Here is a 72089-nt window from a genome sequence, read left to right on the forward strand (position 1 = left end):
TTTTTCATATGAGATCAAAGTCGCATTATGTCAAAAACAGTCCTATGGTAACAACAAAAAGAATCAATTTCCCAAAGGAGAAATGCTCCATTTTTGTGTCATAAAAATTACAAATAAAGCATTTCCTATATTACTTCAGAAAATGATGGCTGTTAAATCTCATACAATATAGATAAGCCTCACTGAAGTGCTGAGAAAGCCAATTCAAATACAGCTAGGGTGGTAGAGAGTAAAAGAGGAATGCTTAGCAATTGAAGTTGAAAATTGCCTGATTAGAAAATAGTTTCTCAGAGCATCCTTGGAATTGTACCATTTTTAGCTGCACTAATACAGCCCAATCCAAGATTATCAAATAATATTGTGTACCTTTCATCCAGAGATCTCAACACAATTGGCAAATGAGAGTGGTGTTATCCCTCTAAAGATGGGGACATTCAGTTTAAGTGACTCAAGTTACTGACGGGTCAATTGACTTGCTAATGGTCCCAGGTCTCCTAAATTCGAGTCCCCTGCTGTAATCACTAGACCACTGTAGCAGACACTAAGAGGAGGAAGATGAAGCAAGAGGTAGAGATCACATTTGGCCACCTATGTGCATTATGTGATATAAGGCAGGTTTTTGATTAATGAAATTAGCGCTGAAGCAAAGTGCCTGTCCCCTGGAGGCAGATTTCCTCTATCAACACAGACACAGGGTAGGCAGCAGCAATTTATCTTCCCCCAGCCTGTGTGCTTCAGTCCTGTCCCGGAGTTCGCTCCTTTTGTCCTTTCTGTCATTGGCCCGGCTGCTGAGGCTGCCAGCTCATGCTAATTAGGGACACCTGTCCATTAGCAACTGGACTGAGACTTTGTCGTCCTTCTCTTTGTGCCAGACTGCACCAACTAATTCACCTTGGCTGCTGAATGGCCATTAGATTCAAGCCAATGATCTAGAATGAAAAGCTCCACATCCCATTACCCTTCCCACTCAGCTATCCAATGGCCATCCAAAGCCTTTTGTAATGCAATGTACGAAGGAAGGAGTCACGGGTAATTTTGGTACTGTAATGTTCACAGGAGGGGATTTTATTGAAGAGAGACTGCAGAAAGGATTCGCCCTATTTGCACACGCAGTTTAGAAAACAAAAGTAAGGCAGTGTGTGATTATATCCTCTCTATTTTTGTATAATGCTTCATGCCGATTTCCTCGGTTGTAAATGGACTCGTCTCAGTAAGTTGCCAAATAAAAAAAGGGGTTTATGGCTCCTTTTGAGTACTGACTTGTTTAAAAACAAACAAAATCCCAAACATTAAAATCAAGGATGAATTTTTAAAAGCAAAGTGAGGTTATAACTGCTGCCTTTAAAAAGCCCTGCAGATTTTATTACGCTGTCTTACATGGTTCCCCAGTTTGAAGGGAAAGAAATAACACACAAGCACAAAACAAAATGTTTTCATTGTGGCAAAATTTCTGGAAAAAGACTGACAATCCTGTGCTAATGCAGAGAGCCTTCTGAAGTACACACGCACATACCAGAAGAAACAACACACAGTTGTAAGGATGGTTGTCATACAATATTTAAGGAGATAAAATACATAATGCTCATGAGGCAGCTCTGGATATCTTCCCAGCTAGTGTCTTGTTTCAGTGGTGTTACAGCCATGACAAATCAGTTCCTTTCTAATTGTTTGTATTCATGTTTTATTCCCTTTTGTTTGTGACACCTTCTTAGAAGCTGCTTTTTTATCTGTTTTGTCCTCTTCTCTTGGCACCTGATGTATTTTGCTGTTAATTTTTTCAGTGCAACAAAAGCTTAAACCGTCTGTCACAGTTTCAAGGCATACTGCACTATGATCCCCTCTTCTGGTCTCATCTGAATGCACCCCCTCCAGGTCCTAGGCCTCAAGCCTTCATATCTCTGAGGCAGAATCCTGCAATTCTCCCACTCCTTGACAGGACCTAGAGCTACAGCATCCTGTGTACCAGCTGGGCTTACCTGGCAGGTCCAAACAGACTTGATACTTGTGATTCTTCCTTGTGGGAGCTATGACCAATGATGACAGTGATCCAAAACAGCTTTCTTAAAATAAAGTATTGTTTAATCTTAACTGTAGGAACAAGGCAAGGCATAAGAGAAGAGATTTTAAAAACAATACAGTCTTATCTTATCTAAAACCTTAGATAGGCCTATCATACCCCAGATCCCCAGCCTCTGGAGTCTGGAAGTCAGTCTATTCCCCAACAGTCTCAGCCTCCCATTTAAATCCAGCCAAAATCCTTTGTTGTTTCCTCTGTCTCTAGAGGTTAAACCAGTCCAAGGTGGACTTCAAAGCGAAGGACTCGGCACTTTCTCTTATCCCTTGATGTGTTTGTCAGGAGATGTGACTATCAGAAACCTTCTCCCCCTGCCTAGCTGGCTGCATTTCCTGACAAACCTGCTGATGAATTAATATAATAGATACTTCCCGGTCAAGATACAGTATTCATAAATTACAGACAACTCCAATTCAGTCTCATCATCCCATCTTCTGACGTCACCAGTGAGGTCAGCAGAAATGTGCACAGTTCAGTTATTACAGCAAAGTATATTAATAGAAAGATGGATATGCTTCAAAAGTTTTAGAGGCAGGTTTAGGATGCTTCTCTGAAGTATGTAAATCCTTAATTAAAAGATATTCCTTTCCATCCTAAGTCATTCTTCCTCTTAGAAGATTACATTCTAAAATATTAGATGGTTGCATCTAGTGGTTAGAGCTGAGATGTCAGGGAGCCAGGCTGCCTGGGTTCTGTTCCTGCCAATGACTCTATTACTTCGAGCAAGTAGGGTGACCAGATGTCCTGATTTTATAGAGACAGTCCCGATTTTTGGGTCTTTTTCTTATATAGGCTCCTATTACCCCCCACCCCGTCCCGATTTTTCATATTTGCTGTCTGGTCACCCTACGAGCAAGTCACTTAAACACTGCATCATTTTACGCTTCTGTAAAATGGAGAGGATATTTATCTTCCTAAATGACCTTTTGAAAACACCATGCATTCCTGGGATGAAAAGGACTTTGGAAGTACACAGAATTAATCAGAACACTACACTTAAAGAAAACTCTCTATCCTAATCAATTACTCTTACTCCAAAAAACCCACATTATAACAAGTAGTGTCTGGGCCAATCCTGTCTCCTAATGTGAACAATCCAGCATGAGCACAGTGCATCAGAGCCCCACCAGGAAATTCGCTTCTTTTTTCCAGCAGTGTGTGTAGTTCATTGAAAAGTTCTGACACCAACAGAATGAAGTTTAAAATGAAATTTGTGAAAATGCCAAGAAAATCCATTTTTCAAGCAAAATACTGTCAATCTACAGCCCTTAACTAGTAAGATCTGAACTATTCTCACGCTGAATCTGTTGTGTTTGATAATCACAATCAGTGTTCCAATAATGTCCCCTATTTAGGATCTTTATCTTTTGTAGGGAGTATGTGTAATATAGATACAGATATAAAGAATTGAATCCCCATGACATACCCAAGCTTGTACTAAGTCATTGCATGATCATTCTGCTATAACCCTTGTCCTTCCTTGCCCCATCTCCTCCCTACTGTTTCACCTTCACTCATTGGGTCACACTTAAAAATCTAATTTGCATGCTCTCTGGGGCAGGTGCCACATCCTTTTAGAAAAACAACGAGGAGTCCAGTAACAGATTTATTTGGGCATAAGCTTTCATGGGTAAAAAACCCCACTTCTTCAGATGCATGGAGTGAAAATTATAGATACAGGCATAAATATACTGGCACATGAAGAGAAGGGAGTTAGCTTACAAGTGGAGAACCAGTGTTGACAAGGCCAATTCAGTCAGGGTGGATGTGGTCCACTCCCAATGATTGTTGAGGAGGTGTCAATACCAAGAGAGAGAAAATTGCTTTTGTAGTGAGACAGCCACTCCCAGTCCCTATTCAAGCCCAAATTAACGGTGTTAAGTTTGTAAATGAATTGTAGCGCTGCAGTTTGTCTTTGAAGTCTTTTTTTGAAGTTTTTTGTTGAAGAATGACTACTTTTAAATCTGTTATGGAATGTCCAGGGAGATTTAAGTGTTCGCCTAGTGGCTTTTGTATGTTACCATTCCTGATGTCTGATTTGTGTCCATTTATTCTTTTACGTACAGACTGTCTGGTTTGGCCAACGTACATGGCAGAGGGGCATTGCTGGCACATGATGGCATATATCACATTAGTAGATGTGCAGGTGAATGAGCCCCTGATGGTGTGGCTGATGTGGTTGAGTCCTCTGATGGTGTTGCTAGAGTAGATATGGGGACAGAGTAGGCAATGGGGTTTGTTACAGGGATTGGTTCCTGGGTTAGTGTTTCTGTGGTGTGGTGTGTAGTAGCTGGTGAGTATTTGCTTCAGGTTGGGGGGCTGTCTGTAAGCGAGGACTGGCCTGCCTCCCAAGGTCTGTGAGAGTGAGGGATCATTTTCCGGGATAGGTAGATCACTGATGATGTGCTGGAGAGGTTTTAGCTGGGGGCTGTTAGTAATGGCCAGTGGTGTTCTGTTATTTTCCTTGATGGGCCTGTCCTGTAGTAGGTGACTTCAGGGTACCCATCTTGCTCTGTCAATCTGTTTCCTCACTTCCCCAGGTGGGCGTTATAGTTTTAAGAACACTTGATAAAGATCTTTTAGGTGTTTGTCTCTGTCTGAGGGTTTGGAGCAAATGTGGTTGTATCTTAGGGCTTGGCTGTAGACAATGGGTCATGTGTTGTGTCCTGGATGGAAGCTGGAGGCATGTAGGTAAGTATAGCGGTCAGTAGGTTTCTGGTATAGGGTGGTGTTTATGTGACCATCACTTATTTGTACTGTAGTGTCCAGGAAATGGATCTCTTGTGTGGAGTGGTCCAGGCTGAGGTTGATGGTGGGGTGGAAATTGTTGAAATCCAGGTGGAATTCTTCAAGGGCCTCCTTCACGTGGGTCCATATGATGATGTCATCAATGTAGCGCAAGTAGAGGAGGGGCGCTAGGGGACGAGAGCTGAGGAAGCGTTGTTCTAAGTCAGCCATAAAAATGTTGGCATACTGTGGGGCCATGCGGGTACCCATAGCAGTGCCGCTGACTTGAAGGTATAAGTTGTCCCCAAATCTGAAATGGTTGTGAGTGAGGACAAAGTCACAAAGCTCAGCCACCAGATGTGCCATGGCCTCATCAGGGATACTGTTCCTGACAGCTTGTAGTTCATCCTCGTGTGGAGTATTGGTGTAAAGAGTTTCTACATCCATAGCGGCCAGGATGGTGTTTTCAGGAAGATCACCAATGCATTGTAGTTTCCTCAGGAAGTCGTGGTGTCTCAAAGATACCTAGGAGTGCTGGTAGCCTGGGGTCTGAGGAGAGAGACCAAATAGCCAGATAATCCTGCTGTAAGAGTGCCAATGCCTGAGATGATGGGGCGTCCTGGGTTTCCAGGTTTATGGATCTTGGGTAGCAGATAGAATACCCCTGGTCGGGGGTCTCGGGGTGTGCCCGTGTAGATTTGTTCCTGTGCTATAGCAGGGAGTTTCTTGAGCAGATGCTGTAGTTTCTTTTGGTACTCCTCAGTGGAATCGGAGGATAGTGGCTTGTAGAATGTGGTGTTGGAGAGTTGCCTGGCAGCGTCTTGTTCATAATCTGATCTGTTCATTATGACTACAGCACCTCCTTTGTCAGCCCCTTTGATTATAATGTCAGAGTTGTTTCTGAGGCTGTGGATGGCATTGCGTTCTGTACGGCTGAAGTTATGGGGCAAGTGATGCTGTTTGTCCACAATTTCAGCCTGTGCACATCTGCAGAAGCACTCTATGTAGAAGTCAAGTCTGTCATTTTGACCGTCAGGAGGAGTCCATGCAGAATTCTTCTTCTTGTAGTGTTGGTAGGAGGGTTCCTGTAGGTCAGTGCACTGTTCAGTGGTGTGTTGAAAATATTCCTTGAGTCGGAGACAGTGAAAGTAGGCTTCCAGATCACCGCAGAACTGTATCGTGTGTGTGGTGGGTCAGAAAGAGAGTCCCTGAGATAGGACAGACTCTTCTGGGCTAAGTGTATGGTTGGATAGATTAACAATATTCTTGGGTGAGTTAAGGGTACCTCTGTTGTAGCCCCCTGTGGCATGCAGGAGTTTAGACTAGTTTACTGTCCTTTTTCTTCTGGAGAGAAGTAAGGTGTGCCTTGTAAATGGCTTGTCTCGCTTTTGTAAAGTCCAGCCACATGGTAGTTTGTGTGGAAGGTTGGTTTTGTATGAAAGTCTCCAGTTTTAGGTCGTCTGTGAAGTGTCCAGGACCTAGCTGGGTGATATACATGCTAAGTAATAATGATGTGGCCAGTGCATTCCCTGAACAGCCCCGGGTGGGAGAGGTGCCTTCCATTTCTGGAAGTCTCTCTGCAAACTGTACTCCTCCTGAACTGCAGGTTTCTTTCCCTGAGACTGTGGAGAAGAGAGCAGCTGGATGATTTTCTCTCCTTCCTGCAATACTACCTATTCATGTGGAGCACATAGCTACCTTCTCAATGGAACTCAGAGGATGCCCATAGTTTTACCTGGAAATCATTAACGTCATACTCCCAAGTTTGCTATGCAGCTCACATGAGAGCCTGTCCTTGAAGAGGTACCTCCAGTGTCATCAGCACCGGTCCACATTTTGGGATTTCTGCACATTAACAATCAAACATAGTAAATCTGTAGCAAAATTGATCTTCCTGGTGAGACCCAGCCCAACACAGTTCAGGCTCTGGCTTTTTGGCTGCAATATCATAGATTCATAGATTCATAGATTCTAGGACTGGAAGGGACCTCGAGAGGTCATCGAGTCCAGTCCCCTGCCCGCATGGCAGGACCAAATACTGTCTAGACCATCCCTGATAGACATTTATCTAACCTATTCTTAAATATCTCCAGAGATGGAGATTCCACAACCTCCCTAGGCAATTTATTCCAGTGTTTAACCACCCTGACAGTTAGGAACTTTTTCCTAATGTCCAACCTAGACCTCCCTTGCTGCAGTTTAAGCCCATTGCTTCTTGTTCTATCCTTAGAGGCTAAGGTGAACAAGTTTTCTCCCTCCTCCTTATGACACCCTTTTAGATACCTGAAAACTGCTATCATGTCCCCTCTCAGTCTTCTCTTTTCCAAACTAAACAAACCCAATTCTTTCAGTCTTCCTTCATAGGTCATGTTCTCAAGACCTTTAATCATTCTTGTTGCTCTTCTCTGGACCCTTTCCAATTTCTCCACATCTTTCTTGAAATGTGGTGCCCAAAACTGGACACAATACTCCAGCTGAGGCCTAACCAGAGCAGAGTAGAGCGGAAGAATGACTTCTCGTGTCTTGCTCACAACACACCTGTTAATACATCCCAGAATCATGTTTGCTTTTTTTGCAACAGCATCACACTGTTGACTCATATTTAGCTTGTGGTCCACTATAACCCCTAGATCCCTTTCTGCCGTACTCCTTCCTAGACAGTCTCTTCCCATTCTGTATGTGTGAAACTGATTTTTTCTTCCTAAGTGGAGCACTTTGCATTTGTCTTTGTTAAACTTCATCCTTTTTAACTCAGACCATTTCTCCAATTTGTCCAGATCATTTTGAATTATGACCCTGTCCTCCAAAGCAGTTGCAATCCCTCCCAGTTTGGTATCATCCGCAAACTTAATAAGCGTACTTTCTATGCCAATATCTAAGTCGTTAATGAAGATATTGAACAGAGCCGGTCCCAAAACAGACCCCTGCGGAACCCCACTCATTATGCCTTTCCAGCAGGATTGGGAACCATTAATAACAACTCTCTGAGTACGGTTATCCAGCCAGTTATGCACCCACCTTATAGTAGCCCCATCTAAATTGTATTTGCCTAGTTTATCGATAAGAATATCATGCGAGACCGTATCAAATGCCTTACTAAAGTCTAGGTATACCACATCCACAGCTTCTCCCTCATCCACAAGACTCGTTATGCTATCGAAGAAAGCTATCAGATTGGTTTGACATGATTTGTTCTTTACAAATCCATGCTGGCTGTTCCCTATCACCTTACCACCTTCCAAGTGTTTGCAGATGATTTCCTTAATTACTTGCTCCATTATCTTCCCTGGCACAGAAGTTAAACTAACTGGTCTGTAGTTTCCTGGGTTGTTTTTATTTCCCTTTTTATAGATGGGCACTATATTTGCCCTTTTCCAGTCTTCTGGAATCTCTCCCGTCTCCCATGATTTTCCAAAGATAATAGCTAGAGGCTCAGATACCTCCTCTATTAGCTCCTTGAGTATTCTAGGATGCATTTCATCAGGCCCTGGTGACTTGCAGGCATCTAACTTTTCTAAGTGATTTTTAACTTGTTCTTTTTTTATTTTATCTGCTAAACCTACCCCCTTCCCATTAGCATTCACTATGTTAGGCATTCCTTCAGACTTCTCGGTGAAGACCGAAACAAAGAAGTCATTAAGCATCTCTGCCATTTCCAAGTTTCCTGTTACTGTTTCTCCCTCTTCACTAAGCAGTGGGCCTACCCTGTCTTTGGTCTTCCTCTTGCTTCTAATGTATTGATAAAAAGTCTTCTTGTTTCCCTTTATTCCCGTAGCTAGTTTGAGCTCATTTTGTGCCTTTGCCTTTCTAATCTTGCCCCTGCATTCCTGTGTTGTTTGCCTATATTCATCCTTTGTAATCTGTCCTAGTTTCCATTTTTTATATGACTCCTTTTTATTTTTTAGATCATGCAAGATCTCGTGGTTAAGCCAAGGTGGTCTTTTGCCACATTTTCTATCTTTCCTAACCAGTGGAATAGCTTGCTTTTGGGCCCTTAATAGTGTCCCTTTGAAAAACTGCCAACTCTCCTCAGTTGCATACATGTGTGCATGGAAGGACGCTGCTAGAAAACTTTTTTCTTTCATGGGCTTTGGTTTACTAGGTTTATAGAGTAAAATTATACAGTTCTCCTTCCCTGAGACCACCTAGGACACTTCAGAGATTATCCCTCTCCAGATGTTTGCTTTTCAGCTGTACTGGCTTCACCAAACCTTCCTTTCAAGTCCCAGAACAGAGAAGCCTTTGGTGCCAGATGTTCTGTGACATAATTCATGCTGATATGACCTTGTAAGAGCTGAATACGTGGCTAGTCAATTATCAGGTGCACATAAGGCCATTCTGCACAAAGGTTGCTTTTCTCATTCTATTGCTGAGAATTGGATTGGACGCTAAGGAGAACATGTTTGCAGCATCAGGGAAAACAACAAGGAACCAGCAGGAGCTGCCACCCAGAAAACATCTGCCAATTTTGAAAAGCAAAGCAATTCCTCCACGTCAGTTGCTCATTCAGATATAATCGGGTGGTTGTTTTATTTTTTACTGTTTGGACTATGGTAGCACCTAGGAACTCTGGTCAAAGAGCAGGCCCCATTTTGCTAGGCTCCATACAGACAGGTAACAAGCCAGCCAACCTGAGATTGCTTTGGAATTCCCCTCTTTGCTTCCTTCATGTCTCCCTAGGAAGGCCTAGACATGACATCACCCAAGCACTAGCACAAAAGCTTACAGCACACCATGAGAGATGCACCCTCCCTCACACTTGCACTGAGACCAATACCTCCCTCCCTCATCACTAGGAACCCAGGTTGGGATCTCAACTCCAACCATCATATACTGGCTCCTGGCGCTGTACACAGATCTCTGTGTTGGCCCAAATTTATGGTGTGTAATTAGCACAGTAATACACAATGGATAGTTGCAAAGGGCATAGTGTTTTGGCTGGACACAAAGAACAGGGAGGCTAGCCTGGAAGCAAGCTAATAATAAAATACTTTGCACCTCTATGGTGCTTTTCATCTGAGGTTCTCACGTCACCCCACTCCACTGCCTGGAGAAATAGATAAGTGTGATTGTGCCCATTCTGGTGCTAGGGAAACCAAGACAGAGAGGTCAGGTGATTTGCCCCAAGTCACACAATGAGGCAGTGACGGGTAAGATTAGAACCCAGGAGCCCTGGCTCAGTCCCTGCTCAAACTACTGGACCACATTCCCTCTTAACATACAACACCAAGAGTGAACTTAAAATAAATCATGTTACCTCCTGCAGATACAACATACATCAAAATCCTCTTAGTCATAAATGCCCTGTAACTAGTTTGGGTTTCAACAACCATTTTTTCTGTGAATGTTTTTGTGAGGCCGCTTTAAGGACAATGAAAATAGCAATACAGAGCCTCAGCTCCCTCCAGAGAGTGCTAACAACATGACCAGAAAAGAACAGGTAGGGAATTTGGTTTCTGTTTTATTTGAAGCTGATGAGTGCTCTTATAACTCTACAACAAGGGTGGATGGATGGATGCTGTCCATGCAGCAAGCACTCTTCACACTGCCATCCTTCACCATCATAAAAAACAATTTTCTGGAGGTTATAACCTGGGCCAGAAAAAATGATCTAATATGAAAGATGACAGTATTGCAGGACACTGCTCAATAAACCAAATAATATCAAACCAAGGTGATACTCCACGAGTTTGCCTCCTGCTGTGAAGTTGGCTCGAACAGGTGATACAGTAATCAGGATCACATAACTACACCAAATAAATAAGTACAAACTTCTAGGACTAAAAAGCATTGGAGTGTACAGGACACTCACTGCCTATCTCATGCCCTCTAGTGGCTTGTAACTTATTGGGAAAATATGTTAACCTCCTCCTTTTAATGTTTTAGTTTTCTTTTTGCTAGTGACTTTCTGGTGAAAGCTGTTGGATTGACAGTCCAGGGAAATCAATGCCTCTGTTTACCCACCTGGCTTCCAGAGACATCTGGGCATAACAGTGGAAGCGTTCCCACTCTGCATTGTTAGTAGGGACATTTCGGCATGCACTATGGTAGTGTGAATAAGGTGCAATACAAGCTTTCTGACACAGGATGGAGCTGCTTTCACACAAACAGGGCCAAGGCCTCAGAAGTGGCTCATAGTTTTGTAAGTTGATGAAATACAACCTTCCATTACCGAACCCAGAGGCTGGCCAATCGATTAACCAAAATTAGCTTCATAATGAGCTTTGAAACATCTAACGGACTCCCACTGCTAGCCACATTCACTTCTAGGGATGTTGGCTTCATTTTCCAAAAGCCTTGGGAATGCTTTTCTCTTTAAAGCCACCAATTCCTTAATGCCCCCGGAGCTGCCCACCTTCCGCACCTCCATGCTGGCTTTGAGTTAACCTCAATAATTCACACTCAGAGCACAGTAACCATTTAAAGAGGAAGCTGCTCCTTTCTCCAGCCATCCCTCTTGCTGCTGCTTGGTTTTTCGGCTGAGATGTATTGTCACTTTCATAGACGACACCTCCTTTTTCAGGCTCTATCCCGCACTTACAGGAAGTGGTGGTCTAACGTAGTCAGTCGTTTCTAGCTCTAACTTCCTTAATTTATGCTGCTCCAATACCAAACTTCTTTCTCTTCCCCCTTTTTGTCTCTGCAGGGAATGGCAGACTACCATCCCCCTACTAACACAACCTCTCTGCACCTCGTTGATTTCTTCTCTGCAAATCCTCCCTCACAACCCACCTGTTCTCCCTGACCTATAAATCCTCCTACCCATCTCATCGATTGGAAACAGTCAGCACTCACTTCCACCTGGACTCAGTCTTTGTTTCCCAACTCTAGCATTCTTCCACCCACTCTAGTACGTCACAGCACGTGTGGGAGGCCGAGTGGTTTTGTGATTCAAGACACAACTGTGAGGCAGGAGACTTGAGACCAAATTCTCAGTTGCTGTATGTGAGTGCAGCTCCATTGCCTTCAGTGAATCTACACCTGTGTATATCTGCTGAGGAGCTGATTCATGGGTTCTGATCCCAGGTTAGATACTGACTTGTTTGTGTCACCTTGGGCAAGTCACTTAGCCCACTCAGTGCCACAATTTCTCCTTCTGCAGAATAGGAATTATTATTGTTGTTCATTTGTATTGCAGTAATGCCTAAAGGCCCCAGTGACATTGTGTTAGGCACTGTACATACACAACAGAAGGATGATCTCTGCCCCCAGAAGTTGACAATCATAAGACAAGAGCCAACAGATGGATACTGACAGACAGACAGCACCAGATCGCTGTGAGATGATTATGATCAGTGTGATAGGACGGGTGAATTTTTTTTGCCAAATCGTTTATTTGCTGAAAAAATGCAGTTGCAGGTCAACTGAAACTATTTGCGAATGCAGGTCACTGAACCAAAAAATCAATTCTTTGCTCAGCTCTAAATAGTAGGAACACTGATACCTACTTCCTGGAAGAGGTCATGAGTCTTAATCACTATGTGGTTTTGACGGGCTCGCTGGCTGGAAGGCACTATAGAAGTGTCAAGTGTTAACGTCACTGATACCTTTTACCAGACAGTACAGCCTGAGCAGTAGGGCTGCCAGTTTTGGTTGGATGTATTCCGGAGGTTTCATCACGTGACAATCTTTAATTAAAGATTAATCTTTAATTCCTGGAAACTTCAGGACAATCCTGGAGGGTTGGCAACCCTACAGCAGTATTCTGCAATACTTGTGCATAAACAACTCTGTTCAGAAATGAACACATTGTACTTCATGAGTTATAAGGGAGAGGAGTCTAGAATGGCTGAGGATATATGTTATTGCTAACACTGTCACTGTACAATTGAGCACTTCTCTGTCACTTTTATCATTGGAGACTGACGGTTTTATTAGCATTCTGAGCTGCTGTTTTCACTAGCCTTCCCTATACTCTGCACCTTCTGTTTAAAGATGCTGCTGCTTTTTCTTAGGAAATGCCTCAAAGAATTTATGTTCATAGGCACTCACAAGCCCCTTGTTCTAATGTAGTCAGTGTAACAGTAACCATAAAGATGGTCATTAAGATTTATTCTCTGACTTCCAGAGTCTAGTGAGTAACCAATTCTTCAGCAAATCTTCCTTGGGAGATCAGAGACCATGCAGCACTCTCCACAGAAAAGTTCAGTTCTAGTTCTGATTACTGTGTGGGACTATGGTCTGCCCAGCAAGCCACACTGATGGCAGTAACCCCCGTTCCTCAGAGAACAAGGGGTTAGACAATCAACTCATAAATCCAGGAGACCACCACTCTCCCTAGGGAGGCAATAGGGTCTACGTGTTAAATGGCAGTCCAGGAGCACTCGTGGGTTCTGTTTTTCATGTTGTATTGGGTAAGAAAACTCAAAAAAATGCTTCGTCTCCTATTACCCATCTGCAAAAGGGGGACAGCAGAACTTGCTTCTTTGAGCAGTTGGTGCTGCATGGTCAATTAGTGTTTGTAAAGGATATTGAGATCTTCAAACAGCATCAAGAATCATAAGAATTTGAGTCATCATGAGATTTATTATCAAGATAAGTCACACTGCACAGCAGTATATACAACAACACCCCTTTCCAAGTAAAACCTCAGTGCACCAGTATCATTAAATACCATAGTATGATTTGATGTGACTGTAGAAAATAAGAGACAAACGTAATGCTAGGGGTTTATGTCAGCTTCTTCGTAAAACTACAGAGTCCTTTTCGAATGCCCCCATCACAAGAAAACACGACTGGTGATAACTGGGTCTTTGTTGGCAGTCTGAGCAGAAGTGAAAATGACTAAATGGGCTGCAGAAACCGCCCTCCCATTTCACCTCTACAGGCAGGCCTTCTGTATCAGTCTTGACGTTCATTGTGTGAGGGAAGTTCATGCTGACAAAAAGAATGGCCTGTGATTAAAGTGCTGGACTCGGGACCAAGGAAATTCCCAGCTCTGCCACAGACTCCCTGTGCAACCTTGGCCAACACAATTCATCGCTCTGTGCCTCAGTTTCCCATCTGTAAAATGGGGATAATATTCCTTTCTCCCACCCTTTGTCTCGAAGGGGCTGTAAGGCAGGGCCGGGACTCTTTTATCCTGTGAATGTACAGCGTCTAGCATAACAGTGCCCTGATCCCAGCTGAGGTCTAAGCACTAATGTAATATAAATAATAATACAATTGTTTCCCTCCTGAGTTGACAAAGAGAAGCTAAAAGCCCACAATCCTTGGGTAGTGTAAATAAGCATAGTTCCATCAACTTCATCTGAGCTACACTGCTTTACAGCAGCTGACGATCTGTCCCTTTCTCCCTAAGAGCTGTTTACCCGAACACAGTTCTCATTAAAAATAAAAGGAAAAAGGATCAGTCACTGGTTTACTACAGTTGTTCATTGCAAAGGAATTGCTGCTTCGGACGATTTAGAAATCGCTTTGTTTTAGACAAAAGCTTTGTTTCTCTTGTTCTAATTTTGAGCTTTGAGAATTTGGAGTACTTCTAAAAGAACAACAACAACAACAAAATAATCCATGTGAACGCTCTCTCTCTCTCTCTCGGGAATCAATTAATGTGATCGAAAGAAAGGCTTAAACTCCAATGAGTGAGTGGTTTGCTCCAGGAACTGAGCTGACAGATCTTACTAAACTCTCATCTTATTTACCTTTCAATTTGTCCTGTGCTTTTCCTATTAGAATTAGGATTTGTCAAAAATACAGAATTTTTTCTGCAGACAACACCTGCTCTACATTGCTTTCTTATTAGAAAGGTAGTATTTGCATAACCGGTGTTTAAAAACAAACAAACAAACAGGAAAGATGCTGCTCAGAGTGAAGGCAATTTCTATGTTGTCACTGTCATCATTAATTTTCTTCACTTCAGAAATAGTTACATTATTCTGTCTAAGCAGCAAAGGAAAACTTTATCTTTCCAGTAATAATGCATTACAATAACACATTTAATTAGAGGTTTGTGAAATGCTTTAAAGATTAAAAGGCCTGGGAATGTGAATTATTACTTTTAATTTTTCCTGGTGTCTTATTTAGGATCTCAAAGTACTTCTCAAATATTAATTAAGCCTCACAACACTGTCTGCAGCAGGTATTATTACTCTATAAAAAGCACTATATGAGAGTGCAGTAGCATCATTGTTATTTTACTGAGGAGAAAACTGAGGCACAAATTTTGACTTGCCCAGCATCACAAAGTGAACCAATGGAAGAGGTAGGGATTTGAACCGACGTGTCTAAGTTCAGACCACTAGGGCTGCAAAGTAATAAAATTCCATCTTATTTTTGTATTATGGTAGTACCAAGCAGATCTCACGATTGACAGAGAAGCTACAGTGGTATTATATATAAAAGCCTCCTTGATTTGATATATCTCATCTATATCAAAGCAAGGAGGCTTCTCCAAAGAAGTTGGAAGACAACTAGGGAGGGCTTGCTCAAGTATGGCCTCTCAAGAAAGTGTGGAAAAAACGTGGCATTTCAAAATGTATGCAGGTATGACTAGTGAAAAGCATAATTTTTTTCATAATGATTTAGGGATGTGAATCGTGATAAATTAATGCTGCTGACAAGAAGAAAACTGAAACTTTTGAAATGTGGTGTTGGCAACAACTCTTGCTATCTTCTGTATGGGGGGGGAGGGGGGATGAATGCCTATATTAGAAATATTATTTGAGAGAAGCAAACCCTGATGTCAGAAAGCAAAAGATGCCAACTTATGTATTTTGGTCACAACAGCTGTAGAGATGGAAACTTGCAAAAGTTATTATGGAAGGAATGATAGAGGATCATCGTAGCATGGGACAACCAGCAAGGAGATGGATGGATGAGGGTGTGCAGCAGATCAGTGAGGGGACAGCTGCTGAGCGCTGTAAATTAGTGATGAATCACGAAGGCTTCTGAAAATTCTGCTATGATGTCATCAACAATGACATGACTAAATGGATTTACTTAGTACATAGAGGGCCTGGCCTAACTATGACTGAGGTCCTATTTTGCAATGCACTGCACAAAACCAAAGATGTTACCTGGCCTAAAAAGCTTACACTCTAAATATGTGCTCAGAATGCAAAATCAGATGTCTTAGTGCTGTAGGGTGACCAGAGAGCAAGTGTGAAAAATCAGGAAAGGGGGTGGGGGGTAATAGGAGCCTATATAAGAAAAAGACCCAAAAATCAGGACTGTCCCTATAAAATCGGGACATCTGGTCACCCTATAGTGCTGTGACAGAAGTGACAAAACCTTTGTGAGGCTGACCTCTAGTTTGAGGTTGCAAGAAAAGGACCTGTCTGGAAGAGGCAGGTGCCATCCTGCATTGGTGCTTCATTCACACCGATCAGGCTTCCTCCCTTTACTGGCCCGAAGGAACCACACAGGCATCGCCAGCATAAGGACTATGCCAACAGTCAGCTCAATTATTGATCGGGCACATGGTAAGCACCCAAGAGGGGCAGGGCCAGCTTACCAATAATGTTATGGGTGGTAGAGGCCATGTGGCACAGATAGTGCAACGGTGAAGTTGAAATTGAACTTAATGCAGAAGGCGCAGCAGAGGCCAGACACTAAGTGATGTGAGGGGGAAATAGCAGCGCTGGGGGGGCGGGGGGAGAAAGTGCCCCCTCTTTTCCCTGCCCCAGGCTGGGGGGGGGTCCCAGACCCCCCGCCCCCGGGCACTGCACGGCCGGGGAACAGCTCCCTCCCCCTCCCCGGGCCAGGACCTCTGAATGCAAGCTCAGCCTCAGCCTCCACCCCCGGAAGTGACGTGTCAATCACAGTCCCGCACTCTCCCTCCAGGAGCGCGAACAAAAGGGATTTTCAGCCCCGCGCCCCGCCCCTCCGTTCCCAGTGCCGCGCTCTGGTTGGCTGGCGGCGCCCTCGGCGGCCGGCGCCCCGTCCCGCCCCGCTCGCTGATTGGCTGTGGGTCCCGGTCGGTGGGGTCGGCGATTGGCGGGTGCGATGTCAGTCGGAGCGGAGCGGGGCCGGGCGGAGGAGCCTGGATGGGGAGCGCGGCCGGGTGGTAGCGGCGGCGGGTGCGGATCTGGACGGGGCCCGGCTCAGGTCAGTGCGTCGCTGGGGGGCGCTGCTTGCCCCCGCCCCGGGGGGGCCGTGAGGGGGCGGCCGTTGGGGGGCGCGTGACCCCCCCCCGCGGGCACGCTGCGCCGGTTGGGGGCTAACGTCGCGCTCCTCGCCCGCAGCGGGGGCGGGCTCGGCTGGGGGGGCCCCGGGGCCGGGAGCCGAGCTCGCGCCAGGTGGCCCGGAGGGGGGAGGTAGCAGCTCCTCGCGGGCGCTTCTCGTGCGCGGGGGCCGCTGCGGGGGGAGGGACCTTGCGCCCGTGAGAACCAATAAAGTGTCCCGGGTTAAAGCACCAACTTCTAACCGGTGTCTGAGGTTTATCATCTTGCATAAGTGCAGCGCTCCTCGGGCAAGGACTGTGCTGCAGGAGGGGTAGGAAAGCCCCCCACGGCTCGAGTCCCATGGACCCTTGTAGGTGTTGATACCTTTGACTTTTACCAGTGAGATTTTATTTACTTCCTGCTGGTTTTAAAAGGGGGAAACTGGCAGCAAGGTGCATCGATATAAAGAGACTCTCGAGAAGTTTGCGTACACACCTTTGTGAAAATTATTTCCTGCAAAATGTATAAAGCGAGTGCGCATTTGTTTGATGGTTATTGTACTTTAGTTGTGTCCCTCAAAAATAATCCTAGTGGTGTTTTGGTTTCTGGAGTTTGTTCACTAATGTCTCCTATATGCAAACACAAACAATTTTGAAATGGGAAAACAGAATGGAGTAAAGGCCTGTCCACAAGTATCTGAAGGATGTAAACACCAAGGGGTGGGGAGGGGAAGAACTGTATTTTTATTCAAAAGGGTTTCCCATGGGCTGCAATTAAGGAAGGAATTCTTCAGGCTGAAGTGTGTGCTTCTCCCCTCCTCCCCAAGTTCATAACAATGAGATGGACATGGAATGGATTTCCAGAGGAAGTAGTGATGCTATTGTTTTGGCCCATCTTAGACTAGACTAGACAGAACACTAGAAGATGTAGAGAGAAATATCTCTGATCAGGGCTGGATATAGTCTTTGAAATCCAGAATGTGTTAACCCAGAGTATGCAGAGAAGTCGCTGAGTTGGTCCCAGGATGTTAGAAAGATAAGGTGGGTGAGGTTGAATAAAAGATATTTCCTTGGCCACCTTTGTGTCTTTAATAACCCAGAGTAAAAGTTCTTGACATCTCTAGCAGGAAGTGGGTTCTTATGTGGAAGATGGAGCAGAAGCTAAAAGTGAAAATCATAAAAAGTTGCGTAGTGGCATCCCATGGAGAGAAATGAGAAGCAAACTAGTAAGAGAGCAAACAAAGGCAGCAGTTTTTTATCTTCGAAGACTGAAGATGTTGAACTGGCCTGGCTATGTTACAGGAAAGAGGCAGAGAATACTTAACATGGAAGTATAAGCCTCAACAGCTCTTGACAAAGCAAAGATAGGGACAAACTGGTAGCAGACCTGTATAGGCACGTCATTCCAAATAGAGAAGCTAAAATGGCCATCACAAATCCCTCACCCTGCAGTAAAGCCATTAACAGGTGGGCTATCAAGGCTTTAAAACACTGAAATTGACTATTCTTTCTCCATGTAAAACAATACAAAAACAACAGCTAACTTAAAGCTGTTATCTTCCAAGCCTTTCTAAATAATCTGTCTCTAATTTATTATGTAGATATTTAATAGTCTTTGGTAAGAAAACTTAAGGTTTTTGCCTTTTTTCTTATCTACAATTTGCACTCTGAAGCAAAAGTTAAAAGGTTGATAACTTATGTGTGTTTAAAAAAAAACTTTATATTTTTGTGGATTCTCTTAACAATTCTTCGTTTGCATGTTGCTGAAACATGAATTTGGGGAGATAAACAGGCAACAAGCCACCTATCCTTATGAACCAGTTTTGGGGCTTCTGGATTTGACAAACAATCCGGTCATCTTTTTTAAAATGTAGATCAGTCATTTTGGATAGTTCCTTTTTAGGTGCCTCCAAGTCACACAGTCTGGTCTGTGTGCACAGTATTCATGAACCAGTGTTTGACTTCTCCGAGAACAGACTCTGATTCAGAGGCCCAATAGATGTCATGAAATTTTACATCCTTGGTCTGTAACGGATGGAGTGCTGGCTGAGACTCTAGCTGACACCCTTGCTGGCTATTTCACAGACCAGCATTGGAACTAGCTCTGAAAATCCCCTCTTCTCTAAATGGAGGAAAGAGGCATGAAGAGTATCTGTCAGGGAATTGCTGACAGAATAAAGTAGGAACAGAAATGTATCTAATTAGGTCTCAAAAATTTACCAGACACTTACTAGCCTTAGAACTAAGCCTAATAGTGAGAAGTTTATACAAAAGGCAAGGGTGGGGAAGCCCCCTCTATGGGCCAAGCCCTGGAGTAATGCCTCCATGAGAAACCCAGAACTCCTGCTAATGAGACAGGGGAGGATATTGCTTCAGGATCCTGGCTGCTGCAAGGAAGCGAGGAAAAAATCTCTGCCACTCTTCTCTTTACTAGTCTGCTTTTAGGCATGATCCTCTTCTATGAGGGACACAAGGCCTACTTCTCCTGCCTTGCTTAGCAGGATTTATGCTACAAGTATGACACCATACATCCAGTTCAACTTTCCCAAGTGTGAAATTTACATGATTCTTGAATTTCTCTGCTGCTATTCAGAACCCTCAGGGCTTCAGTGAAAATGACTTTGGTCTTATTAACTACTCTGCTGTTGCTCAGCAAGGCTTCCAGCAGCAACAGAGTCACTGGAGCTGTGCACAGACTCAGGAAGACAAAATTTCATCTGCTAGCTTCTGAAATGTAAACCACACATATTTTTGCAAACATTAGGGCTAGAAACATAGTGCCCCATGCTATAAGGTGCTGAATGCATCTGAATTCAGTTGGTGTTGTAGATATTTAGAACTTAACAGTGTCAGGTCATATATGTATATAGTGGCAAGACGACACATGGATTTTTCAAGCTCTTTATCTAAACATTCATTTTTAGAAGAAAGCTCTCTAACGTGAGATGATTGACCCCAGAAATGTCTGGTCAGTCCATTCTTAACACAAATATGCTTCTGTTGTGCATTTTTTAAAAGTTTTAGTCTTAACTAGCTCCCAGCCAGAAAAAAGGCTTCATGTGTCTGTGCAGAGCATCTTAGTTTGAAGGTGGCTTATTTTGTGTTTGTATTTGACTTAAAGATATGTATTAGTTGGCTTTTAGTCTTTAGTCCTCTTCCAGAGCTTTTGTCTGCAGACCATTAGCACAGCACAGGACAGAGATTAGGGGATAGCGGAAATGAATAGGTGATTTGCTTTTTCTTAAATGAAGAGATTTGCCATCCAGAGATGTAACTGGAGGATTTTATATACAGGGGTTTCAAGTGTGACATTTGTAGTCTGTAGTTCTAGAAAACAGAAGCATATAGTTCAGGGGGATTTTAGGGACGAGTTTGTCATCACAGTTTAAAGAATATTTTAAGAATAACTTGGTGTGGGGAACTTATTGTTGTGGGAGAGGGGTTGCTTTGTTTTGCTTTTTGTTTAAATCTTCCACCTTCCCCCACCCCCCAAAATAATCCCAAATGCTACTCATTTTAACTTAAATCTCTGTTGTGGTTTTGGCTTACTGCCTAATACATTTGCGGAAAGACAAGAAGTTAGAGAGAGTGGTATGCCTGTTTTTGAATAGTGTAACTGAAAGCACAGACGCAACATTCTGTGTATACAACAGCATATTTTTATTTTGCTGATTTCCAAACTATCCTTTTAGGTTCTTGTATGGCTTCTATCACTGCGGTATCTGAACGCCTGTGGACTTCTGAAAATATCAGCCCTTTTTCAGCTATGAGGAGTTAAAATGAGGCTTATTCAGAGCTGTAGACACAGAAGCATTGTTGAAAAACCAGCATATTTGTAGCCATAGCCTGTGAAAGGACAGGAAGTATCCCCAGTCATTAGAGGAAAATGCCCACTTCTGTTCTGTGTAAGATGTTGCAAGGAAAAGCACAAGACACATGAGTCAAATCCTTAAGTGTATGTGAACTGTCTGACCGATCTCTATTACGTATTCGGCTGTGTGTTCTTTTCAAGAGTGGTGTGGTTAGGTTCTTGTCTGATTAGAACACTGGCCCCTTAGAAGTCATGGAGTGTGTCATCAAGCTCTGTTGGAGTCAGTGGACCAGATTCTTCTGTTAGGCTGGGGACTTCAGATTTACACTCATGACTACAAGCAGAATGTAGCCTAGTGCCTTCATAATAATCTGTGCAGGTATTTTGCATGATTAAATATACGGAAATACTCCTATTATTTGGTAGCCTACCTCATCCTTTCCTCCAACACTGTATGCTCAGAATAATTAGGTCTAATTTAAAACCAATTTCAAATATGTCTGTAAGATAATTTTAAATTTAAATACTTAAACATATCTTAATATTTTTTGTGGGTGTATTTCATGTTAAATGCTGGAAAGTAGGTTATTTTAAGGGAAATATTAACAGGCTCAGAAGAAAATGTTCCATAAGTAATGTTGCTTTCAAGTATAAAATTGTTTCTGCTGAAAAAAGCGTAGCACAGCTAAAAGGGACAAGCAATAAGCAGTTCTGTTTGTTTAAGCTCTGAACTTTTGATTACTGTCTTAAAAGTGTAGCAGATCTCAGACTCAATAAAAATATTTATTCTATAAGACTAAATACTGTAGTTTTTGTGGTTTGATCTCTCTGTGTTCACACAGGTTAACATATTGCACTGGATGTGAACTGTAATGTTCTAATTGTTATTCCTTAAGTATGGTTTTTAAAGTTGTTGTAAGTGGAGCTTTTTTTTAGGAATATAGAGGTGCTCGGTCCATTCTCGCCAGTTTGCATGTGAAAATCTACTTGTCAGGATGAGTGTGTGTGTGTGTGTGGTATTAAGGGGGGGAAATTGTGCAGGGATAGAGAGGGAACAGTCCTCTGAATAGTATTTAGAGGGGGCGAAATTAGGGAACTTAACAATATAAGGACATGCCTAGAGTGACCCAGGATAGGATTCAGATAGACGATGGAATTTATTGGTGTAATGGCCTCTGAGTTTTTTTTTTGATTCAGAGACATCTGGCGTTCTAAAATAAATTGGGTTGACTTTTAGTTCTTTCTTCTTCCCCCCACCAGCATCCCTCAAGATAAAAGGGTTAGACGGGTTCCATTTCTAAATGTGCATCGGTTCAGCAATGTGAGATCTGCAAGGTGTCGTAAGTGACCTTTACCCGGTGTCTTAAAACCATAGTAGTGCAAGTGCGTTTTTTTTCAAAATACTGTTTTAATTATATCTGTCTTGTGAGATTTTCATTATTAAGACCTACAGCATGGCTGGGTGAGCTGTGCTCTGAGTACAGTTATCACTTGTATGTGACTTGTTGCTGTTAGGCTGTAGTGTGTGTATGGGTGTGTCCACCATCTCAAAGTATCTTGAGCTTCACGAAGTTGAAAATTAAAGTGCAAGCCAGTAAGTACTGACTAGTTTATATAGCTTGTGCTTTTGGTTTCTATAAATAGTCTTGCAGGAGGGTTATGAAGTGCTTATTTAGAATAATATCTTTGGGGGCAGGGACTTGGTTCATTAGCACTTTTTAAGTGTATGGTGCTATGGAAATAGGACAGGCTTTGGTCAAAGCATTACCATTTTGAATTATAAAGGTTAGCTCTGTGTTCTGATAACTTAGAACAGGGGTCGGCAACCTACGGCAAGCATGCTAAACACGGCACGTGAGCCGATTTTGAGTGGCACGCAGCTCCCTGCCGCGGTCCCGGCCCCCAGCCCCACTCAGCCCCCCCCCCCAACCGCTCTCCCCTGCGGGGGCAGGAGGCAAAAGCTTGGTTCTACAGCAGCCAAGCTTCCCCCCTCCCCCGCTTCTTCCCCCAGCGTGGTGCTTTCCGGCCCCTCCTCCTCTCCTTCCCTGGCCAATCAGCTGATGGCCCTAGCGAGGGGGAGGGGGAAGAGCGGCAGCGTGCACACAGCTCTCTAGAGGACGCAGAGAGAGGTAGGGACGAAGCCTGGGGGAAGGGGGTGGAACAGGGCATATCCCTCCCAGCCCGCTGCCATGAGCCGCCGAGGGCAGTGGGCTGGGAGCACCCCCACGAGCCGAGCACCCCAGCCTTCTGCCCTGCACCCCTGCCACCCCAACACACACCCAGCCTTCTGCCCTGCACCCCCATACCCCGAGCCTTCTGCCCTGAACCCCCACACACTCAGCCTTCTGCCCTGCACCCCCCATACCTCCAGCCTTCTGCCCTGAACCTCCCACACCCCAACACACACCCAGCCCTCTGCCCTGAACCCCCCACACCCCAACACACACCCAACCTTCTGCCCTGCACCCCCATACCCCGAGCCTTCTGCCCTGCACCCCCACAGCCCCATCCCTCTGCCCTGAACCCCCCCACACACACTCAGCCTTCTGCCCTACACCCCCCCAGCCCTCTGCCCTGAACCCAACACACACCCAGCCTTCTGCCCTGCACCCCCCCAGCCCTCTGACCTGACCCTTGAACCCCCCACACACCCAGACTTCTGCCCTGCACCCCCCCAGCCCTCTGACCTGACCCTTGAACCCCCCACACACCCAGCCTTCTGCCCTGAACCCCCTCCCCCAGCCCTCTGCCCTGACCCCTGAAACCCTCCCCCCCCCCAGGTCTGGGGTCCCGGCCACAGGCCCTGATCAGCCCGCTGCTGGTCTAGGTGAACAGAACCCCAGGCTGGCAGCGAGCTGAGCAGGCTGGTGGCGTAAGATCAGCATTTTAATTTAATTTTAAATGGCGCTTCTTAAACATTTTGAAAACCTTGTTTACTTTACATACAATAGTTTAGTTATATAATATAGACTTATAGAAAGAGACCTTCTAAAAACGTTAAAATGTATTACCGGCACGCGAAACCTTAAATTAGAGTGAATAAATGAAGACTCCGCACACCGCTTCTGAAAGGTTGCCGACCCCTGACTTAGAACATACTGGATAGCCACCGTGCTTATGGCTGCAGGCAATGGTCAGCTGTGAACTCCCCTCTTATTTGTACTTAAATCCAGTTTGTGAGCCGTGGTGGCAAGCAGATGCACCATAGTAGGAAACTCTCACAGCTTTGCAGAGGATGTGCTGATGTGAGCTAATGCAGAAATAAGCATAATTCTCCATGTATTGCTGATAAAACAGATGCTGGTTTTCCATTTTTTCAATGTGAAAATTGATGTTCAGAACAGTGCTAAATGTACTGATGTTAGTGCAGTTAGTTTTGCCACCTGTAGGACCTCAAAAATTACAGGGGAAAATATCAGCTTTCTTCATTGATAAAAGAAAATATTTGTCTTATTTTAAATTTGTCTTCTCTTCACTGAACTAATACAACTTAAGAGTGAACATCTCACAAAATATGATTTGATACTGTTTCCTGTAAATACTGATTCAGTCTTAACCTTCATAAATTAGTCTGTGCAAGAACTGACCCACTGTTAAAATTAAGTCATGCATTTCCTGGGCGGACAGTCAGGATGTTGAGATTTAAAATCTGTCCATGGCAGTCATACAGTTCATAAACTTAAAAGTGCCTACTTAAGCATGGTAAATTTTAAAAACTGAAAACAAAGCCATATCCCCTGCCCTGGTCCCAACCTGTAAAATTAATTCTAGATAGTGATGGGAGTTGCTTTTTGGATGTTATGATTCTGTTCTCTGCTTCCGTTTATAAATGGCACTACACGTTTTCTTTCTGCGCTGTACAAAATAGCTATTACAACTAGCTAGCGATTTCATAGCGTAGAAGTAACATAATTGTCAATCAAACAATTCCAGGCATGAGAGAGGTGTCTTGTTTCTGGTCTTGCACAACTGTGTCTCTAAAAAAGTATATTGGTCAGTTTACAATTCTCCAGCAATTGTCTACTTACAGAATAGTCGTTAAGAATGCAATGTCCTGTTGAAATGGGAATCTAATGAAGCTCATACAAATATGAGTCTCCTAAACTGGAAAAGCAGTAGAAATTTTAAGTGTAGATAATGAGGTAAAATTGAGTACAAGAGGCTGCATGGTTGGTGGTTGAAGCAGAAGACTAGGAATGTGGATTTCTGGGTTGTCTTTCTGATTCTGCCACGGTTTGAGAGACCTTGGGAAAACACTTTATGTCTTGAATTACTAATCTGTAAAATGGAGGTGAGGCATACCTCACAGATGAGCTGAGGCTTTCTACGGGCAAGGTTCACTGGGCTCCTTTGATGACTATGGAAATGGAAAATATTAACTTTATTATGATAAAATACACTAGATCACTAATGAATTTAGTTGCTTTTTAAAAAAAAAGTTTTAGATCAGCTTTTAGGTTTCTACTGATTCTTCTGATAAAGGCATTTCTCTTGAAGAATCTTATCCACAGCTTTCCAGGCTTGGCAAACCCTGGAATATTCCAGATTCTGGCTTCATGGCCGGCCAGCCTATACAGCAGATGGAGCACATGTTGAAAGTCCGTCCTAGGGTGGAGGAACATCCAGGTTCCTGTGCAAAAGTTTATAGTTAAGTTTTAAACTCCATGAAATCTCTTATACTAAAGTAAGAATACATTAAATGATTTAGTCTCTGCAAAATATCCTGCAGACAAACCTGGATGTATTATGGACATTCAGATTATGTCTACAAGTGGTTCCTGTTTCAGATTTATAGGTTGGAATATGCCTCAGACAATAGCACCTGAATATGACCTCCCAGCAAAGTCTACTTGAAGCAGTTGGAATAAATGTGGCTGAAAACTGTCTTATATTTTTGAAGCCACTTAATGCAAGATGACAATGCCAAGTAACACTACGCTCAGAAAGAGACTAGGGAACAAGTATGTCTCCTAACATATGCCAAACTTAGTCTCAAGAATGTGCTCAAATGTCTGAAAATGGGCATATAAGCAGTCTAATTTCATTGGGAATCCACAGACTTTACTGGTTAAGGATTAAAACTGCATGGGAACAGATTAGTTTTTGTAAATGTATATTCAAAATGATTTGAGTAATTTCCTGAAGATAACTTGGTCTGTAACTTGTTTGGAAGTAGTTTTTCTGTTTTTCAATATTTGAATTTTGGGACGTTTGTTGGGATGCACAGCTCAAATGGATGGTGTATTATTACTTGAGTGTATGAGAATAACATTAATTTCAAATTTGCCTTCTTCAAATGTTGGCTTAAAATCTACTGTTTTTGTGATCATCCCTGCAAAGTAATTTAATTTCTTAGCATATTTGTGGAAAACAAATATGCAGGGGAGTGAACTCAAAGCATATTTGTTTAAATATTCAAACAGATATTTAGAGAGAAATTGTACTAGTCACCCAACTCTAGTGGTAATGAAGATAGAGCAAATATATTGTTCATTGAAAAAATCAGTTTTTCACGACTCCAACCAATCCTCTGATTTTTTTTCCCCTTTGTCCTGAATATAGCTGTTTTTTTTACTTCAAGGCATGGGTTGGGATTTTTTTCTAAAATGCTGTAATATGCTATACACTGCATGTGCTGACTCTAAACTCTGTTTTGAAATGAAAATGACAAAATAATTCAGATGTTTCATCTTAAAAAAGCTGGGCCAAATTAAAGTGTCCACTCTTGTTTAAAGAAGTCTTCCCTTTACCCTCCTGGGAAGTCTCAACAATTCTTATAAAACTCTAATTAAAATTTTGAATGTGGGGACTGTATTCCAGAACCCATGGATGTTAAATGTATTTGCTGGTTCAGAAAGCCCTCTTCCAAGAACACTTGCAGCAGAGATCAAAGCATCTAAAGCCAAACTGCGACTGTAAAATGTCCTGAATCTGATTATTATCTCAGTGCTTTTAGTTCTACAAAGATGACCCAGGGTAGAAAGAATTTTTGTCTGTGAACAGTAGTGGAAATGGCCTCAACTTTTGCCCTTCAGGGGAAGTATTCACATGAAAAGAAATGTGTTCTCCTTTAGTTTCCTTATTATTTGTATTTGCTTGCTCTTCAAGAAAAAAGGCTGCTTTAAATCCAGTTGTCTTCCCTTTGCTGTAAGTGTGGCATTAAATATGAACTTCAAAATTTTAATCATTTACTGAACACAATGCTATGCTGACAGCTCTTTAATGGCTAGTTACATTGCATTTTAACACAACCACAGTACCATAAACAGCAATAGCTATGCTTTCATTTAAGAAGACTCTCTCTGAAAATGTTTGAATATTTTTAGTTTGTGTTTTAACATCAGTGTAGTATCTGGAAGCAAATAATCCTGGGCAGTTCACCAACTTGCATGAACAAAGCAGGAAGGTGGGATTTTGTTGTTGAGAATTTTCCAGGCACTTATTTGGCAGTTTCAAGACTTCTCCTATAGCTGTGATTTTTTTGTTTTGTTTTTTTTAAGCAACAGGTCATGCCCCTTTTTGATTTTTTTTTTAGTACAAATAAAACATGTGTTTCAGTGAGTCAAACAAAAGTGGGTTTGTTAAGCCAGAGCAGTAAAGTTTGTATTGATTTGTTTACTCATAACTAAATTAAGAGGTCGTCTCTAACTCAGTCATTGTCCAGTGTAGAAATGGAACTCAATAATCTTGTTGGAATTGCCTAGAAGTATTCACAGCTTTTAAGTAGGGTAGCAACTTGTCAGAAGGGAATTCCCTCCCTGTAGGGAATTTAAACTTTCTCCTGCATCATGCTGCTGCTACTCGGAGAACCACTTACTTCCTCCTCTGTCTTGAAGGCCCCAACTTATGGCTGGCTGGTCTTGTTGGAAATCATGAAACCAGACATTTAGAGGTTTACCAAACTGTTTATTATACAGTCACACTTCTTTCCCTCAGACAGTAAATTCATTTATCTGCAGTACTGAACACATGCTATGCTGACAGCTCTTTAATGGCTAGTTACATTGCATTTTAACACAACCACAGTACCATAAACAGCCATAGCTATGCTTTCATTTAAGAAGACTCTCTAGACATGCCAGTGTAAATCTACCCAGAAAAGCCCTATAAAAAAAGCTGTACGGCTCTGCTGAAACTTTGCTGCTTTAATACTTCACACTGGACTTTGAGTGAAACAAGAATATTATTTCATAGATGGAGTGCCCTCTGATTAATGCTGAGGGGAGGAATAGATCATTACTTTAAATTCCTCTTAAAGTGTATAGAGAATACTTAAGGTTGTTACTCTTCTGGGTGAGCAAGACAATTTTCCTTTCCCAGAAACTGGAAAACTTCATCAGCGTAAATAATCCATTTTTGTTTGCAATGTTGTAGCTGTGTTGGTCCCAGGATATTAGGAAGACAAGGTGGGTGAGGTAATATCTTTTATTGGACCAACTTCTGGTGAAAGACACAAGCTTTCAAGCTACACAGAGCTCTGTATAGCTCGAAAGCTTGTCTCTATCATCAACAGAAGTTGGTCCAGTAAACCTCACCCACCTTCTGTCTGCTTAAACAAGATTGAACATGGCTTTATTTGCTTAGCTGTACACAAGACAATTATGCAAATTACCTGCAAAGTAGTAGTGACTTTTAGAGTAGTAGGTTTCACTGGATTCCATTCTGCTGCATATATTTGTCTAAACAAAGGTTAAAAATTAATCATCCAGTGGGTAAATCCATCTTTTGCTAGCACAGTTGGGCACCATGTAACAAACTGAAGTCTGTTCATGCATCCCATGACGTTTTTGACTTTTAGCAAGTGTTAAGAGTGGCAAAAGCGTGGGATGAATTTGACACATTTAGCTGCTACTGTTGTTGCCTTGCATTGAAGGATATGTGCAAGAATGGGTTGTAATTTTAGGACTTTTCACAGCCTATACATGTTCGATGCAGAGTATTTTAGGCTTCCACCGTAGAGACATAGACTTGTTAAAACATATGATGTGACTATTGTTGCTCTTAATTAAAATCCAGTATCCAGAAGTATTGGATCTGCATTCTAATGTGTACAACTTAAAATTGTATTTCACAAGCTGCTATGGGCTGAAGAAATTCCATAGAGAGAATAGAAACCAGAGTTCTGCGTATGTGTATGTTTCTGTGGCATTAACCTTGTGGAGTGACTTGAGTCTGTGCCACAGGAGAGGTCATTAGGGATGGCTCAAAAGGTACAATGTAGCTTTGAAATGCTAATTTATACACTTAATATTTATCTTATGGTAGATGGATCAATTTGGACTGCAAAGGTATTGTTCTTAAGCAGCCATTTTTAACCTACAAGTTATACGCCTGAAGTATGGCTCCATGATTAAGTCCTTAGTGGGACATTTGCAGCGTTATGGTTATAATCCACAGTAGCATGATTTTAAAAAAAAAAAATCACTTCTCCCTCCTGTTAATTTTGGCTGCTGCTCAGTGAATATTGTACATTAGCACTTATTTTCTGCCCACACCATCTGGGTATGCATATGCTTGTGAACCCCTGGGAAAAGGTGAAAAATCAATCTTCTGCAACTAGTTATGGAGGTCATAAAGAAAACACTGGTGTGTATGTTTTCTCCTTTGACAATACAGCTTGCAATTTGAAAAACTAAAAGGTCTGAAGTTTCCAAGTTCAATGAAGGTTGTGCATTCCTGGGTCTTAGAATATCACCGTTGGTTTTGTTCAGAGCAACATCTAGTGAACTAATTCTTTTCTTATAACTTTTGTTTTTCAGGTATTCAGAATGAATCTGGAAAAGCTCAGCAAGCCAGAACTACTGACACTATTTAGTATTCTTGAAGGAGAACTAGAAGCAAGAGATCTTGTCATAGATGCCTTAAAGGTATGTTGTAAGTAAGGTAATTGAGTCAGAAATGCTACCATCCTCCTGTAGGTTCTGCTAAAGGCCTGTATCACAAGGTGGGGTTTAGCAGCAATGATTTATTACTTTTTAAACAGTCACACTGGATATCAGCAGTGTTAGATAGTCAATGCTGTATATTGATCTATATCTTGGAATTCGTTACCAAAAAGTTGGCTGCAAAAGCAAGCAGTTCAGTGTTTAAGTGCAGAGAGCATTTTAAATGTCAGTACTTCCTTTTTTATAACAAAACTGCTCTTGATTCTTTATCAGGAAGAATTAAAAGGGTTAGTCTTAAACTTCTTAATTAACTATTTCACATGTTCCTGTTTCTTCAGTAAGAAAACTCTTCAGAGCAGCAGAGAAGATCAGCTCTCAAAATCTCTCTGGCAGGGGTGACTGCTTCCTAAGAAGCAGATGCCAGTTCCATGCTAAGAATAACATAGCCCCAATGGGATAGTAAGGCTGCATCTACACTTCAGGCGGGGGTTGTGATTCCTTTGCTTGTGTACACATATTCACACTAGTTCTCATCAAGTTAGCGGGAGTATAAATAGCAGTTTGCCCATGGTAACACTGCTAGTGGAAGTAGAGGCACAGCTGCTGCTAGCATTGCTACCGCAGCTACAGTGCTGTTTATGTGCACGCTAGTTCTCTTCAAGAGCTCATAGTGTAGACAGCCTGCAGAGTGGTCTTGTACCCTTCTTTCATGTAGTGTGTATATTAAGTTGCTAGAAAAGAAAGGGAGCGCCACAGCCTTCACTGCCTGTGTGAGTGATGCACAGTGCTGTTTTGTTGGAGCTGGACAGTGTGGTTGAGAAACGTGTAGCTGATATTGGGGCTTGCATCCGGGCTGACTAGCTGAAACTCAACTCTGATAAGATGGAATTAATGCTCCTGGAGAGAGGCAAGCAACCAGATGAAATTGCAAAACTGCATCTGCCCCTTCGGTGGGGTAATTGATTCATCTCTCGTTACTCTGTCACAGACTGAAGTCCTGATCTCTCTCTAGAAGCATCTGGATGGCCTATACCAGTAGTAGTGTTTTCTCTATCGGCATTTGGCTAGAAAATTGCATCCCTTTCTTTCAGATGCAGGACCTTGTCATCCTTATCTGTGCCTTTATCCCCTTGCAGTTTGTCTGCTGCAGTGTACCCGATATGTGTTGAAGAAACCATACCTTAAGACCACTCAAACTTCAGCTGGCCCTTGTAGGGATCACATTGTCTGTTCTTCATTACTCCATTATTTGCATTGGTTTCCTGTTTGTCTCTGGGCAGTGGTTGAAGGTGCTGATTTTGACCTGTGTTGTTTGTCCTATATAACTGAGATTGCCTTTCTCTGTTATATCAGGGCAGCTACAATTATCCAAGGCATTCAGGTTAAAATGAGAGAGTGCAGAGAACAGGGTGTTCTCAATGAGGTGTTCTTAGCTGTGGTGCTGATACCTCCATTTTATCCAGCAATCTTGATCTGTTGTTCTTCAGGGAATGTTTTAAAATGCATCTATTCTCTTCTGAGAGGGAATATTAAATGGGAGAGTGGGGGTGTGGGAATAATGAGGCAAAAGTATTGTGGGGGAAAAATTAGAGAAGTTTTGTGAAGGTTGACTATCTGGTAACTTGTGGACAGTGACATAGAATTTATAGCTAGGTTCATAATTCCTGTCCTGGGCCATGCTAAAATTCCAGTTAATCATTTTGCATGGTCTGTACTTTGTATGTATGTATTTTGTAGCTAGTGCAAGTGGTTCATCTCTTTCTAGCTGGGTGGCAAAGATTAATCTATCTCAAATCTAAAGATGGAATAGATAGTCATGTGGGTCTGCTGTCTTAACCCAATTTTAATCCAATGCTGTCCTCTGTTGACTTGTATGTGTGAAAAGCTGCTCTGGGCTGCTTCTCTTGCATGCTGTGCAGTCTATGGTAACTGCAAAATTCCATGCAACAATTCTGACATTGACTCTTGGTGTTCATAGAATCATAGAAGATCAGGGTTGGAAGAGACCTCAGGAGGTCATCTAGTGCAACCCCCTGTTCAAAGCAGGACCAATCCCAATTAAATCATCCCAGCCAGGGCTTTGTCAAGCCGGGCCTTAAAAACCTCTAAGGATGGAGATTCCACTACCTCCCGAGGTAACCCATTCCAGTGCTTCACCACCCTCCTAGTGAAATAGTTGTCCCCAATATCCAATCTAGACCTCCCACAGCATTCTATCCACCTTATAGTCCATTCATCCAATCCATACTTTTTTAACTTGCTGGCAAGAATACTGTGGGAGACCATATCAAAAGCTTTGCTAAAGTCAAGATCTATCACGTTCACTGCTTTCCCCATACCCATAGAGCCAGTTATCTCATCATAGAAGGCAATCAGGTTGGTCAGGCATGACTTGCCCTTGGTGAATCCATGTTGACTGTTCCTGATCACCTTGATCTTCTCCAAGTGCTTCAAAATGGATTCCTTGAGGACCTGCTCCATGATTTTACCAGGGACTGAGGTGAGGCTGACCAGTCTGTAGTTCCCCGGATTCTCCTTCTTCCCTTTATCAAAGATTGGCACTATATTTGCCGTTTTCCAGTCGTCCGGGACCTCCCCCAATCGCCATGAGTTTTCAAAGATAATGTGATATGTTGTCTCATAATGTTCTCTTTCTGTTCCCCCTCTGGTAACGTCCACCCTTTTACGCTGCTTCCCCATTCCTTTTCCCTTTAATTTTTCACCATATGGGCTTGTATCTGCTTATATGTATTTTTAAGGAACTAACCACCATAGTGCCTAGATACCATTATTAAAAGTCTGTATAGTATTGTACTCACACGATAGTTCTCTTGCATCACACACGTTTACAGTGGAGGATGTTTACAGTGGATACCAGTGGAACAGTTCTGCAGCCTAACATGGGCTCTGCATGTTTGGTGGCAAATAAAAACAGGTTCCATGTGTAGTACCTTGAAAGATCTACCTTCAGTTCCTCCGCATTTGATCCATTCTAAAACATCCAAAACTAAGTGACAAATCCAACTAACTGTAGCTCTGTCTGCTTTTGAAGGTTACCAATATGCTTCAAAGAGAGAACCCCATGAATGGTTAGTTTTACAGCCTATCCTTGCTGTGCTGTGCATTATAATTCCTTCTGGTTCTATTGGTAACAGATGTTTAGGTAGTTATTGCACATGTTTTCATAAAAGATTGCTTTTGTTGCACTAGTCTAGTTTTATTTACTGCAAGCAGCTTTTGTCTTCTCTAAAGCTCTTCCCCCAAATAGGGAGAACACCCAGAGAAACCACAACTATAATTAAGAAAGCATTTGGATAAGAAAGTGCCAAATGTTATCAAATATATGTGTTGTGTTTAGTCTGCACATGTTGTGTTTAGGTAAAAGTTATCTTTCCAGGCTTCAGCACCGGGCAGCATGAATGAAGTGAAAAGAAGCTAGCAATGTTGCAGTCCACTCTATATTACATTAGATGGTTGGAAATTGGATTTAAATTTGTATACAAAAGAAAGCTGCCTATTAGACTCCATTCACCGGATCCTTTGATTTGAAATGAGATCTGGCTTGGTTCAAGATTTGGGATCTGCCTTGTATGTCAGGCCATCATCGCATTAGTTCTGCACAACCTGATCTTGCTATCAGTGATGATTATTCTGTAGCTGACACATCACATGTTTTTTTAGGAATGGATTGTTTTTTGTCTTCATTATTTTTCCTCCTTTTATTCTCCTCCTCAGTTGTGCAGGTGTAAATCTCTGGGATTGTTTGGAGGAGTTTTCTCATGTACAAAATGACTCTCTCTTTGTGAGGGAACTTCCACTTCATCATCCATCTTATTCCCTTGGATTTAATTTTTCACAAGATACTGTGACCTGCAGCAGTTAACAAGTGTAGAAAATTCTCCTTAAACTCCCAGTTTGGGGCAGCCATCTTATTCAAGCCGTCCGGCTACAGATATTTGAAGAGGGAAAACACCAAGGAAGGAGAGAAGTAATTGTTTGGGGTAGTACAAGTGGATATACCTTGGAGTAATAGGTTTCCCTAGGAAATGGGAGAATGCAGGCTTCCCTCCCCCCACAGTGCAGCAAAAATGCTACATTTCTGCTCAGCTTTGAGCCCTGCATACCTATGGTGGTGGTGTGGCCAAGAGGATAGTGCTATGTGGTAAGACCTCTTCAGAAACACACGCAGCAAACAGTATGTTAAGATGAAAGGATAAACTAAGTAATGCATAGTGTGAAATCTCACGGCTCCAGTGGCTAAAAAAACTGAGCAAATATTAGTTTTTTGCCTTTGAGATATGGTGGGGAAAGCCTTTATTATTAGATGAAATGTGCTTTATCTGTTCAATAATTTTGAAGTTAGAGAAACTGGAACATTAGAAAGGAGGAAATGGAACTGGCAGGTTATTGAAGTAAATAGTAAAATGTGACCATGTTCAATATTAAAGGTTACTTCAAGTTGGGTTGTCATTACTTGTAATGTTACAACTTCCGATATCTCAAAACTGGAACGGTACATTGCTTGCCTTCCTGCACTGCTGACTTAGCTAGCCTTTCAGATGCCCCACTAGCCTCAATCCAATTGAGAGCACACACAAATACTGTGTGCTGAAAAAACCTTGTATCTTAAGGCCTCTATTGAACTGTCTTCTTGCATCCAGACAGTGTTTTGGCTTTTCAGGACACCCGTTACTCCCTCACAAGCTTTGTGTAATGTTCTGCAAACACACTTAGTTTGTACTTGAATGTAGATCTGCATTCCTGCAATTTTTTTGATAGGGTGCAAGGGAGAGGCTGACCCAAAGTAAGATGGCTTCGGTGTATGTACATTCAAATAATGGCATGAGCAACAATAATTAAAATGGAGATTTAACCAGCAGTGAAGTGTTTGTGACCAATTCATACAGCATAAAACCAACCAACAAAGAATTTGACAAGTACATTTGAATAATTAACAAATTAAATGAAATTATGATCTGCTCATGGCGATCACCTAATGTAAAGTGGCTAAGTAATCAAATTAATGACTCTCCTAGCTCTAGTAAAGGATCAATTGTAATGTGAGTCACAGTCTCCCACCTTCCCCCCCCCCCCCCCTCAAAATAAAAGTATAGAGAAAACTGAAGTTAGTGGGAAAAGAGAAGTAAAAACTTTGCTTCAAAATTAGTTTTCACTGTGGTTCCCCCAGCGTACTACCCATGGGGAAATGAAAATCCCTCTCTTCTCCATCTGGCTTGCTAGTGGAGCAGGTGGTGGAATATTGTAGGTCTCCTAGCAGTGTTTTGTACCTCGATCCCAGAAGCTAGAGTTAGTACAGTCATGGCTGGAGTTGAACTCAATGTTGGCAGGATGCTTTTGTTATCCTTATGAACATATTACGTATGTTAGAGAAAAAAATCACAAAGCTACTTAGTCTAGAAGCAAGACAGAATTTGAGCAGCAGAAAATTTACAGCCAAAACCAGCCCAAGCCTCTGGGATCTACAGCTCTTTCTTCTTATATTTACTGATTTTAACTGTCATAATTATTCTAAAACATTAATTGAATAAAATAGACAATATTTTTAAACATATGTAAAGTAGCATGGTGCAAATTGTATGCCAGTCTATATGCTCCTATTTTGACAAGTAGAAAATATTACAGGAAAAAGCACTGAAGAAGTGTGCTAAGATCAGTATCCAACCGTTATGGACTGAAATCCTGGTAAGAGAACTTTAGTTAACTGAAATGCATACAGGATAAATGGGACGAATAGATCTGCTAGGAACAAGAGTCAAAACTTTAAGAGCTGAAACAAGCATCCTCTGATAAATCATCTGATTGATAATTCTGAGGCTGTTGTTTTCTCTTGTTCAGTGTGTGTCCCCACCACTACCATGAGATGTCTTTCCAGACTTTCGAAAATGATTTTTTAATGCTAACTGTGTATTGGCGCTGCAGAAGTACGCTGGAAGCAGGCAGAAACCCATTTTGATGTGGGTTTTGACTGTGTGTCACTGGTCATGTTACAGTTTCAAATATTCCAGTATTCTAAAGACTACAGACAAAACAAGCTAAAAAGAAGGTGGATTTGGCCAGTCATGATTTTATAGACCTATATCCTATCCCTCCTTAGTCGTCTCTTTTCCAAGCTGAAAAGTCCCAGTCTTACTAATCTCTCCTCATATGGCAGCCATTCCATACCCCTAATCATTTTTGTTGCTCTTTTCTGAATCTTTTCCAATTCCAATAGATCTTTTTTGAGATCTCTTTCTTGAGTGGTAACAGCTAATTTAGACTCCATCATTTTATATGCATAGTTGGGATTATGTTTTCCAATGTGCATTACTTTGCATTTATCAACATTGAATTTCATCTGCCATTTTGTTTCCCAGTCACCCAGTTTTGTGAGATCATTTTGTAGCTCTTCACATTCTGCAGTTTTGAATCACTTGCAGATTTTGCCTCCTCACTGTTTACCCCTTTTTCCAGATCAGTTATGAATATGTTGAATAGAACTGGCCCCAGTACAGACCCCTGGGGGACACCAGTATTTATCTCTCTCCATTCTGAAAACTGATAATTTATTCCTACCCTTTGTTTCCTATCTTTTAACCAGTTACCAATCCATGAGAGGACCTTTCCTCTTATCCCATGACAGCTTACTTTGCTTAAGAGCCTTTGGTGAGGGACCTTGTCAAAGGCTTTCTGAAAATCTAAGTACACTATATCCACTGGATCCCCCTTGTCCACATGCTTGTTGACCCCCTGAAAGAATTTTAGTAGATTGGTGAGGCATGATTTCCCTTTACAAAAACCATATTGACTTTTCCCCAACAAATTATGTTCATCTATGTGTCCGACAATTTTGTTCTTTACTATGGTTTCAACCAGTTTGCCCAGTACTGAAGTCAGGCTTGCCAGCCTGTAATTGCTGGGATTGCCTCTGGAGCCCTTTTTAAAAATTGGTGTCCCATTAACTATCCTCCAGTCATCTGGTAGAGAAGCGGATTTAAATGATAGGTTACAAACCACAGCTAGTAGGTCTGCAATTTCACATTTGAGTTCCTTCAGAACTCTTGGGTGAATACCATCTGGTCCTGGTGACTTATTCCTGTTCATCAGTTTGTTCCAAAACCTCCTTTAATGACACCTCAATCTGGGACAGTCCCTCAGATTTGTCACCTAAAAAGAATGGCTCAGGTTTGGGAATCTACCTCACATCCTCAGCTGTGATGACTGATGCAAAGAATTCATGTAGTTTCTCCACAATGACCTTATCTTCAAGTTCCTACTTACCTTTGCCCCTCTGTGCATCCCCCAAATGTGCCTTTGCACGTTTTTCCATCTTGCTGTCTACATGTGGGGAGCCTTACTGAACAAGTTCAAGAGACTACCACCCTCCCTTTCTAAGGATCACCTTCTGCTAGAACTCTTGCAAGAAATCAGCCAGGACTAAATTGAATTAGGATGAGCTGATCCTATTTTAAATATGTTCAAATGAGTTAGAACAGTCAATTTATGCATGCCAGTTAGGTGAGTTCTTGTGACTTTATTACTATCACTCTTGTCTTAGATTTTCCCTCCTGCCTCTTCCCTCCAATTATTTCTTAATCTCGCTTGTTGCATCTTGTTCCAAATTAGACTGTAATCTCACCTTCATATCTTAATTTCTTTTCCAGGACTCTCTGCTCCCTCTTCCACCTGATTATATTTAAAACACACAACAAAGTAGCAGCTATTTTGGGGATGAGAAATGTATAGAATCACTTTACACAATTTAACATTAAGGGCCAATTTCTGTGGTCCTTACTTGTGCAAGACTGCCATGTAGAAAGGACTGCATGAGTGGGGCCCCAAATTATCCTTCTCGGATCCAGCAAATCATATGAGTGAAAGGAATCCATTAAAATAAACTAGATCAATCATTCTTGATATTTATAGAGTGCTTTGTTCCCTTTCTCTTTTTTGAGAACAGAATTCTCCATTCATTAAAACTGAAGTTTTGTTTGCTTTTAGATCAGAAAACAGGAAGCAGCTTTCAGGCTTGTTCTTGCTTGAGGCTATAGCTCTTTCATAGCAGAGTAGAACCTGGCTAATTAGCATTAATGACTGGGAGACTCTGAATTACTGAATTTTGCAAGTGAACAAATAGATGAACAAACAATAAAGTGCGGATAATGCATTCCAAAACAAACTGTTCAGTTGTCAATTGAGTTATATTTCCGTGTTTTCTGTTCAGTACCATAAGGTCCCACTACAGCAGCTACTAAATCTTTAAGAGAAGGGGCAAGACAACTGATATTTTTTAACTTTTTTGAGCAGATTATAAAATGCTTGGATTTAGCGGGCTTCTGCTGTACTCTGTTCCCTTGAATTACAATATTTGATACAGCTTTTTCTGTATATATTTAGGAAAATTTCACTTTCATTAATGTTTCAATTAAGAAGTTGACCTGCTCACCGATAAATCATGATAAAATGTGCTGCCTCCCACTTGCCCAGTAACTGGGCGAGTTCTGAGCAAGGAATATGATTAGATAACTGTTTTCTCCCCGCTGTGTTATTACTTGAATATATTTTTTGTGTGACAGTCTCAACTTCACATTCTGTTTTCTTTAATATAGAGATGGCCAAAGTGCAGCTTGTGGGCCCAGTTCAGCCCACGAGGGCCATCATCTTCAGTACAGGGACTCTAAGCCTACTGTGATCCATCTTGAGCAATTGGAAGGCCAGGATCATGCTGGGATTTGTTGTCTCTAGGCTACACTTCAATTTTACACACAAGAGAAGCTGTAGTCTGTTCCATTTCATGTGCATTAGGAGCATCCCTTAGGTTTCTTGCAAACTGCGACATAACCTTTATGTGAGCAAAGCCTGAGCTACCTTAACTTGCTGGCTTTTTCATTTAATATCGATAATGCTATTATATTGGTTCAATAGAGATCTGATTTACTGACTAGCCAATTACAACAAGAGGTAAAAGCCTTGTTATTTTGGGTCTGTCTTAAAATATCTACTAGTAACCACTTTTTGGTCAAAATCATGTTCAGTATTTAGATACGGAGCTGCTATGGGACGAACGACAGGGAGTTGATTCTTTATGGTTGCTTAATGCAAAGTCAGTAATCCCCACCCCTGAATACTGTGACCTCAGCTCATCTTTATTTTCTAACATCTGTCTCTGGGGAAAGAAGTAATAAGGAAGTTCAAGAATGCAGGGGAAGCTATTTAAAGAATATGCCATTCTCCATAATCTAAAGGAGGAACTTCAGGATAGATTAAACGGCTGGGGAATTGTGGGTCCAGATAAATACAATGAAATTAAAACAGTTCAAAAAACTTATTCCTGTTTTCCCTAATGTGAAAATAACTAAAATCTAAATGCTATATATACATTCCCCTTTTTCTGTCCAAATAATAAAGGTTGTGTTGGAAAGTCCCACTAATTTATGCCTTGTGGTTCAGTAAAGGAAGTTGAGGATGGTCGAGAGGCCATGATGCAATGTTCTGTCTCAGCCAGATCTTGAGTAAAAAGAGCATTAAGAAAGAAACCCGAAGGATATTGTGTGGGAAACATTCGGCCCTGAGTAGCCTGGAAATCCCCAGAGAAAACAATAGCTTTTTCCTAGCAGAGTGGACCCATCAGTTTGCTTATCTGCACACTAAACATCTCTTTACTGTTCCAAATATTGCTTCTCCTCCATAAAACCAGAATTACCCTTTTTCAAAACAGACTAGCAGTGGTCAATTACCCTAATTCAAATTGAACAAAGCCAGCCAGTTACTGCAGCACCCAGTGTGCGTCAACATCTTCATTAACAGAATCTGAAATATTATTTTTGAGTAGCTGTTAGTCTTCCAGTTAGCTGAATTTTGTTCTCCTTCGGAGCATCCGCTTCTTCAAATGTTTTCTCCTCTTCTGCCTAGGAATCTTATCTTTCCTCTAAGAATAGTTGAATAGCCTGGACAGCCGACTTAAGTTATTGTTTGAGTTTGCATATTTATTTAACATAAATATGCAAACCCCAGTAACAACTTCCACATTAAAAGGAGACAGTCGTTGGGAAGTGAGTACATTATATTCAGGTGTCCAGGTGAATGGCTGTGTCCTTAAACTAAAAGACCAGATGCAGTCAGTGACATAAGCCACCAGATAACTCTCAGCTTTGTGTCATTTAATGCACATAGCCTGCATCACAATTTCATTTTAGAGGGACTAAGTTGAAAATTTTCTGTGCAAGATTTATCTGTTCAGCCATATCTCCAGTGGTGTCACCTGTGCAACAGACTGAAAGTAGCAGTTATTATAATCTTTCTATAGACTTTGTATTTGCTAGTGCATCGTGCTGAGTGGGTGGGTGTTGTATGGTATTTTTAGTTATGTTTTTTGTGTTGTCTAGACATATATGGTTAAATATTTATGCCTAGCTGACTTGTATTTGTATGATGATAGTTAGATTTGAGAGAACTGTAGAAAGGTAGCTTAGTTTCATTTAGTGATTCCAGTTCAGGAAAATCATTAATTGCTCACAAAGTAACAAGGAGGAACTTCTTGTTCTTTCCCAGACAGGAAATAAACCACCCCAGCTTGATTCAACAAAATGTACAGCATTATGATGCCTGAAAGCAGGAGAAAAATGAGGCTTTGTGGATAGTTTCAGGCCTCACAAAAATCATATATAAAGACACACCATGCGTGTGTGTTTTTGTTTTTGTTTGGTGATTTGGGGTTTTGGTTTTGTTTGTTTCCACATAAGTGGACTGGGTGTTAAGTTACACTGACAGAGGAGAGAGGGACCCTTCTTTAATGCCTTATGGAGCCAGATCAAAACTTTCTGTAAAGCTTTTCCTGGAGAGAAATGAGCTAGGAGTAAATTTTTTCAGAAGTGCTTATAATATTAGAAGTGTTAATACTATTTTGAAGCTGGAATTTATTTCTGAGTTTCTGTTGTGGTAGTGGGTAACCACTACAGGGTTGGATTCAATTTAAAAAGAGAAAACAGCTTGTCCATCAAAACAGCTGGGCCAGTTTAAATTTTTTTTAATTTATTGAAAGGCTTTCCAGTCCTTGGATCCTTTAAATGTTCCCACACAACTGTAGTTGGGTTTGATTTACTCATGTTTTGTAGTGCTTCAGAAACAATTGAGGATTTTTCCCCTTTATCTATTCAAAAAATCAATCCATTAGTTTTTTCCTGTGATTCATTTAAACCACTGGCAGCACATTTATCCAAGACAGCACTCCCTTTTCCTTCCTCTTCCTCACAGCGGTCTCTTAAGCTCTGATCATACATATTTGGATACAAAAGTATATACACTTTGGAAGGTTTATAAACAGGGTGGAGTATTTATTGTGTGTATGTGTTGGCGGGGGGAGGGGGAGAGGAGAAAGCGAGGGATGGTGGGGACAGGAGATAATGCTATTGATTGCATCTACAAGATAGTATTCCAGGATATCTGTCCCTAATTCGGGTTCCCAAACCTGGGGGTGGGACTTGTCAGGGGGTCACGAGGTTATTACATGGGGGGTCACGAGCTATAAGTCTCCACCCCAAACCCTGCTTTGCCTCCATCATTTATAATAGTGTTAAATATATTAAAAAGTGTTTTTAATTTATAGGGGGGGTCTCACTCAGAGGCTTCCTATGTGAAAGGGGTCACCAGTACAAAAGTTTGAGAACTACTACCCTAGCTCTTACCGAAAAGAGAGAGAGAGATTGTGTGTGTGGTTTTTTTTTTTTTCTTTTGCAGGAAGGTTGGGTATTTTTGTGTCTCCCCTCCCGCTGGGTCCATCAGTGTAAATTAACACACAGTCCACTTCTGTGGAAAAAGAGTTTGCTTCTGATTCCATGCTAGACAGGAGCCATGTGATTAGAGAAGTATAGACAAGACTGTAAAATTGATGAAGGAATCTGCTTCTATAATAAAGGGATGTTATCAAGAGAGAAAATGTATTTGTAACACTTTTGGGGGGAGACTTTCAAAGGCACAAAAGTGAGAGGTCCCAACTCCCATTTGTGCCTCTGAAACAATCCCCCTTAAATGATTGCAACCAAAGTAACTTTAAAACTCCAGCCTGGTGCCATTCTTGCTGTTTGCTTTTTCAATGTGATAGTTTATCCAGAATGGCCAGTTTCATGTTTGTTTCTAGAGAATCTCACTCTTGTTCTCATGCATGGGCCCAAAGCTGTAATGTCCGGGTTTCCAGCTGTGCGGGGGGATGCTTACATTTTAAATTGCGTTTATTGGAATGTTAAAAAAACACTCATGGAAATGTGATCCATATTGAGTTTTGAAAGTCTCGCTCCCTTTGTTTTTAACCAACCCTAACTTTTCTACCTAAAATATGTCCTGAAAACATTTATTCTGTGCCACTTACTAGTCATGCCTTACTTCTCTTTAGTAAGTGAAAGGGCTGAAACAATAGAGTGTTAGGGTGACGTTTCATTCTGTATTCTGTGTAGATATCTTGTTTTTCCCTATCCTCCAACAGCTGTATGTAATTTAACAGGATCAACAAAGAGTCATTGCTGTGTGGAATGAGTGTTAAAAACTCTATTAATTCTGAAAAGGCTACTGTATGTAATTTGGTATGGCTTACTTATGTGTTTATGTACATAAAGATACCCAGATGTGTGCATGCTTATGTATAAAACTACAACACACACTAATACACAGAAGGCAGTGTTAGGGCCGCATCTCTCAAGTGGCAAAGCCATGCTCTCCCTGAGTCTAGAAAACTGTAACAATCTTATTTTTATGTAGTGACTTTTCTCTTTGTGGATCCCACAGTGCTTTGCAAACAATGTACAGAACAGCACCAGTGAAATTCACTCACTTCTGGGATGGTGGGCAGAAACCAACCAGTTCTCAACACACTGCAGAATCCTCTGGAGAGGGAAAATTTTGGCAAGGGCACTGGGGCAGGCCCTTACTCTTAAAATTGCCCATATGACCTTTTTACTGTTTGCAAAAAGCAGGCAAGATTTTTTTTTGTTTAAAGGACTTGCTTATCAGCCCTATACCCAGGAAAATGCATGATACTCTACTAACCTTGGAAGGATGAAGGGCTGAGTTGCCCCTGAGTCAGGATTAGTACCTGTGGTTCTAGGGAGTCTAGATCGGTGTATCTCAACCTTTTTGATACCAGGGACCGGCTTGCTGCCTTCCTAACCTGTGTCAGGGCAATCTCGGGGACCAGCACCAGTCCACGGACCAGTCATTGAGAAACACTAGTCTAAATGTATCAAATCTGAAACTGATAACCCTAAGGCATCTCATCTGAGTGGTATGTTTGCTACACTGAATGCCAGGTTTGTGTTTTTAATCATTTACATCATAGCACTGTATCTTGAGATGGGAGTATTTGGGGTGAGATTTTCAAAAGTGCTCAGCATTGGCCTGTTTTCCATTGAAGTCAATGGTGAAACTCCTATGGACTTCAGTCAGAGCAAAGTTAGGCCAATGAGTGCTTTTGAAAATCTCAGCTCCCCTCATCACCATCACACACCTTTTCTTTTATGCCTGCAGTTGCTCATTATTCTGCAATTGAAATCATGTGCCTTTGATTCTAATTCTTAACAGAGGAGGAAGGTGTTTGTTTATGTAACTTTAAATTTTTTTAAACTTGTTCCTTGTGCGTGTTATATTTTATTTTGAACTTTTTTAATAAATGTTCAAAGCAGTGGGAAGAGGCAACATTGTATGACAGGTTCCCGACAAACATTCTGTGGTGCAATGGTTGGTTCCAAATTTTATTTTTTATAGGTTACCAAGTGTGCTGGGCTTTTTAATTCGTGTCTGTCATTGAAAGAAATGACTGTTGGATGATTAGGCTGTTTGTGATGCTTTGTTTCATTTAGTCTGTACCTGGGTGAAAGAATTTTAAGGACTTTTGTTTGCTGACCAGTTATAGATTTATAGGTTATTGTTGGAGTGAAATTCTGTAATTGCCTAATGTGAATGTCCTTATGATATTACAGCCAAGAAATCCGAGAGGATGCACAAAATTGCTCTTCCAGTGAAACATCACTAAATTATTAAATCTCTCAGTCGGAGGATTAAGTATTTACTGTCTTTCCTTTTACGAGGTTTTGGGACACCAGAGACCTGGGACTTGCTGGCTCTATTAATTTCAGTAGTTGGTGTGTGGATACCGTAGCATGCTGAATGTATTGTGTGGTGGCTCTGATACTTTTTAGTGGTGTTTAGCTAGTGTGCTTGTTCCAGTACAGTGCAGACAGCAGCTGCGAAAGGTATTTGTGGTTTGTGTGTAGGAGGTTGGGATTTAATCAGAGGATGAGTTCAGAGCAGTGTGCCAACTTGCTAGCTAGTCCCACTGAACAAGCTCTTCTAAAATCTTTGTTGTGGTTGAGGTAATGCTTGTGAGGACATTTACTGAGTTAAAAGCCTTCTTTTAGATTTGAGAACCAGTGAAAAATCGAATAAAGTCAGACACTGAGTTACTTGTAATGACCTCGTAAGCTCCATCAAGAGACACTGGAAGACCTATTGGATCTTTGTTGTAATCAGTGCTTAAAATCAGATGCTTTTAAGCCATAAACAGTAACATAATGATGCTTACTAACTCCTTTTATGGGGTAATTTTTGTGTATAAAGAAGTTGTCATCTTTGGGATTATTGTTGTTCCTACACACTTCAGTCCTCAGATGGATAAATCTTCAGTATTCAGTTGTCCAAATGCTGTCTGTAACATTCAACCTTTTCAAGCTGGTGCTTGAACTTTAGTAGTTAAGCAAATGCATGACCACCAGAGTTTTGTTACAAAGTTAAAAAAAATATTTCCGTCCTTTGTCCTCGGATGCAGAAACTGTTCATAAAAGGCCTCCTTGTTTACATTTGCTCCACTGAGTTCTGTTTCTTGGAATAGTGATTCTTTCAGTATCTCTGTCCCAGAGTGAGCAAGTGGTGTTGATTATGAGTCAAAACATGACATAACTGGTGAAGTGGAATTTCCTCTATGTAGAGAGCTTTTGTGTTCTCTGAATCTGTGCTTGGATGTGCCTCACTTTTTTCCCATACATATAACAAATTGTAGGGATAGACCAGCATGGGCATTTGTTGAAAACTCGGGCTATGAAACCTTTCCTTTTTGCATCCTTTCCCAGTGGAGCAGGGGAAGGGTTGGGAGCATCAGTATCGTACATGATGTTAGAAAAGGGCACATCTTCCCTTGCCAGTGGTTGCGTTCTGGAGCTGGTAAAGCAGTAGTATCTTTTCAGCACCTCTGATACCTTGCATCCAAGGACTTTTGAGACTTTATGAATGCTAGTGAAACCTCTGCCCCCGAGAGGCAGAAGCTTTGTCAGGGTAAGTTTCAAAGTCTGCAGTTGTCCCGCTTCTTCTTTTTTCTTCTTTGTCACTGGTGGAACACACTCCTACTTAGATAAACTTTGGAGACAAACCCTATTTCGTATATGAGGGGAAGCTGAGACAGTGAGGTGAAGAGACTTGTTCAAAGTTACACAACATTTCAGTGGCAGAGCTAGGAATGGAACCTAGGAGTTCAGATTCCTGATCTCCTGTTCCAGCCACTAAGCCACATTCATTTAGAGGGGAACGCAGTTCAGTGAATTTTACAAAACAAGCAGCTTTGACCTTGACCTGGTTTCAGTTAACATGAGCAAACTTGGGGGTCATTATGGGGAGAGGAGGTCTTTGGTTCTTCAGTTGAAAAGAATCCTTTTATTGATCATCCTCTTGTTTCTTTGGCATTTTAATTACAGTGAAAAGACATGGGCATTTGGAGCTGGATTTCCTTTTCTTGCATGTGACTTCCTATTGGGGAAAGCAAAAATGGAAATCAGTAGCTTCAACTGAAATGATTCTAGCAGGAAGGAAAATAGAGATGGAAATTTCATGCTTTTGGGTCTGCACTTTGGCTCACTTATATATGGTTTGCAGTGTGTCAGAGTTTTGTGCTTAATTTGTACTTTCAGACCCAATCCCCATGCTGCCCCCGGTACCACATTGCCATGTATCTTGTGAAACTAGCTTCTCTTCCTATATCTTGTGGTGGAGGTCAGTTTTGATCTTTTAAAATGATTCGCTAGGCATGGTAATTGGTAAAATAAACATATTCAGAAATCTACACTTCATGTAAGCCATGTAGCACTCAAAAAGAAAACAAACAAACAAAAACCCTAAAACACTCCTCACACCCCATGACTGCTCTGTATTAACTTCAAACTATACCATGATGGATGGCCTATACTGGTCCTCACCATAGTTAGAGACGTGCAAGTGGTCCCCTTTATGTAAAATTCCTATTAAAGGATTGATGGCTCCTCATTCAGGGCATGTCTTCACTAGCAACGTTAAAGTGCTGCCACCGGTGCGCTGCCTACACTGCCACTTTATAGCGCTTATGGGGTGTATTTTTTCATACCCCTGAGCGAGAAAATTGCAGCGCTGTAAAGTGCCAGTGTAGACAAGGCCTCAGTTAGAAGATTATTTGTTGGAAAAATAGTCCTGGGATTGATCGTCAGACACTGGCGCCTCTTCTATACTGTTGGTGTAAATCCAACCCAGGTAAAAAAAAATTGTCAAAAAATTCTGATGCAATTCCAAGCAACAATTAAAAATAAAACCTCATGAAATGTAACTGTTTGGCGGAAGGATTTTTTACCCAGGTCTACCAGATGCATGAGGATGTAAAGTTGTTTAAGCATTGACTGTGTGCGCTGTGGCCATTTGATAGCTTTTTGTGGGCTGTGAAATAAGTTGTTTGGACTATGTCCAGGTCTCAAAGGACTAGTGCATTCGCCACAAAAACCATGACCTTTATGGGCCCCCTTGTTATCAGCATCAGCAGAGATGGCAAGGACTAAATGGGCCACGGAGGCTGCACTAATCGCCCATTTAGATGTCCGTGTGCGGTCATTGTGAAGAAGTTTGCTATATTGCTTGCCCCAGCTTCTAGTCTATCTGTCCTATGGATTAGTAGAGCTCTTTAGTCTCTGGGACTGTTAACCCAGCACCTTTCACCAGGAAAACACGTGCAATGCTAGATACTTTTATCCCTCCAGCAGATAGTTAGGTCTGTATCACATCTTGGTGCCAAGCAGCAGGGATGTCTACATCTCAGAACAAATACCCCATCGTATTTTATCTCTATCCAGAAATGATTTGTCAATTTCCATATGATTCTTCAGTTACCACCTTTTAAATAAATTGAAATACGTATTTATATGTTTCAGGCCCAGCACAGAAACACTTTCATTGAAGAACGCTATGGAAAGTACAACATCAGTGACCCATTAATGGCTCTGCAGAGAGATTTTGAGATGCTGACGGTGGGAAATCATGGCGAAAAGCAACCAGTTTGCTCCAATCCTTTGTCTATCCTAAAAGTAGTGATGAAACATTGCAAGAATATGCAGGAAAGAATGCTCTCTCAACTAGCTGCTGCAGAAAGCAGGCACAGAAAGGTAGGTTTTAATTTCTGTACAACTCACTAAAAATAATGTACTTTTAGGAACATGTTGTTGGCTTTAGTGTGGTAAAGAGTGAAAGTTAAATGCACAAGGAGTTCCTGTAGTTGCTAAACAGTTCTACTTTGTAGCTTTAAAAAGCATTAATTGGTCAATATTGTACAGTTAATAAAGAAGGTACATGTGCTGCTGTTCTATTAATGGGAGATCTGTGGAAAATATAGGGAGGAAATAGCTTACTCTGATTGGGGAAGTATAGTATGAACTAAACTTAGGGGAAAAAATCTTCATTTACATGTCATCACACAGAAAGCTTTGCCAATTCACAGCAGCACTGAACTATGTCTATGGGTTAATTGAATGGTCTATATTTGCTTATTTAAAAGAGAAATAGAATTGGTTGGTAGGTACTAGTGGGAATGCAGCTTCTCCTTAGACTTTTATAATACATGTACACATTTTTTCCTCCCAAAATATTGTTTAGCAAGGGCTATTTTTCATGCCTATTAGATATTTTTTAATATCGCTTTAACCATCTCCCAAATTGGCATGAATGCATAGTAAGTAAAGGCACACTCAGTAAAAGCTCTGGCCATGCTCTCTTTGGAGGCCCCACCTCTCCAGAGCTGTGCTTATCTGGCTTACAGTGGAAAGCTGCACATAAGTATGAAGACAAACAAGAACTTCCACTGACCTGGACTCATTGGAATCTCACGACTCTTTTAATTTATTTGCCCTTCAGGGTACTTAGTTTGCAGAGTTCAGCTTTTGGAAGGGTGTCAGCCAGGTTTTTTTTTTGTTTGTTTTGTTTGTTTTTTTTGTTCCTCTCCAAACAAAGTCAAACCAATATTTGCTACCAGTGTAGACACTGCAAACAGTAAAATAAGGGAAGCGGCAACAAAATTAGTAGATACGAATTTTGTTGTCTGATCTGAACTAAAAGCCATTATCCAAAAATGGCTCCGTCTCAACAAGGTCACTTCTTGCTGTGGCCTGATTCTGTAAACCTTGGTCATAGCACTCATGCAAATAGATGTAATCCCTTTGGAAGTAAGAGAGAGAGAGAAAAAATGGGCCCATTGTGTCTAGTTAATGATGTTGGCCTATAAGACTCAAAGTAAGTTTTTACTCCTGTATGCTGTATTAGCTATGAGACAGCGAGCTGGATTCTAGTCTGCCTTTTACATTAATACCACCACTATCTGAAGCAGTTCTGATTGCAGAATATTTACTACATCGATGTAAAAGGCAGAAAGCAGCTTGACTTTTAGATCTGAGGCAGTGTGTGTAGAGAAGACATTTGGAAGTAATCTTTGCTCCACTTACTAAGTAATTTGACATGTAAGTCATTGAAAGAATAAATAGGAAACATTACTTCACTTTTTCAGCCATATATTTGGCTATAATCACTTTTTAAAACCAAATTAGCCCTTCCCCATAAGGCGCACAGATCTGTTTGTGCAAGATGGCTAGAAACTGACTTTGTCAGAAGGATTGAGTAAAGGCTCAGTTCTTGGTGAATGTGTTTGGGAGAACTGGAATTTTGATCATGACCTACTGCAGAGTTGCAGTAGCCAACTGGGGAGTTTGTGTGTTGACTTTTCTGCTGAGTTAATGGAATCTCAGTTACTGTAATTCAGGGTAGAATTTGAAGGCGCTTCTTGACTGGTCCTTATAGCAGGCAGTTTTGTTTCAAGTGTTAGAACAAGTTAGAGTTATTTTAAAATAAACTTGTTTTGTCAAATCAGACTTGAATATTTGTGCTGCCAGCTTCAGATCTCTCCCAGGACACAGCAGAGGCCCTCCTGAGGGCATTCTATGCCAAAAATGTAAAAATTCTGCAAACTTTATTTGTAAAATTAATATGGAGGCTCCAGCAGGGTATTGGGGAGCACAGGCCACTGGCTGCAGGGAGGTGGGAGATCACTTTGCAGCTCCTTCCCCCAGGACATAGACTCAGCGGTGAGGCTGCACCCAACCCTGACACAGCACAAGGACTGGGCCTGCCCCAGAAACACCCCAGGGCAGGGGGAGTGGGGCTCATTGGGGGGGTTTGAGTGTGAGGCTCAGTGGGAGGGTATGAGGGTGTCTGGCTGCATGGGGGTGTCTGGCTGCATGGGGGTTGGGCAGATGGTGGAGCAGCTCCCTGTACAGGGATCCCTCCCCCTGCAGCTGAGGAGCGATGGGTGTGCGGGGGAAGGGGGGGAGGTGGAGATTGCAGAGCTTTCTGCAGCTGGGGGAGAACTCTGGGGTCCCAAGTTCCCTCGCTGGTCCTCTGTAACAACAAACTCCCTCTCCCATCACCTCGTTAAACCCGTAGCACCTAGGGAAACTGAGTCCCACCCCCTCTGCATGCAAACTATAGGAAAACCAAGAAAATCCCCCATAGGAAACAAGGAAGAACACGGTGGGTCTGGCCCCACCCCAGCTGCCATGAAGGGGAAGAGGAAGTCCTGTCCTCCCCAGCCAAGCCAGGACTAGCAGCTGAGTCTGGTGCAGGGTGGGAGCCACCAGCCAGGTCTTCCCCAGTCCTGTCCCCCACCCCACAGTGATTTACCTCTCTGCCGGCTGCCCTGGACACCCAAAATATACTGCTGGAAAGGGTTACATGACTGCTCTTGTGGCTTCCCTCTGTTTCCCTGTCAGAAAATCATTTTTCTGTGGGAGATATAAATTCTGCGCATGCGCAGTGGTGCAGAATTCCCCCAGGAGTAAAAGAAATGCATATCATAATGCAAATTTCCCTTGAACCAATATCTAAAAACATACTGATGAGGCTGTGTATATGCTGCTGGTTTTTGTATTAATGACTTTGTCAGTAAATCCTATCTCAGGCACCAGCTAAACAGTAATAAATTATGTGAGGAAAATACTTCTTTTCAAACTTTTTAAAGCTCCGCTACAAACTGGAGACAAACATACAAATTATCTATTGAAGGCTAAAATAAGGGCACATGAAGAGTGGGTTTCTAATTTATATTCTTACACAACACCTGTCTGAGCATGTATTTAAATGCTTTTCTATAAAAAGATGACTAAAGTGTCTGTGTTTGGAAGGTGATACTGGATCTTGAGGAAGAGAGGCAGCGGCATGCCCAAGACACTGCTGAAGGAGATGATGTCACCTACATGTTGGAGAAGGAGCGGGAGCGGCTGACTCAGCAGGTGCGCCTTGGGAGTTAATAATTAGCCTTCCCCACAGAAAGCTGAATGCTCTCAGAACCCACAGATACAGGTTTCAGAGTACACAGATACACTAAGTCTGGGTGATATAGCAGAACATCTGTCTAATTGTACCTGAATAGCAAATAAATATTAAGGATAAGACTCTCTACAGTTCCTGGCTTTTGTCAACCACATGTAAAATACCAGCTTGTCCTACCCAGTTTTCCATGTGTGAAATGGATTAAAATGTTCACAGGCTAAGAAAGCTTGTTTCAGTCTTAAAACGGAAAAGAACTCAGGAAGCAAGCTGAATTTAAAGGCAAAACAATCTGAGTCACACCCTGTGGCTTTCTGATACTTTGCAGTACTGGTGCAGAACTCCCAAACTAGTAGGGGGAAGAATTGGTATATTTTTGTTCAGAGAGCCACAGTAATGTAGATTCATGTTACTGCTTTATCTGTAACACAAGAACAATAGAAAGCTATAGCATTAGACTTTAGACCTCCATAAACATTTCTAAATGGCATTGTAAAGCAGATTAATAGGGGGTGGGGAGGCAGAACCAGTAAGAGGGAAACTTCTGTATGCTAGATCATTGGTATATATTACACTAAAAGTAAACAACTGAAAATTTCCCATCAGTGACTATATAAAGTGGTACAGTAATGCTAATGTTACATGTACATGCCAAGAACCGATTTGAGCTGTTAGCCATGCAAGAGTTGGTGACCTCACAGACACCTAAAGTGGAACAGGGACCCATGCTTCTTTATGTTTGGTGTTAGTGAGGCCCTCTGTTGCTGCAAAATATAGGATTGTGAACTCCGGTAGATAAGGAAATCTGATCTGCAGCTCTACCACGTTAGTTCTTTGGGGTATTGAAAGTTACCTCATTTGCATATGGGAGGCTTTTTAGTTCCTTCTGAGAACCCTTCTGTCGTCTTTTCCAGCTGGAATTCGAAAGGACCCAAGTGAAAAAATTTGAAAAAGAGCAGAAGAAGCTGTCGAGCCAGTTGGAGGAAGAGAGGGCACGCCACAAGCAGCTGTCCTCCATGCTTGTGCTGGAGTGCAAGAAAGCCACAGCCAAGGTAGTGGAAGAGGGACAGAAGGCAGGGGAGTTGAGCTTGAAACTGGAGAAAGAGAGGAGCAAAGTGAGCAAGCTGGAGGAGGAGCTGGCCTCCAAGAAGAAGCGGGGTTTGCAGATGGAGGCACAGGTGGAAAAGCAGCTCTCCGAGTTCGACATTGAAAGAGAACAGCTGAGAGCCAAGCTGAACCGAGAAGAGAACCGGACAAAGGCACTCAAGGAAGAGGTGGAGAGCCTGAAAAAAGCCCTGAAAGAACTGGAGGTTCCTTGCCAGGGCACCAACCCTGCTGAGCACTCACAACAAAACCCCTCAATGATGTCCAGAGGTATAGAAACAGAGAGCCCACTGGTGAGGTCTGTGTCTTGCCAGACAGAAAGTTCCCAGGCAGACAGAACCAATCTGGGCAATGCAGGCATAACTGCACACATGGCCCTTCCCAGCCCTGCCACACCTACCCATCCCTATGCTAAAGCAAATGGGCACTGTGACACAGACATGCAAACAAGTGGTGACCTAGTGCAGACAGACATAGCAGAGAACCAGGCACTGCTGAGAGAGAAGCCCGTTGGTCCAGTCCCAGAAAGTGCAGTTGAGAATGGAAGTTCCCCTGTAAGAACAGAATCTCCTGTGTATATGATCCCACAGCTTCCTTCTGGTGGGACGTCTCTCTCTCCCAGCAGCACAGCTGCCTCATCTCTGACATCGTCTCCATGCTCGTCCCCAGTTCTGACTAAACGTTTGGTAGGAACGTCAGGAAATAGCCCTGGTTACCAGTCGTCCTATCAGGTGGGGATCAACCAACGTTTCCATGCTGCCAGACACAAATTCCAGTCCCAAGCTGATCAGGACCATCAGTCGAGTGGCCTGCAAAGCCCACCATCGAGGGATTTGTCTCCTACCCTTGCAGACAACTCCGCTGCCAAGCAGTTAGCCCGCAACACAGTCACTCAGGTTCTTTCCAGATTCACCAGTCAGCAGGGACCTATAAAGCCAGTCTCTCCGAATAGTTCGCCCTTTGGCACAGACTATCGGAATCTGGCCAACGCTGTGAGTCCAAAAAGCGAGTCTAGCCCAGGCAAAGTTTCTAGCCCGCTGAGCCCATTGTCTCCTGGAATTAAATCCCCAACAATCCCTAGAGCAGAAAGAGGGAACCCTCCACCTATTCCTCCAAAGAAACCTGGCCTGGCTCAGTCCCCGGCAACTCCTACCCCACTAACCAAAACCCCTTCCCAGGCATCCTCTCTTGGTGCCACCATGGACTTGGCAAGTAGCTGCTCTAACGATGCTGTAGTAGCAAACGGTAAAGACATTGAGATACTGTTGCCAACTAATAGCTAGTCTTTAGAAAATGTGAATGTAGCATTCCATGGCTTAGCATCCTAGAGCTAAGAGTCACTGTTTTATCCACTCCATGTTATTTATTTGGGTAGTAGCAGAATGTGTCTGTATAATTCCTTTAGTGTACTTTTTTAAAAAATAGGTAGGAAATTTTTATGTTGATGTATAAACCTTAACTATAGAGCTGTAAGTTAGCCTCTAAAGGTGTCTCATATCAGCAGTCAAATGAAACAAGGAGGGAAGAAAATGTGCTGGGAGCTGACTAGGAAACTATAATGGGGCTGAAGCATTCATTTTAATTTATGTAGAAATCACTTGTGCAGATTTTTATTCCAGATGAACACTGTATAAAAAGTGCCTGAACTAAGCTTGTGATATGAATGTGGTTTTCTGTACAAAACAAAAAAGGGACCATCTAACCGCAGAAATAACAGCTCTTCTATGAATCATGAATGTTTAAATCACTGTTTTTTAATCCTTTCCAATTGTTCTTAAATCAAGTTTGTAAACAACATGCTACAGAATGAAAATCTTTCAAAGGTGACCACAATGTGGCCCCAGTTTTGCTGTCCTGTTAGGATGTAGCTCCTGTTGACATCAGAGGAGATGCACATGAGTGTGTTAGGGTAGATTTTGGTCCTACTGTTTAGCTCTGTGCAACCCAATCCCTTTTCTTTTCCACTGGAGTTGTCCAAAAACAGTGACAGCATTAAACAGTCAGGGTGCTAGTTTCCTGCAGTTTGTTAATTTCCCACATTGATGTCTCGCTGTAGGTTAAATGGCTAAGGATTCATTCCTGGTGCTTCACCTTTGATTTTAAACTTCTTCAAGCAATCTACTGTTTTTTTTTGTGTGTGTGTGTGTGTGTGTAGAACTTGTGAGATAAGGATCTTGCTATTACTTGAAAAGAGAAATTGCGAGTCATTCTATACAGTAAGATGGGATCTTTACTAATAATCAAAAGCAATAACTTAAGTTGCTCACTTTGTAACAATACTGTATGTCAGACTGACAGATTTTACTGAGCAGTTTGCTATAGGATCCTGCTAGCCTCAGTGGCTGCAGCTGTGGAACCAAATTATTAACTTTCATATATAAATATGCATATATGTATAGATAGATGCACCGATGTACATGTTACACACACAATGCATATATTAATCTTAGTCTGGTTATGTTATTGAAGTTCTCCATAATTCATAAAGAAAAGGTGGAAATACACTCTTAAGATTATAAAATAAGAGCAGGTTGTTGTCTTTAAAAAAAAAAAAAAAAAAAAAAGTCTGCCTGACTTTGGAGTTCAGTTTGCAACAGATTCAATAACTTTTACCTGTGCTGTGAAGTAAATGGTAAGTCTACAGACCTTGCTGCAAACCTATGCTGCATATGCTACTCACATTCAAATAGGACAGCACAGTCTAGTGTGTGACGACACTACAGTAATGGACACTAAATGTAACAAGATAAATAGAACAGAGATCAGGGTTACAGGCTGGAATCTAGCCTGAATGAGTGTGTATCCCAAATGCCAAGTGGCACAGATTACGAGACTCTGATCCTAAACTTAGAAATCAGTTTTGCTGCTTGATGTTGGGCCATTTTTAGCCATTCTGCCTACAGCAACATAGAGCCTGGAGTAGTGTTTCCCACAGTTGGGTGCTTGCTCCTCTGTTTTAGTTATTCAGCACACAACTAAACAAAGCACTTGATACTTTATTTTAGGAAAGATTCCTGCAGTGGTTGGGAGGATGCACTCCTATACATGATATAATAGGTCTCTTCCAGCTCTGAGTCTTAATTTATAGGACAGCAGAATTCTTGAACTGCATTAGTAGATGGTATCCTAACCAACCCTTTTCTACCCCCCCACACATAACAGCCGTACTGGGTCAGACCAAAGGTCCATCTAGCCCAGTATCCTGTCTTCTGACAGTGGCCAATGTCAGGTTTCCCCCAGAGGGAATGAACAGAACAGGTAATCACCAAGTGATCCATCCCCTGTTGCCCATTCCCAGCTTCTGGCAAACAGAGGCTAGAGACACCATCCCTGTCCAGCCTGGCTAATAACCATTGATGGGCCTATCCTCCATGAATTTACCTAGTTCTTTTTTGAACCCTGTTATAGTTGTGGCCTTCACAACATCCTCTGGCAAAGAGTTCCACAGACTGACTGACTGTGGGGGAAAAAAAATACTTCCTTTTGTTTTAAACCTGCTGCCTAGTAATTTCATTTGGTGACCCCCTAATTCTTGTATTACGAGAAGGAGTCAACACCACTTGACTGCACACCAGTCATGATTTTATAGACCTCTATCACATCTCTGCCCCCCATCCCCCTTAGTTGTCTCTTTTCCAAGCTGAAAAATGACCCATATGATAGTCTTTGGTATAATGCAATGGAGATGGTTAGATATGTTTTTATAAACTTCTAAATAAATGTATGCACCATAGTTCCTATTCAATTGTCCATACACCAAGAATAAGAAAAACAGTAGCACCCTATAGCTAAATAGGTAGAAACTCTTGGGAAAGCACATTTAAAATGTGATCTTACCACAGCAAATTTTTCTCCTGATAAGAGTAACAGCTGAAGACTGATGGGTGAATGGATTTTAGCTAGAGTATCATTCCAACAACTGCTCTAACCAGTTTTCTTGCTTTTACCCTAATCTTAAGTAGTGATATACCATTTCTTTATGACGACTCTATAGAGAGAGAGATATATACTATAGTGACCTTTATTTCTTAGGAAATGCACTGAATACTGTATTTCTTCCGTAATGTAATATGGGGAGGGGACTGCAAGAGAAAAATGTGTATTTTTGCTAGTAGCCTATCTTCAACTAAGCACAACTATTAAAATGGATTCAGCTAATCCAATAAGAAATTTAGGGTTCGTATTTAAATTTGATGTAGATTCTGTGTGTGGAAGCAACTAAAACTTTCTTCTATGATTCACGTCTGAGTTATAAGCAGACATTGGCACCGGCTGATGGGGTTATAATGAAGTGCAAAATGCATACACTAGTATTCATTAACATTTGTAAATTTGTAAAGCCAAATGTACCAAGCGGAAGTCTTTAATCATTTTTATAGCTGACAGCATTAAACGTGTTAAACATTCATACTATCAATAAAGTATTTTATTTTTAAGATCTGACTATTGTGCAAGAAACTTTTTAAAATTTGTTCTAAGCTCTCATGGCCTGATGTGTACCTGTAAATGCCACCTGGGGATAATCAAGCTGTCTCTGATCATTAATGCCTGTTTTTTACATGTTACACAGTAACAAAAGGAAGATGTCCTGGAGCCTCCTGCTTGTGCAGCAGGGACACTTGGAAGATTGTGGCTCCCCCCACTAAAGGTATCTTGTTGCCTAAAGTACACACTACAGCAATTTTAGCTCTCCTGAAGACACTTACCATGTCATCTTTGCATCTAGTAGGATGGCTTGATCTATATGGGTTTCATTTCTGTTCAATTTTATTAAACGAGCAGCATATTGAATATTTCTATACTTAATGCTTGCCTTAAATACAAAAGTTACTGTGGCTATGCTAATTAGACATGGGTATGAAATCCATGGTTTTTCTTAGGTCATTTTGGAAAGTTACACCTGGGGGGAAATATTCCTAAGTCTTCTCTGCAGGATTTGGATGCTTTGGAGTCCATTTAAGTTTTACATGAAGTTGCAAGTGCCTTTTGAAATGGCAAGTTGTAAATATGACCTTATTCAAAAGGCTGGAGAGATGCCAGGCATTATTTAATAATGGGCTTTTACATCATTCTAGACACTTACCGTTGGCTTGGAGGGCAACTTCTTTTGTTTAAAATAAAGAGCAGGAATTAGAGGGTAGTCAGCTGTTCAGTGTTGTCTAAACAAGCAGTCTGTGCAAAGCTGTGTGCTGTGTCCGGCACACCACAGCCCCCACGTCACAATAATCCTTCTCTCCTGAAAAAAAATCAGCTCTGCATTGGCCAGGAATTGAACCTAGGAGTCTCCCACACGCACTGTGAGAATTGTGCCACTGACCCACACATGCTTCTCTAGTGGTCATTCCTGTCAGTGCTTGTTTATGCTGGCTTATTAAAAGCCATATTTTGCCATCACTTGCCTAGTGATTAAACGCTCTTACAGACTGTTGGTTCATCGCTATTTCTGCCATGACTAACACCCATTTTAAAGCATTGTAGCTATGTAGGTCCTCTAGAACCAACATCTTCTGGGTGGGTTATTTCTATATTAACTTCTAGGGACAAGCTCACGCTAAAGACAGTCCCTGTCCCAAACAGCTTACAACATACAGAGACAATACGTTGGGTCAGTGACTCACCCCAGGTAACACAGCTGGTCAAAGGCAGAACTGGGACTACCTGCCGGCCCAGTGCCCTCTCGACTGGACAATGCTGTCAACATGGGTGGAATGCTGCTGCTCTGCCTCAACTCCCGTATTGCTCTTACAAAGCGTACCGTTGTGTAAGATGGAAAGTTGTCCTAGATCCCGTGAGCTGGAATCCCCAGTTACTAGTGTCTCACGGGTGCAAGATGGCCACAGTAGCATTAGCAGCATCGACCAGCTGGCCCCAGCTCTGTTAGGTCACCTTGCCTCATGATCCTATCAGTTCAGCAGCCTCTGGCCGGAGAGTACTTGGGAATGATCCAGGTGGCTGGACAGGCCTGGTATAAACACAGCTGGGAAGCAGCAGGAATTCTGCAGGCAGCCCTTCCACTGTACTGTTGCTGTGTGCTACATTAGGACACCCTCTGCTCCTGGAGGCGGTGTCTTTCAGGTGAGATTTAAAAGTAAATCCACATCCCCTGTCCCTTTCAATAGCCCTCTAGCATTTCAGATAGCAAGAAGCCCTAGAAATACTCAGATCTATCCAAGTGCTGCTGCACTAATGCTCCTGCGTCTTGTAGCATGGGCAGGGTGTGAACCCAGCATCCTGGTAAGGTTCCAGACCACGTATTTGCACTCTGCTGACCTAAATTCCCTCTGCAGCTTCCACTGGATGAATGATTCTTTGATGCACTGAAATACAGCCCCCTCCAGAGCAACACACTGAAGTGATGTTATAGCAACACTCCACACCAATGTCTGTTTAGCTGTGTTTATGACACACTTTGCTCTCCTTTGGAATGAAAGCTCCCATTCCAGGTAACCTTTTAATTGATATTTGTAGTTCACAGGTGTTAGCGAGAAGCGCTTCTTATGCAAGTAATTTGGAGGCTGTACTGAGCAAATGGGGAGATTTCTCCCTCAAAGCTGCAGTGCAAACTGCTCTCTTCCCCTCCCCCTTTAGTTTCATTTAACCTGGTGACAGTGAGGCAGTAGTACCTATCCCCAAACAGGGATTGGGCCCTACTGCATATGTAAAGAGCCCAGCACAACAAAAAGATGGCCTCTGCTCCAAAGAGCTTGTGTGTTTGGGCCTTTCCTGCTATAGCTGTCCCTAGCCCAGCCTCCAGGAGCGCTCGAGAGATGCTCATGTTTACTGAGTCACTTTTCTTATCTTTGCATCAGGCCCTAGTGAGCAGGTTTTGCAGCCTGGGAAGCAGCTCTGTGCTCTGCTCTCTTTATAGGCTTGGGAAAGAGTTGCTCATAAGGAGTCTCCCCACATTGGCCCCGCCCCAGTATAGTTAGGATAGCAGCCACTCAACCAGTGCTATTTCCTCCCGGTAAGGAGCCCCGTCCTTGGTGCCAAGGCCTGGGAGGGGAGAGCCCTGCCCATTCACCAGTGCGAGTTGCTAAACGAGTGTTTGACACTCTCCCTAGTGGGGGTGGGGCTGGGATGCTCAAGGCCCTCACCCAAGCCTGGAATGCCCACAAACCCTTTTTTAAGTATCAAAAGGGTGCGAGTTTCATCCACCTCCTGACATGTGGCTTTAACCCAACCTACCTCTCCTGCTGCAACAGTGTGGCTCCCGGGATCCAGACCCAGCCCTTGGTTCCTGCTTGCAGCCATTTTCCGCCAGTGAGAAGCAATGAGTCAGTTTCTCTGACAGACAAGGCTCCTATTCATCTCCCATTTTAACTCACCCCTGGTAGCTCTGAGTGGCACTGGCAGTTTCTCAAATGCAGCCATCACAGCCACCAGGGGCTAATCTTGCAGCCACAGTCTCCTGGGTGGTGATTAGGAGCGGGTTTGAAGCAGTAGCCTTCCCCCAGGGCTGCCAACAGAGCCTGGTCCCTGCCCCCTTCTGGAGCTACAAACACTGCAGGAGAGTTCCCGAATCCCCACCTTCTGGAGCAGGTGGGCACGGGGGGGGGGGGGAGGGGGGTGTTCAGGCTTTGGGCTTCAGCCCTGGGGTGGCAGGCAGCAGGCTCTGGCCATGTGACAACAGGCTCCATCCCCCAGCCACAAGGGTTTGGGGCTCTGGCCCCGGGCTCAGTCACCTCCCCCACATGTCACCCCTGGCCCCTGCTGCCTCCTCCAGCATCCATCCCCCCCCCCCAATCTCCCTCCCCACCTCCCCATCTAGGGCTTAATTTGTCCCCCAGCTTGCCCGGGCTGAGTAAATCTGTGAAAAGTGATACTTGTATATTTGTTACTCACTTTTCACAGTAGCAGATTTACTAGCTAGCAAGTCTTAAAAAGACAACAAAAAACCCCATGCAAAGCACCTTATTTGTGTGTCTGTTTAGGAGCAGTAAAGAATAGAGGCAACTGCACATTTTTATTATTGAGTCTGCAAAAATCTAAATAAATCACAATGATTTGGACATGTCTGTGCATATTTATTTGTTTTTCCTAAAGTTAATTAGGAAATTTTTTCCCTAAAAAATTAGAGAGGCTACCAGCAAGAGGTGGTGGCGGCACTCTGAGGCCACCAGAAAAAAAAATTCAGAGAACCGCCCTAGCCTGGCTGCTTAGAGTTAGGGGATGGGTCTCGTTTGTTTGCCCTCGCAGCATAGGAAGAGATGAGCATTCTGCTGCTAGCACATACTGAGTGCACTGACTGCACAGTAGAGAGGGCAGGGGGTGTCAGGGTTTTGCTCCACTCCCTTATACATCTACAAGCAGACACCCTGCTAGTTGGTGCACTACCTGGGAAGGAATTCTTAGTGTCCACACCTCAGAAAGGGTCACAATTGTGACCGTGGTTGGCAGCCTCAACCAAGTGAGCTCTGATCAGAGAAGGGAATTCAGACCACCTATGGCCTGTGCTGTACCTGCTGTGTGGCTCCAAGAAAGCCAGTCTGGCACCATTAGCTACGCTGAGGTGCAGCGACAGTCCGTGACCTACAGTGGCACATGAAATCAGGCTGTCTAGATAGTTTGGAAAACATGATTTGCCCAGCAGTGAGTTTTGCTGCCAAATTCCTCCCTAAATATGTGAGACTAGCTTAGCTCCCAGCCCCGCCTGAAACCTTCCGGCTTGTAGCGGAGTTTGTATCAAGTTTAACATGTCTCCAGTATGAATTTGCAACTTGTTGCATGTCTGCAAATAGTTTCACAATAACTTTTCTTTCCTCTCTACAGGTAACTAGCTAGTGCCAGCAGCAGCGCAGCTCACTTGTACCACCTTGTGGGGAAAAGAGGTAGGTTAATATACCTTACACAGCAAGCAACCACACTAAATGGGGGAGCAGTTTACCTTTGAAGAGGTATTGTCCTGTGTCTCATTGCTCCTCCTCCAGCTACACACGTCATGTTACTAGGAAAAAGGTGCTCTTCTAGTTCAGCACAGGCCTGGAACTCAAGATCTGGGTTCCATTTCCAATTCTGCCACTGACTCCATGTGGGACTCTGGGCGGGTCACTTGGGGAGCTGCAACACAGAGAACCTATCGGAAAACGGACAATAGGTGCTTTTTTCTTGGTCTGTCTTGTCTATTTAGAGTTTAGGCTTTTTAGGACATGGAGTCTTTGTAGGAGTTAGCGCCATGGGGCCCTGACCTTCTACTAGAACAATAATTGTTACCAAATGCAAGTCTGAATTAACTCTTCACAATTGCAAAGCTTTCGATCTTAAAGTCACTTACTGATGCATAATCTACAGAATGAACCTGGGTTTATAAAGGGGGATTGAGTGAGATAATCAGTGGTCTGAGTTTTGAGGCTTAAATATTTTTTTTTAAGTGGTCTGATCCAGTGTTTAATTGGGTTACTTAAAAGGGATGTGTAGTATTACCCATGGCTGCTTTGCTCCCCTCCTTTGCTGGTCTAGGACTAGGAATTAGAGGGTGAATGTTGATTGCCTGCATCAATCCCTTGCAGCTGGCTGTAGTGCATCAGTGGGCAGGACACGGGTTACAATATTTTGTGCCAGGTATGTCAAGCCGTCAGTGGAGGAGGAGAAGTGAAGAATACAAAGGGCACGTGGCAGGGAGATGATGGGTGAGGCAGAGAGGCTTGGAGCGTGGGTGCTGACTATCCGGAAAGATGAGATGGAGGAGATTACCCCTTCCCATCCAAAAAGCTAAAGGAAGAAAGATTTCTCCTCCAGCTATTGGTGGTTAGCCCTAGATTTCCTCATGCAGGCTGTGCTCCTATGCTCAGCAACTGCTCCCACCGACTGGGGGTGGGTGGGGAGAGGAGCAGCTCCAGATTCGCAGAGATCATCTCTGCATGTCCAGCCACCATTGCCAGTACCCTCTCCCACATAGAGAGTGGCTTTGCTGGCCTCATGTCACTTGTATGTGCCAGTGTTGTGCTGTTGAGTGGCATGGTACAAGAGGGGGCTGTGCTCTGGGAGCACAGGGAGGGACAAAGGGCAGCTCCCCTGAGGGCCTCCTCTACCCTCCACTGAAGGCAATGGGAGCCCTTCCCCTGTCTTTAATAGGAGATGGTTTGGACCCACTGGGGGTGCGTGTGGGCCTGCGAGTAAGTGGCTTTGTAATTGGTTGCTTTAACAGCCCTGTCAGTGAGGAGATCACTCTGGAAAGCCCTATAGCAATGAAACCCATGGAGTGTAAGAGGAGACGGAGGATCCTCTTGTCTCTGACAGGATGCTACAGCAGGGCTGGTTAGGCTGCCTAGGGAAAGTGACTGTTCTCTAACAGGACTTTCAGAAGGCCAGGCTTGAGTGGCCATGGAAAGAGCTCCCTCCCACCCTGCCAGACTCAGAGTCGAGACCTTCAGGAGTGTCCATGCGCTCAGCGTGGAGGCTGCCCTCCAGTCTCCCAGGCAGGTGCCATTTCAGGAAGGTACCACAGACGTCTCCATCGAGCTCTCTGTGCTTGCAGGGTTATGTTATCCAAGCCGGGAATGGGAGAGCAGTGAGATAAATTACATTAATCGGGCACCTTTGACCACCTCACCTGCACTCTGCCCCTAATCCATCAGTTCTGGCCCCCCTTCTAAGGTTTCAAATCTTGGGGACTACTCCCATTTTCTCCTCTGGGGACAGAGCACAAGCTTGGTGCTCTGCTAGGGGTCCAAGGCATCAGACCCCATGAGAGTGACACTGAGGTTTTGGTAATGCAGCATCTTTCCCTCCCTCTAGGAGGCCGGGACTGGTTCCATCAATGGACTCTTTACAATGAGAGGAAGCACAACATCAAGACAAGTTTGCTTTTCAAAACTCCCCAAACCTTCCCACATAGACAGGTCATTCTGGGGTGAGATCAAAGGTTTGTCAGCCAGCATAGGGCTGTAGGCAAGTCAAGTAGGCCACTCCCAATGAGTGCCAGCCAAATCTATTCTCTAGCACCTTCTTTGGATTGGTGTCTATATCTCTCAGTGTAGACATAACTAATCCTGCCCAGCGTATACACGGTTAATACCACATTTCATCCCTGCATCTCACAACACTTCCCACAGGTGTGTAGGTGGCATTATCCCAGAACACACCCCGCAGTTCGTTCAAGACAGGAAGTGCCACATACCAGACCCAACTGAAATCCCAAGTGGAACTTAGATAAGGCAGTTAGTTTTTTTGTTTTGTCCTGACATGTTCCCTAGAGCCTCCACTAGAGGGCAGCTTTTCCATAAATAACAGTCCTGAGGCTAATTGGCCATCCTTCCTGGGAACGATGCCTGGTCAGGATGGAATCCTACAGCACAAACCGCACCGTGCTCTTTGGAGACAAAGACCAAAGAGGTTGGAGGAGCTTAAACTTAAAAAGAGGCTCTTGTTACACCAAGCCTTAGTTCTAGGCTGGGATGAGCTGCCACCATGGTGTTTGGTGCCAAGTGGTGTACAGAGCAGACTGCTCCCAGCCTGCCTGCTATTGACGCCGGTCGGCCCAGGCTGTGCATCCCCAACGCTATCTGGTTGAGCTAGGATAGGAAATGCTACTGTAGAGGATGAACGACCCTGGATCAAATTGCTTCCTCTCCTTTCCCCTCTAATACTGCAAATGTAAGTTTGGAGCCAGGCCCCCTAGCTAGGCTGGTCCCCTGCTCCCTCACCCAGTGCAGGATTGGGCCCTAAGTGCTGTTTCCCAATTATTTGCTCAGCCTTGTTTGATAAACAGCTTCCCCTACTTCAGGAGATCATGCCATATTCTAACACAGGGGTTCTCAAACTTTTGTATTGGTGACCCCTTTCACATGCAAACCTCTGAGTGTGACCCCCCCTTATAAATTAATTTGACACCATTATAAATGCTGGAGGCAAAGCAGGGTTTGGGGTGGAGGCTGACAGCTCATGACCCCCTGAGGGGTCCCAACCCCCAGTTTGAAAACCCCTGTTCTAACAGCAAACCCTGGCTGGACATCCTGGTTCTGCTGCCCTTGGCCTTCCTATGGGAGACATATCTGACTTTCTTCTCCTTGTTGGTCTCCCCTGGAAGCCACATTGCAGAGCACAAAGCAGCCAGACTCATTTTAGGAGAGGGCATCAATTGAAATGGCTGATAGGAGCTAAGTGACAGAGCACAAAGCAGCCACAGCTCTAGGGAGGAAAAAGCCAAGCAACCCAGTGCTACCTGTTAACATTTGCATTAAGGCTTTATATTGCAATCGCTTTTTGCTGCTTCCTAACCTCAGTTCCTTATCTGTTGTGGCAAATGTCTGACACTATTGGGAAGGGGGTGGTCCTATGCTTTTCCTTGGTGCAGTGGGTCAGGGTGCTGCTCCTTGCCCCTAATCTTGGGCATCAACAGCTCTGCTAGTGCTCTAGTAGGGAAGAGAAGGTGAGCAGGGAAGGGACCCAGGTCCCAGCCCCTTCAGTTTCACAGTTTTCTTACCCTCTTTCCCCTTGGGCAGGGTTTCTCTCAATCCTCAGCTCGGGCAGGGTTTCCTTCCCCTAGTACTCTGCTCCTCCAGTCAATAACAGTACTTCTCCAAACTACAGTCAGGTCTCCTTCTGGCTGGCTGGAGCAGGGGGGGTTTATTAGGTCTCTGGCAGGGCCTTAATTGGCTCCAGGTGCCCTAATTAACCTCTCAGTCCACAGGGATTAAGGCTCTGCTCATCCTGGGGCTTGCACCCGCCCACCTCCCAGGTTTTTCCCATAAGGCCCACTTCCCTGCACCCAATAGCATCACACTCTTGCTGCCCTCTGACCCTGCAGTATTTCACTGTGTTGTGTATGCATCTTCCGAGAGGGACCCTGTCCACTCTGCAAAGTGCCCTGCAAACCACCAGATGCTGATAACGACAGCAGAACTGTGTTCATTTGCTTTGTGCGGGCCAGTCTCCAAATGCATATTGACAAACACCGTGGAGAAGCAAAAATTGAGGTCCTTGCTTTCACCTCCCACAAGGCAACAGACAGAACTGTCCCTTTAGCTCCGTGGTGCTCAACCAGTGGTACACATACCCCTGGGGGTACCCAGAGGTCTTTCTGGGAGCACATCAACTCATCTAGATATTTGTCTAGTTTTACAACAGGCTACATAAAAAGCACTAGCGAAGTCAGTACAAATGAAAATTGCCTACAGACAATGACTTGTTTATACTGCTCTAGATACTATCCACTGAAATGTAAGTACAATATTTATATTCCACTTGATTTATTTTATAATTACATGGTAAAAATGAGAAAGTCAGCTATTTGTCAGTAACAGTGTGTTGTGACAGTTTGTATTTTTATGTCTGATTTTTGTAAGCAAGTAGTTTTTAAGTGAGGTGAAGCTTGGGGTACGCAAGACAAATCAGACTGCTGAAAGGGGTACAGGAGTCTGGAAAGGTTGAGAGCCCCTGCGTTAGCTCACCCTACAGAGGGCACTAATGATACATTAGTCAGAGTATTACATCTGTATGAATATGTGGGCTTGTGTGCAAAATTTTCAGGCCAGCAGAGGGCAGACTTGCACAGCCACACACATCGGCTTGTTCTTCATTCACAGGAGTGTCAGGTCCCAAATCCATGCGGCAGCGATTACTGCGGTTGTGTTTATGGGGAAGCTAACCAACTACAGACCATGATTTATCTGCAAGCGTTAGATGCTGCGCGATGGATCAATGGGGCGAGGTGAAATCCTGAGCTCTGGCAGAGATGGATTTATTACTGTATAAAAAGTGCAATACTCAAATGACGCAGCAGATATTTTACAGCAAATATCTTGCCAGGGGCTTCCTTCCGGCTTTGACATTTTGAGTCAGAATCCGGATCTTGGGCTAGAATTGAGAGGTCTGGTACCCAGCACCCTTTCTATAGAGAAACGTGCTGGTTTCTCTCAATTACTTCTCGCCACCAGCTGCATAAGTCCCTTCAAGGCTCTGGCCTGTGTACACGTATGTGTACACACACACACTCACTAGCCTGTGTACACACACACACACACACTATCTCTCTCTCTCTCTCTCTCTCTCTCTCTCTCTTTCTTTCCTGGCTCAGCACTTTCTATGCACTTGGAGGAATAGTTTCAGCATTGATTGCCGGTGCGAATGGCATCCTTGTCCCACCCCAGCCTCGTTTCTTTATCCTGTCTTTCCCAATCTCTCTCTGTTAGGCTCTTCTTGGTTTGGAACGAGAGAAGGCTCCTCCACTCCGACTAATCCCCATCCTTCTTCCTACCATCTGTACAAGTGAACTTGGCTTGGTCTGAACCATTCAGAGGGAGGTGAAACATTTAGGTCTTTTCTTTTCCCTTTTCAACCATGACTGGAGCCGGAATTGCCAAATTGCTGCAGAGTACAATTCCCAATCTGAACGCCAAAGTCCAGGGGCACCTGGGTTCAGGCCTGTCCTTTGATCTCCGCTGGTCAGGTTGTGTTGAAGTGCAAGTCTCCTGAGTAAGGATCAGGGTGTTTAGAGTCGGTGTTACTTCCCCATGATACTTTCTTCTGTGAGTAGATTCCAAGGTGCTGTAATGCCATCTTCCTCTAGGTACCACGCTTGTGAAATCTCATTAGGGCTGGGACTTTATGCTTCTCTTTCTCTAGGCAGTGCTCTGCACACCTGTTGCACTACAAAATACTGGGGGGAGTGGGTGTTGGAGTAGTTACTGCTCCGTTCTTTACACATGGCAGCTTTCCTCCATGGGGAAGGGAATTCTCTAATCAGCTGCTACAGTTGGCTCTATTGTCAGCAAAATAATCATTACAATTCTAAGAGAAACTGTAACCAAATCAGCAGAACCACGTCCTCCCCCAGCCCAGCCCTGCTAACCAAATGCCAGGGCCTTTTGTCAAGTAACTCAATTGACAAAACTAATTACACGGGCCCAGGCAAAATCTAACCGTAATATTTCCAAATGAGGCTGGGGGTCGGTAACTTCACCCCCAGCGGGCTGGAAAAGGAGGCAGGAGAATTAGGGGCTGTTGCAATGAATAGGAAGCGGATTCGTTCAGGTCCAACAGCGACCTGCTGTAGCCAGCTAGGGTTTCATGCACCTCGGTCCCCGTGCCAGGATCAGTGAACAGCTAAGGCAGGGTGAATTGCCCAATATAACTCAGTCCTTGCTATGCAGGAGGGTGGTGCACAGGCTGGGCTCCCGGAACAGGGGGAGGAGAGCAGCTCGAAGAAGGGACTCTCCTTGTTGTTTCCTTACCCAGAAGACAGGAGGCAGCAGAAGTGAGGAGAAACTCGTATTTCCAACCCACAACTCAGTCCGATTCTTGGGGTGCTGGGGAGGCAAATGCTACCCAGGCTGGCACCAAAGGGCATTCTGAGACCGGCCGCCTGTGAGCTGAGCCGCCCTAGTTCTGTACAGCTCGGGGCTGAAGGAGGCGGAGCTCCCTACAATTAGCTTCCCATAAAGATGACATGTTCTAACCCATTATGGAAGGGCCTTAGTGACTCCATCATCATGGTTGTAAAAAGGGTTTCCATTTACTTTACAAACCTCTCCAAAATCCACATACAATGTCAGCTTGACTGGAAAATTTGGCATGCCAGCTAGGGCCCTGCGTGGAGTTTGGGGTGTAAATTTGAGGTCATTTGGACATGGGTTTCCTGGGACACCGTCACTTCAAAATGACCCATTTGGCCTAGGAGCCTCCCTCCCAAAAGGCAGATCCCTGTCGCCGACATGAGTGAGCCCAGGAGCTTAGCTGGAGCTAAACATGGATTGGACATTGTTTTCGATCCCTTCTATGGTGTGTTCTCATTATCCACAGTAAATGAAAACAAGGGTATTGGAGGGTATCTAACCCTCCTGCTTCAGGGCATGAACAAGCCCCGAGCTAGTGGGGTCAGGTTATCCCATATGTGCCTCTTGCAGGGTTCTTGCATCTCCCTCGGAAGCAGCTGGGGCTGCCCGTGGGGAAGACAGGACGCTGGGCTAGATGGCCTCCAGGTCTGATCAAATCAGGCAATGGCCCCGTTCACAGACAGCATCCACAAAGGGGCTGTTGCCACTACATTATATTCAAAATTCACGTAGAACGTGAATGAGTGTGAAGGACAACAGAGCAGCTCCCCCTCCATACATCCCTGGGCATGGGCATGGGCCGTGCACTGGGCATGCAGTCTTGCTAAGATGTATGTTTAGGAAAAACTGCAGCTCCTCAAGATGAACAAGCAGAGAAGCTGTCTGCCCTTAGACAGCCCATTTGTCTTAACAGCTCCTCGGTTCAGCCGGCGACTGTGGCCGAGAGGGAGGAGCTTTTCCCCCTACTCTGTAGCGTCCGGCTCTCACCGAAAAGGTTTTGGTGCCTGTGTACCAGGCTTGTTTTTGCAACCCCCACCCAATTGAGTCAGGCCTGGGTTGCCCCTTTGAAGTCTGCAAACACCCAGTGGTGGTGTAAAAAGTTTCCGTGCGGTGATGTTTAGCACAAGCAACATGCCACAAGGCTGAGTTTTGCTTAAATCCCCCCCCTCTCTCAGGGGGCCTTCGCTAGGTTCCATGTTCCGCTCCGAGGCCTTTTGTCACTTCGCGCACTTGCCTCATCATCAGTTGTCAATGCCAGAAAAAAGTAACCTCCTGCTACGGTTGAATCAGTGGGGGAGGGTGTCAGCAAATCAGTGCTGACTGCTGACTGGGTGGTGGTGAGGAGGGAAGGGACGGGGGAAGCGGGATGGGGGGAGAATTTCTTGCAAGCAGAATGGAAAAGGTTGTACTAGGTTTCTTGTGGATGCCACTCTTGCCTATCCATCATGACTCAGGGCCCCCTGTTGCACCAAACATCTGTCTCTTAGGTGACAGGGACCTTGGAAATATCCACATTCCACCCCTCTGGCTGAACAGGTGAGACCCCACCACCATCTCTTTGCTGCCTTAGTCCCTGGGAGCAGTGCTGGGCATGCTCTTGACAGTGAATGCACAGGCGAGGGCCCGATTCATGGTAGCCAGGGGCAGCCCCTGAGCTAGGAGTTGGTTTGAGATAAGCTGCAACAGGCTGATCAATCCGGGGGGGGCGGAGTGGGGGTGTGTGTGTGGCCATGAATTGTGATTGAACCACCTGTTGAGCAGTGCATCTGAGGCTAAAGCAGGGATTTGAATCAAACCTGTCTGACTTTGCTTCAAAATTGCCCCCTGAGCTCCAGCAAGTTAGTAGTATGGCTAGTTCTCAAAGAACAACCATCCCTGCCACTGGAGCAGCTTTCCTTCTGCAGCGTCTCCTGGCTTGCTTTGCCATGTTCCCCCGGGCCGCGCGGCTCACTCTGGGACTGAGCGAGAAGGAATCCAGCTGAAGAGCTGAGTCTGATATTTTTCATCTTGCTCTGAAAACAAAAGGGAATTTGTTTCATGTGGGGTCCAAAGTTCTGTTTACATGTTAATTACGCAGCCCCATGTGCAACTAATAAAGAGCTTGAGAAGCGCTGTGCAGAGCTGCATGTGGGAATGAACTAGCCTTTAGACTGCACCACATCCTGCTGGAGATTGCCAGACATGCCCAGCGTTGGGAACAGAGGAGATCGGTATTTACTGACATCTCACCTGGCCTGTGTCCCCTGCAGTCCTGTATAGGGGATGTAACAGACTGGGTGCCTCGTCGCTTCTCTGCCCTCCTAGCCGTACAGCTCCCAATAAGAAGTTGCTCAGACAGCTAAAGTCCTAGGGACCACAAAGGTCCCACACTGATCCGGGGGTCTGCTTGGAATTACAGCTGCTTTGGATTGGTTGGTCAGGGGGTGCAGGTTCCATTTGATTGACAGCTCAAAAATGCCTTTCTGAAAGATACACTCTTGCTCAACCAGAAGCTGCTGACGTGCTGCAGTCTGCAGGCATCACAGGGGGAAATTCTCTGGGCTTGTGTCATGCAGAAGGTCTGTCTAGATGATCATAGTGGTCCCTTCTATTGGCCCAGGCCCACATATACCCATCAGCTAGAAAAAATGCATTGCCCCCACAGCTTGGAGTAGACACATACCTGGTGGCATCCCCAGGGTGGATGGAGATGCTGGAAGTGTTGCAGTTTCTCTATATTATGTCATGTTTAAACATTATCAGGCATCCAGTCAAAAATTAATAAATAAAATCAATAAAATTAATAATAAATAATAATAATAAAAATAAAATAAAATTAATAATAAATAAATAAATAAAGGGCCAGGACTCATAGAAACACAGTTTAATTTTGACCAAATTCAACTGAGAGCTTCTAAATACACTTGATAAGGCAACTGTGTAATTGTACTGCTTTGGGCAGTCTGGGAAATATATAGCCCCGGTGATGTATTTTAATGCGTTTTCCTGTACTTGTTTTGCCTTTGGTTAAAGCAGAAGTCTGCAGGCACGTGACAGTATGAGCTTGTTTGCTACCCAGCTATACAGTAAAATACTAGTCATTAGTTGTAGAATGGACTGAGGTGAGAAGTTGGTCTATTTTTTTATGAAGTTATGCAGATAAAACATAATTTGGATGTTATCTGCTCGGCCAGAGACACATGTCTAAAGCACACATGGCACAACTGTAATTATCTTCTTACTATCAGTGAATACAATGACAATACATGTCAGCTACTTAGAACAGTAATGACTCTTACTGGAAGGGCTGTAGAATGTCTTGCGTGAATAGCAAAGTATAACCCTGTACTCTCATGGAATTGCTACGTCGAACTAGGTGCTACTGCATGTCTAATACAACACCCCTTTGAGCAATACCAACTCCTCAAAATAGTCCTGGTAGTTTGCAGGTGGTTAAAGCATCAGAATCTGTCCGATGTGCTCAATATTCTGTTGCTACACTCATTGCTGTGGGGTCCATTGGGGCACCCCAAATCTTCTCTGTGACATCTCCTTGTTGCACAGGTTCCCTCAGGCTGATGCTGCACCAAGCTTAGGATAGCTTCTGGATCACCATCATGTTCTGTGCTATCTATCACCCATCCATTGCTAACAGGGGACACATGACGCTACCAAGACCAGACTGATAATTTGCACATTTCAGATGCTGCCTGAAGGAGGCCAGTGTTGGTGGAAGTGTCTCACTTATTTGGTTATTCTTAGCAAACAACTTGCAGTGCACATTACCCAGCGATACTTGCTTTTTACCACTGTACAATAAAGATATCAGTAAGACAGAGGCTGCTGACTCTGAAAAAGCTGCAGTTGGGTCGGCCTGCATTTACCTACCTGCAGATCTTGCTAGGCGTACAAGTCCTACTTGATTCAGCTACTGTTTGGTTTTTAATTAACTCCTGGGTTAGATCAGGTGTGTCCATGCCATGAATTCAAAGGAATGGCTCTAATTTATAAAGCCACAGTTGGGTCATCTTTGATGTGTGACCATGGCTGAGAGTTTCTGCTCTTTGCCCTTAGAATTATTCATACTGTAGGTAGTGGGAGTAGGCTTATAAATGACAGCCTGTAGTTAGGTTACTGATACACCACAGCTGATATTTCATGCTTGTTCTTGGAATGGGAAGAAATCACTTTTCTTTTGCTCAGAGCTAGGCTCTGAAAGAGTCTGGTTCACTCCCCCTTTTGCTTAATGAGAAGGGATTTCTACTTTAATTACATATTAATTGGAGAAGAGCCCTTACAAGACACCTTCTATAGCCTGGTGGTTTGGGTGTTGGCCTGGAATAGTAAAGACCACAGTTCAATTCTACACGCTGGGATAAGAGGTGGGAGGTCCCTCAACCTTCACTTTTGAAGTGGGTCCACTTGTAATTAAAGATTAATAGGACGAAAGCAAGTGACTCAAGCAAGTTGTTTCCTCTGGTCCAGTGGTTTAGGAAGTGGCCTGAGATGTTGGAAGCCTCAGTTCAAGTCCCATCTCTTCCTTAGCAAGAAGATATTGGAGCAGGCATCTTGCTACCTCAGCTTTCCTTTTAATGAACTATTAAAAAGTGACTCACTCTTTTGCCCCCCCACTACCCGCCCAGGTAGTGGGAGATCCCAGTTCCAATCCCCCTTCTGTGAAGGGATTGGAACAGGGCTCTCCCACCTCCCAGGGACTGCTCACCACCCCCACCCACCCACCCACCAGAGGTGAGTCCCCCCCCCTCCTTTTCCCAGGAGGGCAATGGCTCCCATGAAGGAGAGGGGACCTAAACAGGAGTCTGCCACCTCCCTAGTCACCTGGAAGATGGGATTTCCTCATTCAAACCCCTTCTAAAGGGGCAGAGGCAGGATTTGAACCAGGAAATCTAAGGATCTCCCACCTCCTAAGCAAGTACCCAACCGCTGGACTATAGAGTGATCCTAACCCTTTGCCTGCCCCAATTCCTAGTTAAGTAAAGGGGAACAGCTCCCAACAGGAAAAGCAGACAGGGGACTTGAACTAGGGTCTCTACGATCCCAGGTGGTCTAACCCAACCACCAGACCACAGGCGGCTTCTCAGAAGTGAATCTTGCCTTGGCCCACTTAATAGTGAATTACAGTAGAGCTGCGACAAGCGTAAGGGAGCACCCCCTCAGACTACTTCGTAGGCCAGCACTTAGGACTTTGTCTTGAGCGGTAGCAGCTCATTGCCCAAATCCCTTGCTCGCAGGCAGGAGGCTGTTTGAATACCCAAATGACTGGGCTATAGCATTACCCAGATGCTATCTTTGGCTCAATTAATATTTAGTTAAAGTGGAACCACTTCAATCAGAGATAAAGAGCAACTTACATCAGAATATCCCTTAGTGCAGTCATTAAGACACTCGCGAGTACTGGCAAATCCCTATTTCTCAACTTCTCTGCTGGGGGGGCCTGCATCTCCCACTGGAAACAGACATGCCGGCACCATTTCAT

The 72089-nt window shown here is 43.4% G+C and overlaps 1 protein-coding gene across 1 annotated transcript; it reads left to right on the plus strand.

The window, feature by feature from the left end:
- The first annotated feature begins 16747 nt into the window (after positions 1-16747).
- Positions 16748-52624, plus strand: CTTNBP2NL (CTTNBP2 N-terminal like). Its single transcript, XM_065403563.1, has 5 exons — positions 16748-16849; positions 29475-29582; positions 46802-47032; positions 50093-50200; positions 51152-52624. Exons 1-5 carry the CDS (start codon positions 16748-16750, stop codon positions 52622-52624), a joined length of 2022 nt encoding a protein of 673 aa, XP_065259635.1.
- The last annotated feature ends 19465 nt before the right edge of the window (positions 52625-72089 follow it).

This window comes from Emys orbicularis, chromosome 4 (assembly GCF_028017835.1).
Source record: "Emys orbicularis isolate rEmyOrb1 chromosome 4, rEmyOrb1.hap1, whole genome shotgun sequence".
Taxonomy (NCBI): domain Eukaryota; kingdom Metazoa; phylum Chordata; order Testudines; family Emydidae; genus Emys; species Emys orbicularis.

Excerpts from the sequence above, each read along its gene's own strand:
- CTTNBP2NL (XM_065403563.1), top strand. The coding sequence starts at position 16,748 with ATGTCAGTCGGAGCGGAGCGGGGCCGGGCGGAGGAGCCTGGATGGGGA. Across the intron at positions 16,850-29,474 it reads CTGGACGGGGCCCGGCTCAG|GTATTCAGAATGAATCTGGA; the intron begins GTCAGTGCGTCG and ends TTTGTTTTTCAG. Across the intron at positions 29,583-46,801 it reads TTGTCATAGATGCCTTAAAG|GCCCAGCACAGAAACACTTT; the intron begins GTATGTTGTAAG and ends TATATGTTTCAG.